This window comes from Panthera uncia, chromosome A2 (genome assembly GCF_023721935.1).
Source record: "Panthera uncia isolate 11264 chromosome A2, Puncia_PCG_1.0, whole genome shotgun sequence".
Lineage (NCBI taxonomy): Eukaryota > Metazoa > Chordata > Mammalia > Carnivora > Felidae > Panthera > Panthera uncia.
The window spans coordinates 68,977,408-69,049,496 of NC_064816.1; the positions used below are offsets into that span (position 1 = coordinate 68,977,408).

Sequence of the window (72,089 nt, forward strand, 5' to 3'; positions counted from 1 at the left end):
GGTGAAGTTGGATTAGAATCAAGATTTCTGCTCTTATTGGCCCCGTGGAATTTATTCGCTAAACGTATATGTCCTCAAGTCAACAACATGGAAGTTACTGCCCGAGGGGATCCGGGTGAGAAGAACGGCGACAGCAATCTGGTCTATGTTCTCTTGTGAGTATTTTTCATGATCTTCTTGAGCAATAAAGATCTACCACTGTAGCAGATGTTTCCTGATTGGATTAGAACTGAGTTATGATAAACAACTTGGAAATATGTGTTGGTCAGGAAGGACTTTGACAGCATATTTATTCAGTTTGTATTAGTGTTAGTGCTTTTTTTTTTTTCCATATATGGTTTTTGGTAGAGGTTGCAACTGATGGCTTCTCTCTATATATTGAGTTTTTCATAAGTACTACATGGTTACTTCTTGGGAAGAAATCCAGGCACTTCTGAATCATTTGGAAGTGGATTGAGTGAGGCCTCTGGTTCCAAAATAACCATCTACCTGAGGAGACTGTGACTCACATGTTGGAGGTGATGAAATGGCATTGGGGTGCCTAACATATTCCGTTCAAGGGTGTCTCTTCATCTTAAAACAATCTCTGACTGATCTTCTCCTTTCTGGATGATCCCAGTGGCTCAGGGACTAAGTGATGATCCAGGCAAACTGGCCTCATCATGTGGAGGACGGCATTTCACTTCTAAGCTAGTTTGATCCAGGCAGATTCCCTCTGGAGGGTCTCACTGACATTTGTTGATTATTATTATTATTATCATTATTATTATTGTTGTTGTCATTATTTTCTGAGATGTGGGATCCTGCACAGGGTTCCCCCCAGTCCTTACAGGAAAGCAGCACCTGAAGGGGGAAGCCCTTCTTTGAATAGTCACACCCCTCCCTTTTTTTTTTTTAAATTTTTTTTAATGTTTATTTATTTTTGAGACAGAGAGAGACAGAGCATGAATGGGAGAGGGGCAGAGAGAGAAGGAGACACAGAATCGGAAGCAGGCTCCAGGCTCTGAGTCATCAGCCCAGAGCCTGACGCGGGGCTTGAACTCACAAACTGTGAGATCGTGACCTGAGCTGAAGTCAGACGCTCAACTGACTGAGCCACCCAGGCGCCCCAACACACCCCTCCCTTTTAAGAAGGAAGTTTGGAGAATGTAACCTTGCTTGAAACATGCAGTAGGATTTAGGAGAGCATTCTGTTGTATCTCTTTGGATATTGACTGTGTGTCATGCCCCTAAGGTATTAAACAAATAAAATCAAGCTCCATTATATTTGTTTGCTCAGGGAGGAAGGCTTGCTAATCTCACTTTTGTGAATTTTCCTTCAGGGAATTCTCTAGTGCGTGGATTTATCTGATACTCAATTGCTAACGCGAGCAACTCATGCTTCATTCACTTACTCTTTTCCATGAGGCTCTTTGCCTCCTAACAACTTGGGTGTGGGCCAACTCATCTCATCTTGTTGCTGGTCACCCAAGTTCTGCTTTTGGTTCGAACACAAAGCCAACAGGAAGTGTATGGAGGCCATGCTGGAGTGTTAGCGAGGGTGACAACAATGTTGTCCGAGAGGCACTCTTTCTGTGTTGGTATCTCTGTGGGGCGTGGGCTTCCATTAATCAGGAAGCACAAGACACATGAGGAGGCAGAATCACTTGAATTATTAATGTTTTGCATCGTTGCCAAGGCCCCTGGGAGCATGGACAGGAAGGGAATTAGGGGAAACTTTAACTCTAGATCAGGGTTCCTCAGTTGCAGAACCATTACCGTTTGGGGCCAGATAATTTCTCCGTCACAGGGGCTGATCTGTGCACTGCAGGATGTTGGGCAGCATCCCCGGCCTCTACCCACTAGATGCCAGTAACACTTTCCTTCCCAGTTATGTCAGGCAAGAATGTGTTCACACGTTGCCAAATGTCTCCTGCGGGGGGGAATATCATCCCAGTTGAGAAGCCTGCTGTAGACTGGTGGATAACAATTTACTGGGTTCCCCCCCCCTTCTTTTATTTCCCTACTCATTTTAGTTGTAGCATCTGGGTTCCCTGGGTTTAGATAAGGCATTTCCAAACACTCTGGAAACAGAGCTGTCATACGCAGCACAAGGCTTTGTGGGATATTCCAGTGGTTCTCAGAGAAATGTGAGGCTTAGGAACTGGGTTTTGGATTAACTATTTCTGACCCTGTTGTTTTCTAATGAGTTTTGGGAGGAATTTTAATGTTTCCCTCTCCCTCTGTGTTTAGCTGCATTCATTGCTTGATTGAACTTAAAAGCAAACAGCTTCCCAGTTCAGTTGTGAATGTGGAAGGCTGATCCTTCTTTGTCGAAAATCTCTGTAACCTAACATACGGCCCGGGCGATGGGCAAGCTATGGCTGTCCAGGAAACCAGCAGGGCTTGCCAATCCTGTACTCAATCTAAAGCATTTCATGAGACTTCTGAAATCTCACTGCAGCAAATATCGCTCTGGATCCTGCCCACATTTTCTGGATTCCGAGCTGCCTCTCCAGGGAGGTACCTCTCCCCACCGGCAAGGTTTTCCTGCCCTGAGCCCAGAATAACCCCGGCAGCTGCTCAGAACACCTCGAATCCTTTTGATTTCTCTCCACAGTCACGTTTTATGTTCCGTTTCCCAGACGGGATGAACCAGAAATCATGCTTTTGGGGGAAACAGATTTTTCATAGGAAGGAACAAAACACCCTGAGTCGTCAGCAGCATAGTCCATGCTCTGAACCCCCCCAGCCTCGTGTCATTTCAGCTGAATCAGACGACAACTTCCTAGTCACCTGCTTGGGGTGTTCATGTCTCCCGGCGTGTATTTTTCACGGAATTACAGCAAGGTGTGAGCGAGCAGCCGCGAAAATAACAGAGCCATGAAAAACGGCCCCCTTTCCTAGGCCTGTCTCCTTGTTCCAGGAGAAGTGAGCAAAGAGACCAATTAATAGCATGGATGAAAGCCGAAGGCCATACGGTTTGCTCGAGAAGAAAAATGAACATCCTTGCTTCTTGGTCTGTGCCAGCTCCACACGGGCACAGCTGCTGATACGGGTAACCACCGAGATAGGTTAGCCGCTGCCCTAAGGTGTGTGTCGCCACGGGCCACAGGGAGGCACGGGGGACGCTGGTCTCTCCTCCCTGCACACCATGGAGCTCTTATCCTTAAATGAACTTTGTTTTTTGACCAGCTCACTAATTGTGATTGAAAACACCAGCTCCCCAGCAAGGCCCAAGCACTGGAGTTAGCAGCAGCAAAGACAGGCCCTAATTGCTCCATTTACATAAAAGTAGAAACATACAACGTCTAAATATAAATCTCTGGCACATCGCGCCTTTTGCAATTACAGTAAAAGAAGGTACCACGGTTTCCCTCCCGGCTCCTTCTCGCAGCAAGCTGCTCCACCAGGTTCCCCAGGGGCTGCTCCTCGAGGCGAGAACAGAGCCGTGCTAACGCTCCAGCGAGTAGTGGGGAGCTCGGTGAAGTCTCCAGTAAATCAGGCCGCCTGCACTAGGTGAAAAACGCGGTGGCAGCGGGCCACTGTGCTAGCGCATAAGCGGGTAGGACCCGACTGCACACTCGGAAAGGGGACGGCTCGTGGGGCGTGAGCGCTCCTGGCGCGCCTCGATCGGCTCTGGAGCCGGTCCCGCGGGTCCCCGTCCCCGTCCCCGACACTGGCCGGGCTTTCGACCCTGGCACTGAGGGCTGGGTTCAGAGATTCCCAGCTGCACTCGCTGAATAGTGATTTTATTTTATTTTATTTTTTTTCTCCCCCTCTCTGAATTCTTTAGCTGCCAAAAGGGGGGAAAAATCAAGAGCTGCTCTTAAGAGAAGTTGCCCTTGCTGGTGCCCGGGGTAAAAATAGAGGCGGCCGCTCGGAGCGGCTTGGCCCAGACCCTGGCCCCGAGAGCCGGGCTCGAGCAGCGGCCGCGTTCCGGCGTGATCCCTGGGAGCTGCCAGCAGGTGCTGCTCAAGGTACAGTAGCAGGCCGAGCAGCGGGCCCGCAGGGCCGGGGGTGGGGACGCTGCTGGGGGAGGGGGCAGGAAGTGAAAGAGAAACCAAACCCAGGCAGGAAAAGTAGATGCCTGTCAGGAGTTGGGCTGACCGGCTTACCCCTGGGCCCTGGAGTTCGGAAGGGAAGAGATCATTCCCAGTCCGCGATACTCGACAGAAGTTATTTTAACCTGCCTGCTTCCTCCACCACCCCCACTTTAATTTCCACCGGTGAGGAGGCATTTCCTCGGTGTGGCTCAGCTCTGAGGCTGGGGATTCAGGTGGAGAATGACATCATTGCTGGTGGGCTGACCTGGTAGGTGGGCACTTCAGAGGCATCCGGTGGCCAACTGGATCTGAGTCACGCACGTAGAGGGTCGCCCCTCTAGTCAGGGCCCTGCGAATTTCTGTGACACAACTGTTGACAAAGAGCCACCAGGCACCTCAAAAATAACACCACCTCCTATGTTCTGAACACGCACTTGACCCTGTCAGTTGAGTACTGTGGCTCCCCGCTTTACAGACGAGGACACCCGAAGCCTTAGGGGGTTGTATGGCTATAGGAGGCAGTGGAGCCAGGGTCTGATCTGCGTTTGTTTTGCGTACCCAGAGCTCATACACATGATGGGATTTCCAGGACACCAGGGTTCACGCCTGGGAGTGGTTTCAGAGGCCCTGCAGGCCAGTGCTCTCCAACAGTGCTTATCAAAAAGGATGGTGAAGATCCTTCCTTAGGCAGGGGTCAAGTCCATCCAATTCCAAATTGATGGGCAGTTTGGGAGTTAACCAACACCGATCCTGTTTATATCTTTCCTTCCCAGGTTCCCTCTGTGCCTCTACAGCCCAATGATTTAGTTTCCTATTTTATTTCTGCCTATACAGTTCTCAGAATACCCCCCCCCCCCCATCCCCAGCGTACAGCTCATCATCCCCACCGTCTCTGTGTTTAGCCAAGGCACACCCTCCTACATAGCAAACTTCTGGTGTCCTAAAGGAACCTGCTTCGACTACACATCAGGAGGCCAGAGCCTCTATATTTTACTTGTGGGTACAGTGAAAAGTTTATTTTATGCATGTTAAATCCTGCATACAAAACAACATATCTGGTCATATGGCTTGCATTAGCTCCCAATTTTGCACATTTTATTCCACTTGTCATGAGTACCCCGGCTTATGCTTCAGTTGTACTCCTTCAAACAGCCCTTCCCCACTATTCTCGTCTGAAGATTCCTTCCAACTGTTATTTCTCGGCCTTGCTAGCAACCTTCCTGCCCAACAAAAACCCTAACCGACATAACCCCCGTTTCAAAGAATGTTCATTCCTTTTCACTAATCTCACGTTGTATTTGTAACAATTTAAAAATCGTAGGGTTTGAAGTCCTGATAAAGAAGAATGGGGTGTGAGTCTTCCTTCTTCTTTTTTTTTTTTTTTTTTTTTTTTTTTTTGCTAGTTGGGAAGGATATTTGTAAAGTTCACTAGCAGAGAATGGCTGTTTTCAAAGTTCTTGGTGACAAATGATTTATGAAGCAGGCATTCAATGTCAAGATGTAAAATAATAGTGGAAGTCGGGTGGGGGGGACATCATCATATAGGTATACATATTTTCCCTTTTTTTTTCCTCAATGAAGTATCTTACTTTCATAAGTAAAATCAGAATCATTCTAAAGAGCACTGCAGATTTTCTTCCCTGTAAGAAACAATCAAAGACTTTGTAAATAGAGGCAACTTCATGAAGTAACAGATGTTTTATGTGAAGACATAAAACCCGAGCCTGAATATAATGAGAAGTGTGTGCTCGAGTAGTAAAAGTTGGAAGTTGGACACTCAGTGAGATATAGCTGTTCAGTTCCAGTGTTTTTCTAAAAGGTAGTCTAGTCAGTCAGAGGTTTGACTGGCTCAGTGATCACCAAGTTGTGTCCCAGCAGCCAAGAAAGGCTTTCCATCAGATAATGAATTATGAAATATGTCTCACAGTGGAAAAACCAGTCATCTGCTGATGTCATGCTGATTCTAACCAATCCCAAACAAAGCCCCAGCCCTCCTCTGTTTGAGTGGTACCAATGTGTGAGTGTGCAAATGAGTAGCACAGTATAAAACTTGAGAGTGCCAATACCATGAAGAGGAACTCCTCACACAGCTCTTTCCACACGATACAGGAGTCTGCCGGTGAAAGACAGAGGACCGGAAAGGTAATGCTTTTTTAACTCTTACTTAGGAGCTGTTGACACATTCATAGTCAGGAAGGTTACAAGGAGTTGACTTACTGCACTTCCAATGCACGTTGTAATTTGGTACCTTTTTATATTATTCAGGCAGGTTAATAATACAGCTTTTAATAGTAGAGCATGCAGAGAGATTGTGTGTTTATACAGCCCATTCAGCACTTATATACAAGTACATATGCCACAGGGAAAGCTGTTTTTAAGAGTTACATTCACAAACAGTAAATTCAGGGAACACACACATACTCGACATGCAGAGGGAATCCAAATATTGATAACTTGCCCTTATCTAAATGCTACTAGTAGGACTCCTGAGTTTTTTGGAGTCATTAAACTTTTAGGTTTATTTCAGACTCTCTTGTAAAACTTAATTGGACTACAAAATTCTTTGGGTGCTGTATATATGACGCCAACGAGGTAGAGTATGTTAAGTTTTGTATTTCAAAGATGTTTTATTAACAGATCATAAGGCAAATAAATGCCCCCCTCCCCATTCTCTTTCACCATTCCCTGCTTAAAAAAAAAAAAAAAAATTAGGCTCTTTAGGAAATGTTGACAAAAATCTTAAGAAGAGCAGAGTAATCGATGTTCCTGGAGGAGAAATCCCAAAGGTGATAGATGGCGTGGAACAGAGAAAGTCTTGCAAGTCATTGTTTTGGAAAAGGGGGACAGTGTGTCCGATTCAGAAAAGCATTGTTATCTATGCAAACTGTAATTTTAACTTAATGTCACAATTTATTCACCCTCCTCCCCTGGCCCTCAGATCCTAGGCTTGTAGTAATGGTATTTCTTAACTTTTTCCACCCAAAGCACATTGCTTAACTATGATGCTCTGAACACACTAGGTGTCAGATATAAGCTGACTGTATCTACAGAAACTGAGGGCTTATGTGTGGGAAAGAAACCGAGAGAGAAGGAAAGCTTTAACAGATGGACCTCTTAAAGATACTTCTGCATGATAAAAGCAATAAGACAGAAAATGAAAAAAAAAAGGGGGGGGGAGAATAAAAAAAACTCAGAGAGGCATTGTTTAAAAATTCACATTTTTCTTTTTCTGTGAACGCTGAAATCCATGATGATTTCATCTGTGCCTTTCCTTTGAGGGAAAAAGAAGCCGTCAAGGGGCCAGTCCATGAGCAGGCTGGTCCAGGACAGGGTAGGGGGATGGCTGAAAAACTCCCACATGGCGGAGAAAATCATTTGCCAGTATATTTCAGAGATTCTTTTCCCAGAGGACCAGTTATCCGAGTCATAGGAGCCCACTGTTTGTAGGGAATAATGTGGGAAAAGGCCAAATGAACTCTGCACTTTTATCTGTAAAGTCGGGGCTGGAGGTAGGCTGTAATTTGTGAGTGCGGGCGCGCAGGGCAGAAGGGGGCGGCGGCCGAGGAGAGGGAGAGGAGTTTCAGGTGACCGAGCAGGTTGACTTGCCTGTGGATCCTTCAGTGCGCGCCTGCACTTTGCGGTTGGGAAAAGTAGAGGGTGTTAGGTGACCCCAGACAGAAGTTCTCCCCGCCCCCCTCAGATCCCCTACCCGAGCCGAGGACCCTGAACATTTAAATATGAATGAATGGGAGACCGGCCACCTCTGGGACTCCCTCCAGCCAGGATGATCCACTGGCCCCCGGTGACCAGCCTGCCCCTCTTCCCGACCTCCAGGTACCTGTCCACCCACCTCCCGGGATCCTCGGCAGCCCCGCCTTTTGGGCCGGGCGGTGGGTCCCCTGGAGCAGAGGCCAGGTGGGCTGGAGGGCCCTGGGGGCACAGTGTTTCAACCCAGTCACCCCTGGAGATTGGGACAGTGCCTTCCAGCGGGGTTTTCTTTCCCGTCCAAAAGAGGAACTGGGTGAAGCAAGGGGACTGGGCAGAGAAAGAAAAAATAAAAGGGGGAAGTAGAACAAAATTGGAAGGATTTCTTTCAGAAGGGAAGTAGAACTCCCGAGAATGGTGATATCTGAAGAGAGGTGTGTGTGAGGGAGCAGTGAATAGAGCAGCCTGTCAGAAACCGGGCTGTCCCTCCCCTTCCTAATCACAGCCTCTACTCACAGAGCAACTCCCTCCCTCGCCCATTCACGCACTCACTTAGGACCAATCGTTCTCTCTCTCCCTCTCTCTCTCCCTCTCTCTCTCCCTCTCCCTCTCTCCCCCTCTTTTCCCTCTCCCTCTCTCTCCCTCCCTCTCTCTCCCTCCCTCTCTCTCCCTCTCCCCCCTTCTCTCCTCTCTCTCCCTCTCTCCCTGTCTCTCTCCCTCCCATCCTCTCTCTGTCTCTGTCTGTCTCCCCCCCCCCACCCTGTCTCTCCCTCCCTCCCTCTCTCCCTCCCTCCCTCCCTCCCTCCTTCTCTCTTACTCGGAGACAGTCAGAACTCTCCTCCCTGAGAGCCACAAACCTACCGCACTGACTGCATTCAGAGAGGGAACCTGCAAACAAAACTTCACAGAAAACTTTTTGTTCTTGTTCCAGAGAATTTGCTGAAGAGGAGGAGGGGGAAAAAAAGAAAGAAAAAAAGAAAAGAAAAGAAAAGAAAGAAAGAACGAAAGAAAGAAAGGGGGAAAAAAAAAAACCAAACCCAAACCTGTGCGTGAGTGGGGGTAGGAAAAGCAGGGCCTTTTAAAAAGGCAATCACAACAACTTTTGCTGCCAGGATGCCCTTGCTTTGGCTGCGAGGATTTCTGTTGGCGAGTTGCTGGATTATAGTGAGGAGTTCCCCCACCCCGGGATCCGAGGGGCCCAGCGCAGCCCCCGACTGCCCGTCCTGCGCGCTGGCCACCCTGCCAAAGGATGTACCCAACTCTCAGCCGGAGATGGTGGAGGCCGTCAAGAAACACATTTTAAACATGCTGCACTTGAAGAAGAGACCCGAAGTCACCCAGCCGGTGCCCAAGGCGGCGCTTCTGAACGCGATCAGGAAGCTCCATGTGGGCAAAGTGGGGGAGAACGGGTACGTGGAGATAGAGGATGACATCGGCAGGAGGGCAGAAATGAATGAACTCATGGAGCAGACCTCGGAGATCATCACGTTCGCGGAGTCAGGTCGGTGCCGGCCTGGGGGGTGGGGGGGGGGGGGGGGGGGCTGCGTCTCTCCGCGGCGGTCCGGGGGCCGAACTTGCGCCTCCGGCCGCGCGCTCTGCCCCGGGGAGGAGGTGAGGTGCCGGGCGCCGGTGGCGCCGGGGCCGGAGGGGAGGCGGGGGGTGGCGGGCGGGGGGTGGGGGTGGGGGGAGGACTTCTCCGCGGACGCGGAATTCGAGGCTGAGCCCTGGCTGGAGAGGCGGCGAGCTCACACTTGCTGAACTCGCCGGTGAGCCCGGAGCGAGCTCCGAGGGCCAGCGTGGGGCCGGGAGCCGGGCTGCGGGAGGCTCGCTCGCCCTGCCTGTGAAACCAGATCCGGGCAGCCGGATGAAAGCCCGGGCGTTTTCGGGTGCTGGGGGTGGGGGGAGCCCGGGAGGCTTCCGGACCCCATCCAAAGTTTTTAATGGGGGTGGGGGTGGGGGCGCGGAGCGCGGGTCGGGGTGGCCTGGCATGGATGGAGTCATTGTCTTAAGACAAACCTTCCCTTTAAAAGTCCAGTCAGGGGCCACACCAGGGAAGCAGGGCATATTCATTGGTGACAGTCAGTTTTGCCTTTAGAAAAAACTCTGCCTTGGAAGAGCACGGGCATCACATTCTAGGCAGCGAGGAGGGACTTTGGGGGGACAGTTGACATTGAACCCGCGGCCACTTTTGGAACACTGACTTTTGCTCTCTGAGCAACAACAGCACCACCACCAACAAAAAAGAGTTTTGTTCCCTGCAAAGTTACTAAAAGAGCTCTCTGGCAAGGAACGCAACCTTGACAGAGTGCTCTCAGATACTACACTGAGCTCTCACTCAATCCTTAAGAGGAAGAACTTTGATAGATTCTAATCCTTGGCTCTGGACCACGCTAACCTGTTGCTGGATAGAAAATACCTGTCAGAAGGGCGGCCACAGACCTGGAGCCAGGTTATTGGGTTATTTTTACAGTTATGTGACACAGACCCTTTGCCTGCCTACACGCCCCTGCACGCCCAGGCACACAGATGTGTTCATACCGTGTTACTTTCATGGTAATGCCAGGCTAAAGAATTGTTTCCCTTGCCAAATCCATTTGAAAGGAATGCCATTGTTTTGTTTGGTAGAGCATATGGCCAGTAAAGTATGTGCAGGGACTCCCAGCATTACTGTTTAAAAGTTTGCCGCAGCCGTATAAACAATTAAGGCAACACTCAGAATTTCCAATCCTGAAAACCTGTTGACTCAGATGTTCTGTTTTCAAGAAAACCCTGCCAGACCTGGGCATCCTTTTGGGGGAGCAGATAGATAGCCTGCTGGCTTCCTGGCTCCCCTCGTAGGAGAAGCCCTGACGTCCTGCAAGTTTCCCCGCAGGACAGTCTCTCTCTCTCTCTCTCTCTGTCTCTCTCTCTCTCTCTCTCTGTCTCTCTCACCAGAAGCTTCTTTTCAAAGAAGGTCTTTCTTTCTCAAAGCTCTTTCTCAATGCAGCCCCCGAAGGGCATGATAATGATGACTTTATCTGTTGAAGCTTATTGAGGAAAAAAAAAAGTCAGGTTGGAGTTTTCAAGTTGCACACTCAGTTTTTCCTCAACCTTTCCTGATGGCAAGGTAGGAAAGTAAGTGCTTACTGACATGGAGTCCAGTGTTGGGGGGTGGGGGGGGGGGATGGATTCCAGTGGTCTAGAGGTCTGCTCCCAGTGCTGACACAAAGGGACCCTGTCTAGGTTTTTATATACCAATTACCACACATGATGGCTTTAATTGCAAGCCTTACTCAATTGGCTTTACCCGCATCGGATGACTAAGTATACCTATGACTTTGACCACTTTTAATATACACCTGATGCTGGCAACAGCATCTGACTTAGCTGACTTGTCTAGCAAACCACTCTTTTGGCACTGAGAGATTTTGCAGTGAAAGAATTTGACCTTTAGCATTCTTTCTTACTTATGGCCTTCATCTCAGTGCCGGTCTTTTTCTTATTTATATGAAATCTCGGCTTTTTTTTTTTTTAAACTTTTCTGTTACGTGTTTAGTTTAAAAGAAATTGAGTTACTTTTTAAAAAGGTGATTCATTTGACTCACACGTTGACTCCAGTTTAAGGTTTGTAATGGAAAACTCCTCCTGGTTGAGTTTACAACTTGACTTTGGGTCAGCTGCTGGAGTCCCAGAAAAGGTTTATTACACTTAACTTATTTTTCTCATCTGAGAAGTTTCACACATCAACTTTAAGTTGGTTTACTATGACTTCACGGAATTAATGATTGCTATGTGGACCGTCTGCTCTCCAAGCAGAGTACCATATGAGTATGTTGTTGCTGATTTTGCTAACCAGGAAAGAGCTTCATCATCTGAATATACAAAAATGTCTTGTTGCTTTTGGAATAGTTCAACCTTAATCATATTCAAACTATGTCAAACTGTAAGAATTTGGAGAATAGCAAAGGGTATTCATTTTGCTTTTCTTTATAAACTATTGGGTAGCAGCGAATCCCAGTCAGTTAGTGTCACCAATGCCCGTGACACTGACGCATACCCACAGATGTATCTTTCAACCTTAAGATTCCTCGACTGGGGGAATTCCTGCTTAACTTTTGCCCTCGGCCCCCTTCTTGATGGTTAAATGAGGCCGCGATGCGGCCCAGCAGCTGAGCAACTACAAAAAGCTCAAGCGTCTAGAACTCTTGGAACTGAGTTTGTCCCACTGAGCTCAGGTGGAAAGTCCCATCTTTGTAAAGCTGATACGAGTTGTTATTAACTAAGTGGTGAGGAATTGCTCTCAGGCTCTCTGACATTCATCCCAACAAATAAAAATTATTTTTTTAATGCATGTCATCCAAGATTGCTCATCATTACTACATTCTCTAGATGGCTGGCACAGAATCCTCTGTGTTTACCTTAAGTCCTTAAAGGAAAAAAAGAAGGGATGGGTAGAGTCAAGTCCACTCTGTCTATAATTGTCAATGAAGCTGGGATCAGTGGCCTTCTTGACTCCTATATCTTATTTTATCTTCTTGTGATCCGTGACAATATCTGGTCAATGTACAATAGCAACCTATCATTGAGTCTCCATATGCTGCCAGATTTACATACTGGTGGCGGTAATCAACTTAGACATTGATAGCACTTGTTGGAGAACAGAGAGGGAAAGAAAGACAAGTGGAGCGCCAAGAAATGGAAAATGCTCACTAAGCCCAGGTGTTGTTGAAAGTAACCCTTAAATCTCCCTTCTTGGAGGATTCCAGTTACAGAAGATTTGAATTAGAAATAGACACTTCCCAAACAGGGGCCTAAGAAGGCTTGCTTGGATGACTGTTTTCCCCCAGCCCAAGAAAGCCGTCTCAAGGTGGACTTGACTCCCACCATTCCATGCCAGTCTAATGAACTTTCCTGTGAATTACCCGTCACTGAAGGGTGCCTTTAGTTAGGGGTTACACACTTTCTTCTCCCAATAATGGGCAATGATTGGCCACAAGAGGGCGCATTCCAAAGACTTTTGCTCCTTCCCATTTAATCTAAGGAAACGCAATTTCACCTCCTGGAAGTCCCATTCTGCAGCACCCAAATCTTGGTGCTTGTCAGTTGCCCCCTGCTTCCTCTCGTCCTCCAGAAAAAGTTAGGATTTTATGGGATGGGAGAAACATGACTCCCTGTGATACAGTAAATGAGACAGAAGAAAAGAAATGAGAATTCTAGTGATGCATGTGAACATTCCCGAGCTCTATGGAAGGCAGAGGAATGATACATTTCAGAAGCAGAGCGTGGAGAAATGTGACCATGAATCATCAGCAATACTGATCTGCTCACACATCTCTCCCTAAGACGGCTGGCTGCCTGGGCTTTTACAAAAATGCCTTCCGGCTCCCCTCATTTCATTGCCTGGTTTCCCTGTCTTATCAACGCTTTTCACCAGGGACAAATGACAAGTGACTTCCAACAGGGAGGAAAGGGCTGTTTGGTGACTGCCTTGTGAAAAATTGGGTACGGCTTTGGGGGGTGCGTTTGTTTCCGAAGTCAGAGTGTGCAGCGAGATGGTGGCAGAAAGACCAGAAGCAAGATGCCTAGTGGTTTTGGGCCTGTGACGTAGGTGGATCTGAGTGGGGGCAGCGAGCTGTCAGAGGGCAGAAAGTCGGCTTTCGTATTTGGAGAACTGGGAGTAATACCTTCCCAGGCACTTTTTGTGAGAACATATTATTTGTCTTGGCCCCTCTTCTGCTAAACTATACTCGAGCATGAGCTGTAGATCAGAATTCCTCATACTCGACTGGTCCCTAGATCCAAAACCCAAAGTGTAAAAGTTCGCAGGAACTTTGGAAGAGGTCTCTGAAATTTCTGTGGGTTGAATCTTAAGAATTTTTTTTCTACTTCTTCTAGGATCCTAAGCCCCTTTCTCTCTCTATTTCATCCCTATTTGAATGGGAGACACAGGAATGTGGCCGAGCATTTGCAATTCAATAACACATCCTAAGATAAAAATATTAAGGCTAAAAAAAAAATCCAATCCAGATAATTTATGACCAAAAAGACCTCTGAGGCAGGTTAAAGGAGGCATAACCTTGAAGACCCCACTTTCTGCCATCTGCAGAGACCCCTGAAAACAGCTCAAATGCAAAGTTAGTGCTTTAGAGAACACATATGCTGTAACCGGTAGTTCTGTATACTGGTACCAGGGACTATACCATATCTAGGCACAGTGAAACCTGGATGAAGAATGGGAAATTAAAGTAACAGCAGCATTTTACAAGGAGCCCCCCTCCACCTGCCCCGCCTCCCGTGGCGAGTTTAAATCTATAAACAAGATTTTCCACATTCACATTAGAGACATAATTATTACCCATAGGTACAAGGGCAGCATACTTTGGGCAGGACCCTGGTGAGGCGAACAAAGCAGAATACAAACGAAATGCGAAGTGTGCATGTGTGTGTGTGTGTGTGTGTGTGTGTGTGTGTATTGCGTGTATTGCTTATTTCATGAGAAATGTTCATCTGCCCACAGATCTGAGGTGTGGGGCTTGAGGGGGAGCAGAATTTTGAGTCCCGGTGTGGGGGAAGAGAACAACAAGGGGCTTGGCTGCTTAACCCTTGGCAGGCCTGCTTTCATGATTGAGTTATTAAAAATATCTGAAAAATCCTGAAAGCAAAGGAAAAGGTGCTTTCAGGTGTTCTGACTTCTAGCTTCCGGTCTTTCCTCAGTCCAGTCCCTCCTTCCCCGGCAACATTTCAAAGGTCTTCCCTGTAAAGTGCAATTTTTCAGCCTCCTACTCATTTTTATGCACCTTTCTCTCTCCCTTTGGTATGTGTCCCCCGAACTCATAGAGGTTTAAGTGATGAAATATTATCACCCACATGGGTTTGCGTGGGACTTTCTTAGTGAATTACTCAGGCAGAGCAGGCTGTGATACAAGCCTTGCTCACGAGCCTCGGGAGGGAAAAAATAGCACAGAGGATGAAAAGAATATTATCAGAGAGTAGGTAATGAAAGGTTAGCAAAGCCACCAGCTATATCTAGTTAGATAGGTAATAATGCAGGAACCCAGAGCGCACCTGTATAAGCTAATGCTGTACCTGCTCCCAAAGCATTGTGGGAAGGCTTCCATTTCAGGATTTGATGCAGGAGATATTTAAGTCAAACCTGAAACTGATTAGTAATTGATCCTAAACACCTCAGCCTCAGGCAACCTCCTTCCATTTTTTTCAAACTGTTATGCATAGAGATTTGAAGATTGGAGCATCCTAAAAGCATCACTGCGGTATAACAATCTCCCTTAGGTAGAATACAGATAAAAGGGAATATAATCAAGTGACTAGTTATATTTTCCATACCTAAGGAATTTGAGGGTTGTAATATCTTTCTGAAACCTGGAGCCCTGATAAATATTAATCATCTCAGCTTCTAGCTGTCTCATTCTCTCCACCCCCTTCTGCAATGAAAGCTAAATGTAAAAGAAAAAAAATATTGCACTGCTTAATAAGTCAAATACAATAGAACTTTTAAAATGTACCTGCATATAAGGTAGACATTAGGAAGACTTGCATCTCTCTCTTCCCCCTGTTCTCCTGAGCATTATGGCAACAGCATTTTCATGAAATTGGATCTGTTTTATTTTTTTTCCCTGATAAAATATCATGCAATATACAAATAGCAGTTCCAGAAATGGACACCAGGAGAAGGAGGCGACAGGCATGTCAATTAGTAGGGGGAAAATCCAAATGTCAGAAATATGGGGGAGAGATACAGCACGCAGGCAATGGAAGCAAATACAGGGAACAGAATCTTTCAGCTCAGATAATTAAACCAATGCATAAATCAGTGCTGTGCCTCTCCACAGTATGCAGGCGATGCCATGCAGTTAATTATCAGCCAGGACCAGGTTGAAAGTCATTTTATGATGCCTCTCTGATCCTAATATAACAGCACCTGACAGATTGAGCCCCCTCTAATGAGTACTCTCTTTGTATGATCCTCTCTCAGGAACACTAAATCATTTGCTTCCAAGTACAGCTGCCTGTGAAGAAGGGGAGGGGCTATATCCTGCGTTAGAAACCTGCTCCTGTGAACTAAGGGGCTCTCCTCTAGGCTGTTCCTGGAAGCCAGCGACCTTAGCCTCCCTGGCCCTAGGAAGGCAGTTTGCACAGGCTGTCTCGGCTTCAATCCAGTGGGCCAGTGAGCCCACCCTGGCCCCCCCCCCCCCCCCCCGCATATCCGTGGACTTCTCTGGACTCTATTCATGGGAAGTCCAATGTGTGCTGGTCTGCACTGCCATCTGGACCCTCTCTATAACCGAGCACTGGCTGCCTTCACCCCAGCCCCTCCTGTCAAGCCCAGGTGAAAGCCTAGCAGAGCCTGTGGGAAGGAGTTACCTGAAACCCAGAGAGCTTTTCCCATTCTGAGGACGAGTCAGATTCTCCAGTTTCACACTCTTTCCTAGAAAAACAAAACACAACCTTGTGCCCTCTGGCTTCTCTAATTTAGCAGCTACTATCTCTCGGTCTTTAGGGTGGCACCCTGCACAGTTTAAGGTTTCAGACGCTGGCCTACGTCGAGGCAGAAGGGAGAACAGCAGGTAGCTTGTGACTGTTCTCTGCGGGGCAGGGTGGAGGTGCCCACGGCGGAGGGAGCCTGCACCCTCCTTCAGGCCGGCTCTTAGAGGCTTGGGTGGCTTCCGGAAGCTGCTTGTCTTTTTAAATTTAAATCATTAAGCTCTCCTTCCTAGAGTCTTCTCTTTTCCTTTCTTAAACAAAACAAAACAAAACAAAAAACAGCAACAGAGAAACCCACCTTTGTAGCAAAGGGGCTACTGCATTCACGTTTTGAAAAGAAATCATGCCCCCTAAAAAAAGACAGTCCCCCCCTTCTTCTAACTGCTCTCCGCTCTAGTGATCTAATCATAAACCTAGCTTTATTATTCATTTCAACTCCTGCCAGGGACCCAGGGCTGGAGGCAAAGGGACCCCCCACCCCCTGCACCACCACCACCACCAATGTGGCCAGGGTCCTACAACTTTATACCAAGATGCCGGAGAATCTTTTGTATACATATGTAGCCTTTCCTGGCCCTGGCCTCAGTGAATTTACCACTATCAGAATCGCAGTGTGCAGAGTGTGTTAAATTAAGAACAGAATCTACAGTGCGCAATGCACAGAAAAGCCTGCCTTCTGCTGCAGAGAACTTGAACGAGTGCCGAAAATTTATAGTACCGTAAACATCTCAGAGCTGAGAGTGATAAGTATGGCTGGATTTCCGTTAGCTATAGAAATCCAGGCAGGGAGACCCTCCTAGGGAGTTGCGAGTTCTAAGATGAACTTCTCCTGACATTGTTCTCAGATTTGTGTGCGAGATGGGTGTGCATGAGACTGTTGTAAGCAGGCACACGCAGGAGGCGGCCATGAAAAGAGGGCACGTTTCATATACCACCAAGGGGTAAAAGTGGAACTGAGGGAAGGTGTTTCATCAACCCGAGAATTCCAGTCTGGACACCTGCTCCTTGCAGTAAATGTTGTTACATGTACAGACATACAGGTGCTTATGGAAGGAGAAGGGAGTAGTGTGAACTAGGCAAGAACTGAATGGTCTCTGAATCCAACTCCCTCGCCATTGTGGGGGTTGCCCCTCTGTTAGTAGCAGTCGCTGTAATTGGGGCTCATTAAGCTGCATTCAGAAGGGAACGAGGCAAAAATGGGGCACACGGCAGTAGGGGGTGGATCTCCTAATCTAATATAACTCAAGACTGAAGATGCCTCCATTTGTTAATAGGGAGTCAGGCGATTGCCTACTTCCTGGTAAATGCTGGACCATGACCGTGAACAAGATGGATAGGATCTCAGACCTGGGGCATCCTAAATTAGACTGGCAGGAGGGTCGGGGAAGTGGTGTGGTCTCATCTGCAAACCAAAACCTCATCAAGGGCAGCCACTGAAGGTGACGTGTTGGGAGCTGGAGGATTCTAGACGAGGGGCACCCTGCCTGGAGGTGAGAGAGCGCATGGGATGCTTCTGACCTCAAACACTGTGTGGCTGTGCCACAGAGGACGGGGCGCTGGGAGAGAGCCGGAGTTGAGGCAGAGCCCAGAGTCCCGGGTGGCTCCTGTTTTATACCTGCTGAATGCTGAAATGATGGGAGAGGGGCCTGGCTTTATGCTGAAAGGCCAGATGCAAGCAAAGACTGTCGTGGTGACCCAGCAAAGAAATGATGGACAAGTGAAGCAGGTTGTGGTGAGGGAGGAGGAGTCTAGCTCTGTGGGCACTTCCGTCGGGGGGGGGGTGGTGTTTGCGTGTTTATGTGGGAACAGCACAGCTTCCACGACTTGCTAGAGCTCACGGGGTGCCTTCATCTGTGTGATCCCATTTGATCCTTCCAAACCTGAGGCATAAGGGGTCAAATGTCTTTATGACATTCCCATTTTATAGAAGAAGAAACTGAGATTAAGCGGCTAGGGAACAGACACAGACCTCCCGGGCTTCTGGACACTGACTGAGATCTGGGCTCTCTTCTTTCTAGGGCAAGAGTTGACAAACTTTCTCTGGAAAGGGCCAGAGAGCAAAGATTTGAAGCTTTGTGGGCCAGTCTGTCTTGTGACTGGCGGGGACCTAGTGCGAAAGCAGCCACAGACAGCCTATGAAGAAATGAGTGTAGCCGGGGCCCCGTTAAACCTTATCACAGGCGCTGAAGCGTCCATTTCATATAATTTTCCCATGTCACCAAAATCCTATTTTTCTTCAACCATTTAAAAATGTCAAAAGTGTTCTTACAGTCAGGGGGCCACAATCCTCTGACCCCTGTTGGAGATGGCCTGTGGCAGAGGCCCCACGCCTGCCTGAAATTAGTGACTGGTGACCAACATCGCAACTAACGAGTGTCCCTGCTCTCTCTTGTGCTGTGTTTCGTCTGCAGGCACAGCCAGGAAAACACTGCACTTTGAGATTTCCAAAGAAGGCAGTGACCTGTCGGTAGTGGAACGCGCAGAAGTCTGGCTCTTCCTCAAAGTCCCCAAGGCCAACAGGACCAGGACCAAAGTCACCATCCAGCTCTTGCAGAAACAACCCCAGGGCGGCGTGGACGCAGGGGAGGAGGCAGAGGAAATGGGCTTGATGGAGGAGAGAAACGAGGTGTTGATATCGGAAAAGGTGGTGGATGCCCGGAAGAGCACGTGGCACATCTTCCCCGTCTCCAGCAGCATCCAGCGGTTGCTGGACCAGGGCAAGAGCTCCCTGGACGTTCGGATTGCCTGTGAGCAGTGCCATGAGACGGGTGCCAGCCTGGTGCTCCTGGGCAAGAAGAAGAAGAAGGAGGAGGAGGGCGAAGGGAAGAAGAAGGACGGAGGAGACGGAGGGGCAGGGGCAGACGAGGACAAGGAGCAGTCCCACAGACCTTTCCTCATGCTGCAGGCCCGCCAGTCTGAAGACCACCCTCATCGGCGGCGGAGGCGGGGCTTGGAGTGTGACGGCAAGGTCAACATCTGCTGTAAGAAACAGTTCTTTGTTAGTTTCAAGGACATTGGCTGGAATGACTGGATCATCGCTCCCTCCGGCTATCACGCCAACTACTGCGAGGGTGAGTGCCCGAGCCACATAGCAGGCACATCTGGGTCCTCGCTCTCCTTTCACTCGACCGTCATCAACCACTACCGCATGCGGGGCCACAGCCCCTTCGCCAACCTCAAGTCGTGCTGTGTGCCCACCAAGCTGAGACCCATGTCCATGCTGTACTATGATGATGGGCAGAACATCATCAAAAAGGACATTCAGAACATGATAGTGGAGGAGTGTGGGTGCTCATAGAGCGCCCAGCCCAGGGGGGACGGGAGCCAGAGTTGTCCAGAGAAGACAGTGGCAACATGAAGAAGTGTTTAAGGTTTCGGAGTTAAACGAGGAGAAAAAATATATATAGAGAAATTTAAAAAAAATAAACTAAAAACAAAACCTGAAACAGATGAAGGAAGATGTGGAAAAATTCCTTAGCCAGGGCTCAGAGATGAAGCAGTGAACAAGATGGGAGTTGGGAGGGAAAGGGAGAAAGGCGTGCCCTTCGTTTCTTCCGGTATCTATCAAAGTGATGACATCCGTTGCTTACACGGGAGTATCATCCCCTCCTTTTCAGTCCCCCTTCAGTGTGAGCCTCGAAGTCAACTTGTCTGGTCTGCAGGAATGTGGGCTAGCACAACCCAAATAGCATCTAGAAAGCCATGAGTTTGAAAGAGCCAGTTACAGGCACTTTCCCATCCAGTTACCCAGGTTGTAAGGTATGTCTGTGTGACCCTCTCTCTGTGTATATCAGCCCGTGCACACACGCACACAGACACACACACCACAGACACACACACACACACACACACACACACAGACGCGTTTCCACACAGCCCATGCACACACACACGTACCGGTAGGAGAACTATAGTGTGCAGGTGGTACACTTCCTTTTCTGCACCAGTTTTGCAACAAAGCAAAACAGAACAAAAACCAACCTAAAAAAAAAAAATTGAAAACAAGAATGGGAAGAGAGAAAAATCAAGGAACAAAGAATACCAAGTCACATTTCGTTAAGGTGCTTATGATCTTAGAACTATGCAACCTAATAGGTTTGAAACTGTTTACCTGAGAGAGAACAAAAAGAGAGACTTTTTTGTATTGGAAGTAACCTGATTAATTTTTATTTTCTTCAAGGAGAGATACTTGAAAGGAATATGTTTGTCCATCTGTTGGATCCAAACATTTCTATATTTTGTAAATGTTGTTTTTTTTTTATCGTTTACTATTTGCACTACAATGGTGTTTGACCTGTCTAATCCCTTATTTAACAAGTATTTTCTGTGGGTGGGGGTGGGGGGGGTTAAGAGCTGCACTTAATGTGAGCTATAAAAGAACTGCTACAGCACACAAAATAGCTATTTTTATTATTATAATTATAATTATTATTATTATTTTGTACCTTAAAAAATAGACACATACACCAAAGACATTTGTGTGAGCCTTTAAACAGTCTGTCTGTGGTTGGTATCATTCACCATCAGTGAGTCAGGGGTTGGGATTCAAGGTGGAGTAGGGTGGATCGTGTTCAGGCTTCAGAGACCTGAGAAGTTTGGGTTTTGACTCCTTTGACATCCATTAAGCAGGACATTTCATACTGGACGTACAGTAGTTGTACACTGTTGGATGTCAAGTTCAATCGGATTCACAGAACACTACATGCTTGTATGTGTATATATACATTGCTTGTGCATATGCGTACCTGTGTGTATATATACATGTATTGCATCATGCCCATATACACATTTTAAGGACTTCAGGCTGTCATTTTTTAAATGTTCTTAAAGCAATGAATGTTTGTGTGCAAAACACAGTATTTTTAAGAAGGATAGGCTATAGTTTTGCTTTTACTCTGAATTAGGTGGGCACGTTTCAAAAAGTTGGGTGGGAAGAAGCCTGGAAATGCCAGTGAATATTCAGCAAGACCCTCTTTCCATGTGCAGGGACTGAGTTCCCTCTTCTCTCTTGTCCCCCACCTCCACCCCACCAGGGAAAACAGGAAACTCATGTTCTTCAAGGTTCTAGGCTGATCTGAAGTTGTTTTTTTTTGTTTGTTTTTTTGGTAACTTATATTTATTATCTATTGGAATCAATCTTAAATCAGAAAGCTTTTTCAGAAAGAAAAAATTAATCTTTAGGCCTTTGGTTACTTTTTTTTTTTTTTTGTGATTAAGGCCTGCTTGTGAGAAATTTTACTTGCTGGGCTAGATAATGTTGTTGTCACTAGTAAAAAGATAAATAACTTGTGGGGGGGAAGGTCTTAAGAGTTTGAGAGTAAGAAAGAGAACTGCGGGGGTGACAGCAGTGGTAAAAATCCCTAATATTTTATTTAATTTACAGCCAAAACTCTTGATACATAAGTTTGTATGTATTGACTCAGATGCAAAAAAAGAAAAAAAAACACTTTGTTTTATAAATATCAAAGTACATGCTTAAAGCTAAATTTCTACTAATTTATTCCACAGTATTTAGCTTGCCTAGGATAGCTCATAAGTTATTCATTTATATGCTTTTAAAAATACAGAGCCTTATTTTTACTGACTTGTTTGAAGTTTGCAAAAATTGAAAAAAATACTAATAATTTGGAAAAAAATTGCATTCGTTAGCATTTTGTAAAATACTGAAATTTTCAGCCCTATGTCCATTCATAGATTAAAAAAAGTAATTGTAGGAAAATAAAATAGTGAGAAACCAAACATTACAAAAGGTGGTTTAGCTCTTCTTGAGATAAATACTAAATCGGTATACTATGTAACACTAGGCTGTATGTAGGCAAATTATTTTAATGTTATTACTGGGCAAATATACTTACTACATCTTGAGGTCCATCCTTTCTTAGGCAGAAATATAACACGTACTACATGGGAGTGGACTCTAAGTGCAAGAGAGAGAGCATGGAAAATTGGTCCTTGCTTCCTCACTCTTAACCACTGACGAGGAAGAGGAAATCGAAATCGTGCAGGTGGGGGAGGTGCGCATGGTGAGGAAAGCTTCAAGGAGAGGGGGATGGCAGTGTTCAACTTTACAAATTGCCATGAAAAACTTAGAGGGTGTTTTGAACTGCGTCTTAACTGTTACTGGAACTAATAGCGGAACCCATGAAAATAAGCGTGGGGAACCAAGTCCTAGTTCCCTGTGTGCTAGCAGAGATGGCCAGGGCAATGGGAAAAACAAGATGTTCGAAAGACAGTTGCTACCTGTTTGTGGCTCCATTCATCTCAAGTGCGTGCCCCATCTTTGTAAGCCCTTTAAAAGAGTGCTTGACCTATTGGGGGTAAGATGGAGTTTGACTAGTGGCCACAGTAATTAGAGCAGAGCAAAGTGAAATCCATACGACAATATTTTCATGGGATGATTTAATTGAAACTAAATGATCGAGTTATCAAATACCTATAAACTTTAACTTTATTTCATTAAATTTATATGGCCTTGAAATAGAATGATAAGTTATTGCTATCTTCAATAACCTTGGAAGATATGCGGGCTTGTGAATAACCCCACTTTTCATGTAGCAGCATGAGGCCAAAAGAAAAAACTTTAAAATTCTACCATATTGGGCTCTTCAGAGTATGTTTTCCTTAAAACAGGGTGGCTCTGGCTGATCTTAGCATCTCTCTACTCTTCTCTAGGGCTGATCTCTAGGCTCTTAAAAATCTACACATACCAGTCTTAAAAGCTCTGAAAAGCATTCGTCCCCAAGTATCTTTTAAGAATGATATATATTTTGTAGTTTGGACTCTTCTTTCTCCCTGTTTTCCTTTTTTCCTCCCTTCCTTCCTTCCTTCCTTTCTTTTCTTCCTTTCTCTCTTTCTTCGTCCTTTCTTTCTTTCTTTCTTTCTTTCTTTCTTCTTTCACTTTTTAAAAATTTTTTTCAAAAAAAGCATGGCAAATTCCAGCACACTGACTTGGGGTTTTTCTTGCCCCAGAAGACCAATCAATTTCATAGATATTTAAGATTGATTCCACACTCTGTTTTCCAGGAGAATGCCTGCATTCTCCTCTAAGGAAGAGCAAGTGAATTTTTTTTTCACCCCCGTGGGATTGGACCTCGAGAAGTAAGTCTAAAAAATAGAGAGCGTGAATGCCCCAGTTGTATTAAGCTTAGATTCAAATTATTATGTTCACTTGAAAAAATGATTTCCCGGGGGCCTTTTGGCAACTTCCCTTTTCAATGTAGAGAAAAACTTAGTCACCCTGAAAACCTACACAATAAACGAAACTTGTAGATGTGGGCAGGAGGTTTGGGGGTGGACATTGTGTGTGTTTAAATTAAACCCTTTATCACTGAAAGCTGTTGTATGGGTCAGAGAGGATGAATGCTCACTCAGAAGCTGTTCACATCTTCAAGAGCAGAAGCAAACCACATGTCTCAGCTCTATTATTTATTTTTTATGCATAAAGTGCATCATTTCTTCTGTATTAATTTCCAGTGGGTTTTACCCTCTATTTAAATGCTTTGAAAAACAGTGCATTGACAATGGGTTGATATTTTTCTTTAAAAGAAAAATATAATTATGAAAGCCAAGATAATCTGAAGCCTGTTTTGTTTTAAAACTTTTTATGTTCTGTGGTTGATGTTGTTTGTTTGTTTGTTTGTTTTTATTTTTTATTTTTATTTTATTTTATTTTTTTTTGTTTTGGCATACTACATGCAGTTCTTTAACCGATGTCTGTTTGGCTAATGTAATTAAAGTTGTTAATTTATATGAGTGCATTTCAACTATGTCAATGGTTTCTTAATATTTATTGTGTAGAAGTACTGGTAATTTTTTTATTTACAATCTGTTTAAAGAGATAACAGTTTGATATGTTTTCATGTGTTTATAGCGGAAGTTATTTATTTCTATGGCATTCCAGCGGATATTTTGGTGTTTGCAAGGCATGCAGTCAATATTTTGTACAGTTAGTGGACAGTATTCAGCAGCGCCTGATAGCTTCTTTGGCCTTATGTTAAATAAAAAACCTGTTTGGGATTTATTTTTTATTTTTATTTTTATTCTATGTCTTATTGGTTTTCCAAGATCAACTTGGCACACACACTGCTACACCCTTCGCTGTGTGATAATTTCATTTCTCCTGTAATTCTTGGGAAAAGTATGAGACACAGACTGAACGGAAGAGAGAGGGCACCAAAGCTGGAACAGGAGAACTCAGGGAGGAAAAGAATAACTATTGCTGTGGCAGGGCTTTGTAATAAGCTGCAGATGCTTGGACCAGCAGGAGTTATATTTTATTCATTTTGTTAATTTCCCATTTCTCAAGCTGTAGTGGCAAGTAACATGAAATAAAGCAACATTCCCTTCTTCCCTCCGTCCCTTCCTCCCTCCTCCTTCTCTCCTTCCCTATGTCCTCTCTTTTCCCTCCCTTCTTTCTTATTCCTTTCCTTCTGGCTAGAAAATCCGAATTGCATGAGAGCAGAAAACAGCATACCTTAGGAAAGAAAAGAACCTAGACCAACAGGACCAATATGGACTCAAAGAAGGACAGTCAACAATGAATTGATTGTTCAATCTTTTCTTCTATAGGTTTCCCTGTAGTATCTGTGCCAATCTAAGAGGTTATATGGAGAAACTAACTCCTGTAAACACCCTGGGTATTGCCGGGTGAACCAAGCAAGTCCTGTGTGCCCATTGGGTAGATGTTACTTTCCCTGCTTTTACATCCGAGGCATAAAGTAACATTAATTGGAACTAGGATTCCAATCCAGGTCTATCTTCAAGTCTAAAGTTATTACTTTGCTGCCCCGGACCCTGATATTTATATTAGTTTCTTTATGGACTGAGAAAAAAAAGAGGGAGGTGGCCATGGGGGTTGGGACTGAGTGTTGAAGACACTTCTAACTTTTAACCACACTTTATATTCACCAGACAGTTTACTTATCTCCAAGTGAAATGCCAGGTTCATGTAAAATTGTATTAAACCCTTTTTATTTGTTTTAGGTAGAAAAGTTACATTTTTTGAAAATTAAAAATGAGAGTTGTTCCAGTTTTGCTTTATATTTATGAATATGTCTTATTTTTTCTATTCTCATATTGTGCTACATGAAACCTTTTACCCAAAGTATCTTTCTTTATGGGCCCAGTGGTATTCTTGCGTGCACGTGTGTGGGTACACACAGGAGCACGTGTGTTAGCCTTCATTTCCTGCCAGGTTTAATAATGAATGCATGTTAGTAACTAAGTAAAAACTCCACTAAATTACAAATGAGTAACATTATTATAAAATTTATACAGATATTACCATCATTAAGGCAAAAATAACAGAAACCAAAGTCAAGTGTAGAAAAATATATCAATATGTATATATATATATGTTACACGCTAACGTATATGATGAAGATGCATATATATGGGGCACAGTGTCATCATTCAAGGGGAACTGCCAAATCCATTTAATTTAGAAGTTCGATGCTTTCTCAGAAAACAGTTTAATTGTCTGAGGAGGTATCCAAGTGTAAGGGCACAGAGCATTGCATTAATTTCCTCTTGCATCAAATAATGGCGTCGGCTCCTTTGAAAGAATTCTGGTGTTTCTGCGTTGAATCCAATTTTAAGTCTTCTCTTTGGTCCATGAAAAGGCAGGATTCATTAGAAATTCTCCATTACACTCTTTCAGGCTTTCTTGAATTGTCATGTAATTAACAGCGAGAAGAAAAAAGGGAGGCAAATTGTTTATCCACAAGCAAAAAAAAAAAAAAAAAAAAAAAAACCCAAAAAACCCACAGAGCTGTTTCAAGACTTTTTAGACATCAGCAATTGTCCCCCTTGCCTCTGTGCACTTTGGGAAGAGCTTGAAATCCTCAGAGTCCAGCAAGATGTCACATCACTAGAGGGACACCAGAGAAGTCCTCTTCTCACAGAACCCTTGGCAGTTAAAATCCCACAGTGGGTTTGAGAAATACCAGGCCAACTGATTGACTAAAAATGATGAGGAGTCTTACTTTTTAAAACTGATTTCTGCTCAGCAAGGAGTCCGAAGGAGCTCGGAGGGAAGGTCCGGTCAGGGTCAGAAAAGAGTTAAGGTGCAGCTGTCATTCCTCCTGTCACGGTGCTGGCAGTGCCTCCATCATTGTCCGTGTGGGGACGCACTGTTCTAAGACAAACACTGTCATGTGGCAGCAAAGGTCCCACCGAATATATACGTCTTTCATTAATGAAGTTGTCCCAACACCGTTGAGCCCCACAGCCCAAAAGCTTAAAAAGCTGGGTACTCACATGGGATAAAGGCTGTCATTATGGGGAAACTTGTCCATTGTGAAAGCAAGAAAGCAAGAGAGAAAAGAAAAAAAAAAAAAAGAAGAAGAAAAAAGGACAAACACTGCTAATCTATGCCAGAAACAGCAGGCCTGAGGCAGGGGGTTGACAAAGCCTTGTGCTTCAAAGTGCTTATTGTGCTAGAACTTCCAAGGGCTGTGAAGACAAGCATCAAACTCTTCTAAATGGAACCAGGGAGGCTTCCTGCCATTGATCTCAACAACAAATGTTTGTGTTTCATGGTCAATTTATGTATCCCTCAAAGACTCGAAGTAAAATTGTCATTAAATAGGATATTTTTAAAGATAAAACTAAGTTTCCATTTGAGTAATCATATCCTCAACACGGGTCCATTTGCCAACTAGATGACATGGTTTGAAATGGTCTTGCGATGATATATTTAGTAGCTATTAATGTTCCCAGCATTATGGGGCTCACAATTCTGAAATCAACTAACCCTTGTGAGTTTTCGTAGTCTTGATGAGATCGTGGACTGGCCCATATTGCTGTGAGGTTACTAGTAACGGCCTCAGATTGAAAACTTGGAGCAAGCAAAGATAGCCCCCTTCGTTTTGGGTTCAGGAGAATAGAATTTGAGTTACATGGAAAACTCTAGATAATTGGGTTGCGTCAACCATTTATTTAGCTGCTTTGCGAAAAGAGTCTGGACGGAGGACTCAAAAGAATTTTCCCTGAACTTAACGCTGCCTAGTAAGTAGTATGCCCCCGTGACTCCTTGAAAGGGGAGTGGACGGCGAATGCTTGTTGGCCCCGTCAGTGTCCCAGTGACCCAAGTGTCAATAGGTATGGAGGAGCAAAACAAACCAGCCAGTACCAGGCTCACTGCTGTGACCAGGCTTCATAGGGTGATGGTGAACAGCTTTTATCTTTAGGCGTTCAATGTTTCACAAGACAGTAAGTGCAATCTTAACTCGTTTTATATTGAACAACTCCCCAGTTATGATCCTAACTAGATCCATCCGTCATCTGGGAAACTGATTTTCCAAGTAGTCAGTCCAGAATTGGGAGTACATGGATTAGGCATTAGAAGTAAATTCTAGGGAAAAGTAATCACTGTAAAACAAAACAAAGCAAAACAAACATCTTTCAGATGTCAAAACTGGAGAGAAAGTAAGAAAGGAGGTGAAACCCGTGGGTGGCAAGGGTGAGGTCAGGTACTTCTCTCCAGATTCAGCGGGACTTACCAGGAGCAAACTGATAAATGCATGTGCTGGCCTTGAGGAATCATATTGCTTGAGGGTTTTAGATTTTTGTTTTGTTTTGCTTTGCTTTTCCCGAAGGAGGTGCCTAGGGGAAAGCAGGGTGGGGAAGGCTGTACCCTCCACCTGTCAGTCTTCAAAGACTTGAGTCTAGACCAGTGGAGAGAGGCGGCTGCAGGCAGAAATGGAAGGAGCCTTAATTAACATCAAGGACCCTGTGGTTCCCAAATAACAAATTGTGATACTATGCGCGATAGAGGACCATTTTCCCTGATCATGTGTTGGAAGGTAGCACCATGACTGCTGTGAAGAAAATGGGCCAACAGTTTGGGGAGCCATGAGACACAGGACCTTCACCAAATTTCAGCGTTTTTGAGGTGGCCTCTGAAAACAGTGTCTGTGTGATGGATTACCATTGGAGGTGTGGCACAACCGAGAGAGGTTTTGTAGGAACGGAAGTTCCTTATAGGAACCGACTGGACAGTTTATTGGCCCGCATGAAACACCCGTGGTTTCCCAGGTATAACTGGATAAAATGTAGAGAGGGGCTATGCGTCTACTAAGTTCCATCTTTGATCTTAAACAGGTGGATGTGGTTTTAAACTGTATGAATAGGGCTTAGTATCATTACCCTGCCTCCTTGTTTTCACATTAGATCTAATACGAAGGGGATTTTAGTAATTATATGACTTCATTTCTCAAAAAAGCCAGTTTGGTTTCACATGAATGGATAATGTACAGCACTAATCCTACTTGAACTTGTCTATGCATGGAGAAACAGAAGATGAGTCGGTCATGGAGTGAATGCTAAGGGTATTTGGTCCAGGATGTCCTTGAATTTGGTGATATGACCTTGAACCAGATGCTTTGATTCTGGATTTATTCTTCTTTAGGGTGAAGTCAATGGTACCTAGGCAGCATGTGTCCCTGGGGTACTCGGAGAATGAGTTAATGTCAAAGTGCTTTAGTGACTGGAAAATCAAAATAACAATGAGGATACCCTTCCCATCTTCCTTAATCCATAAACACAATCTCCCAGGCCATTAATTTGTTTCTAACATTTTTTTAATTCTATAATTTATTTTTTACTTACCATTGTATCCAAACCACTCAGTACACCACTGTGAAATGAGCTTATGATAAAGAAACACAGTCTGAATAGAGTTTTTAAAGAATAATAGTGACCATGCTATACAACCTTGGCCAAAGGTACTTTTTTAAACTTTGAAAGTTATTCCTTCAAAAAATTTTCAAGTGCAGTTAATCCCAAAATATCTACACATTTACCACGTTACTCCAATGTAAAGTCATTGGAAATGCTTTTATAGGCTATTTTATTATTATTATTACCATTATTATTATTATTTTATTTTATTTTATTATTATTATTATTGTTATTATAGGCTATTTTATAGGAAATGGCTATTATAGACTATCACTTTCCAGAGACCCACAGCATAAAATTCTTCTATTTGAAAAGTCAGAAGGGGGGCACCTGGGTGGCTTAGTCAGTTAAGCGTCGGACTTCGGCTCAGGTCATGGTCTCCTGGTCCATGAGTTCGAGCCCTGTGTTGGGCTCTGTGCTGACAGCTCAGAGCCTGGAGCCTGCTTTGGATTCTGTGTCTCCCTCTCTCTGTTCCTCCCCCACTCACATTCTGTCTCTCTTTCTCTCTCTCTCAAAAATAAGTAAACATCCAAAAAAATTTTCTTTTGAAAAGTCAGAAGGGCCTTTTTGGCCCATTGAGAAGGTACATGCTATTAAAACAAGCAAAGCTGAGTTAACTGTCTGTTCCGAGGAAAGTGCTGGAAGATGTTTCTAATCATTATAGTTAGGCATGCCCTGTATTTGGCTTCTGAGTTTTAATCTTCTTTTTTTGAAGTTTATGAATTAAATAATTAAATTACAGTAAACTGGGGCGCCTGGGTGGCTCAGTCTGTCTGTTAAGCATCTGACTCTCAATTTTGGCTCAGCTCCTGCTCTCAGTTTGTGTGTCGGGGAGGCCTGCACGGACTCTGCGTTGAGAGCGTGGGCTCTGCTTGAGATTCTTCCTCTTTCTTTGCCCTTCCCCTGCTCAAACTCTCTCTGTCTCTCTCTAAATAAACTTAAAAAAAATAAATCACATTAAAGTTATAACATAGTGAAGAGAATAGCTTCTAGGATAGGTAACACAAACTTCAGGTCAGCTACTTAGTGGCATCGTGACACTGGAAAATTATTTAAATTCAGTAACTATATTTCCTTTACTTCTTTACATTTAACATAAAAATAATATCTACCTGATAAGACTTTTTGGAAAATTTCCAAAGTGAAAAGACATCTAAATGGCAGAGGTCAGGGTCTGATATGATGAGTTTACCATTGACCCCTTGCTAGAAATATCCAGTTATATTTTTATGGCCCCACTCTCCAAGAATTATCAGAAACACTTCCTGCAGTTGGACCCTGTCCTGGGCATTTTAGGACGCTAGTTCTGGCCTTAGTGCCACGGGATGTTTTGAGAGTAGATATTATTACTTGCTCTCTGTGATATCAATCGGGGAGGGTTCTTATTTTTGATCCAAACAGCTTTCGTAAATAATCCTGTTATCGCCATCCTTTTCAGCCTCATCCATCCATCTCTTGAGGTAACACTTCTGTTATTAGTTTAATGTATAAGTGAAAGAAACACCTAATTTCTTTGAATTGATAGGAACTGAAGTGTCCTATATAAAGCATTTTGTTTTCTAACTGAAGAAGATCCTTTTAAACACTGAAAAAAAAATTAGCGGATGTTTGACTCTAAAAAGTAGACATGTGACCAAACAGGTTTAAATAATAAAGACATTTGTTGCCCATTTAATGTGGAACCAAGGTTCTAGGTGTAGTGTAATCATGGCACCCGCTCTATTTCTTTACAATTCTCTGATCGCTCCCCTCGTCCGTATTTTGGCTTCATCATCAGACTCATGATCTCTACCAAACCCTTAGCAAAAACTGGATATTCATCTTCATGTGGATCTAGCATAGACTGCTACCCATGGTTTTCTCTTAAAAATAGCAAGGACCTTTCACAGAGAGAGTCAATCTTTCCTAGTGACTTTCTGGCTCAAGTTGGCACAGGCCAGTCTCCAGGACAGGAGACTATGATCGACTAAGAAAAATCAGAGCCAACTTCCTGAGAAGGGCCGGTTCCCTAAATAGCACTGTTGCCAGATGCCTGGGATTAGGTAGGGTGAAAGGTGGAGAGTCAAATATTACAAGTATCAGAATTGTATTTCAATATTCTTGAAGGAAATCTTTATACAGTGCTCCCACTTTCCATATTCTTAAATAGACAACCCTGATCATACTTTAGCCCAAAGGAGGAGTTGGGGGATGGTGATACAGAGATGATTATTCAGTGATAATCTCAGTAGCTACCATTCAGGTGGCAGAGCTGTTTGCTCCTAAACTAAGTAATTACCGGCTATTCTTGCACTTTATGGCTGCTCTCCTGAGTACTTTGTCTCCTCACTTGTGGTGCCACTAACAACTTAAGTTCTTGTGATAGATAGCAATCCTCTTCCCAACTTTACTTTGCTATGGGAGGAAATAATATAGAATATCTCTTAATGGATGCCGTTGAACCGACTCTGGGATTGATGGATGATTCCTATTTCTTGCATAAAATACGTTGCCTGATACTTTCAGAATATAGTACATATAGCTAATACAATACCTGTACAATCTTGCTCTCACTGGTTGAGTTGTAAGGTTACTAAGGCTCAGTTGTGTTTGTTCCCAAATCTGTACATTCCAGTTGTATTTGTGATTGTGTTACATAAGAACTTGAAATATGAGTAAAGCAAAAATAAAAACAAACAACAAACAAACAACAACAACAACAAAATAAACCTAACTACTAATCAAATGTATTGTTTCTACAGAGCTAAGGGAAGCTCACTACAAACATTGGTGGCTAAATTAGCCATGGGAGAAATGATTGCAAAAGACTGAAGAAAAAGTGCAAAAATATAGAGAGATTCTCTATTCATAAAATTCTGTAAGGGTCTTTAAATTCTTGTTCTACTTAAAATTTTTTTTAACGGTTATTTATTATTGAGAGACAGAGAGAGACAGACCATGAGCAGGGGAGGGTCAGAGAGAGGGGGACACAGAATCTGAAGCAGGCTCCAGGCTCCAGGCTTCGAGCCCAACGTGGGGCTCGAACTCATGAACCACAAGATCGTGACCTGAGTCGAAGTCGGACACTTAACCGACTGACCCAGGCGCCCCTCTTGTTCTACTTTAAAGATTCCAAAAAGGGGAATGGTAGCAGATACATTATTAATGTGATTCATACAGGAAAATGATGGCATCCTCCAATCAGCAGATCCACTCTCAAAGAAAGGGCCATGACCCTGTAGGTTAAGCTTGGTAAATGAACGTGGCAGAGATAGGATTCCAGAACAGATCTGCCTAAAACCATTGCCTGTTCACCATCCACTAGCATGACAGAGGTCCATGGGAAATTGGAGTCAATTTTCCTCCTTTTTTGTTATATATCTGTATAGATTACAGGATCTCTGTAATTCTCCTCCAGTGACCCCTGTAAGGAAGGAACCTCCAGCCGAGTCAGGGATGTGTAACCACATAGGACAAAGTACTTGAGGCAGGCTGTATGGAGTTGCATACTTACAGGAAGGAGTAGAGAAGGAAAGAAGTAAATATGAACTCCCAGTGAAGGGAAGCAAGGAGACACCATGTTAGAAAGACAGAAGGGGTGGGTCATGGGGCAGGAGGATGGTTGCAAGGGGAGAGAAGCCAGGTGTGCACAGGCATGGAGGCTGGTTCTGATTAGCAGTATGGACAGAGATCTCGATGAACATCACTAGAAGAAAGACCAACCAAGGACTTCGTGTGGATTTGAACCCAGGATGGGGGAGTCTGCCAGTGAGGCCAGTTGGGGCTAGGAATGTTGTTAAAATTGAGCCACAAACACATGGTGGGGTTGGTACATAGTTGGAAGAGTTCCTCTTAACTGGAGGGTGGAAACGAGGTGAGTCTAGCAAGATGGCAGGGACCCCAACAGTGAGAGATTGGAGGAAAGGCTGAGAGCAGTGGAGGGGCGGGACAGCAGAGCCACCTGGAAGAGCTGTTAATGGATTATACTTGGTCTTGTGAGCTGGGTGTCAGGAGACTGCTTGTTCCATTTCAGTTTGCAGGAACATATCCCTTAAAATGTGGTACAAATTGGTTGTGCATTTAAACTATTGGATGAACTGGATGGTATGAGATGCTCAAGACTTGGTGCAGAGACATCTGGCATCAGCGATGCAGAATCTAAGAGAGGACCATTTTTCCTCGCTTGTACTTAGTCACCAGCCATGGTTCACTCTGGTGTCCTGAGGGCTGCAGAAATGACAGGCTATAAATGCTATATGGACTCCTGGGTGTGAGCCTCCTGATGGCAGGAGCTCTGGTTTAGAGCTAAGAGAAAGTCTGACACAAAAAGCCCAATAAGTACTTAAATGAATGAATGAATGAATGAATGAACAAATGGCACATGTTATGAATCGGTGCAATATGAAGTTGCATGTGTGGGTCTGCATATGAGAGAGGGCTTGGCCCAGAATAGACGTTGGAGTGATTAAATCAATGGTTTGAACACATTTCCGGAGAGAGACTGAAAGATGAGGGAATGTAGAGCAGTATAAATATTCAAGAGTGAGCAGGAAAAGAGAGCCCATGGAAGCGGAAGGATGTGTCTGCAGAAGCGGTAAGAATGCTAGGAAAGAACACAGAGAAATCCTGTATAGAAGGAGGGAGTGCTCCAAAGAAACAAATGCAATGAAAATAAAAAGACCAAGGAAGACATTGACTGAAAAGTGTCTGTTGGATTTAACAACAAGGAGGTCTTCTGTAGGTTTTGGGAGAGCCATTTCATTGGAACGGAGGAGTCAGAAATCAGATATTCTGATTTAAGAAGTCAATGAAAAATGAAAAGCTTCTACATCAACTTCTGGACAGTCGACATCTTTACTATGGTGGGTCTTCCAATCCATGAACACTATACGTCTTCCTATTTATTTAGGTCACTTTTGATTATTTTCAGCATACAAATCCTGTTCAGGTTTTGTTAGATTCATACCTAAGTGTTTCATTTTCTGAGTGATTATAAATGATTTTCTATTTTTAACTGCATTTTTCACATATTCATTGACACAGCAGTGGGGTGGCCTTGTTACTGCTGGGCAATGATGACGTCCTCATTCTCCACTAGGCTTCCTAGAGTGGGAGGCGGAGGGGTGCCTCCTCACTGCCAGGGGGGGCTGGCTGACCAGACTCCCCATGTGGTGTTTTCGGATACCTGGATGGAGCTCACTGTTAGTGGGTGAGGATGAAGGGCATGGTCAAGGGTATTGAGGCACATTGGGTGGCTCAGTTGGTTAAGCGTCCAGCTCTTGATTTTGGCTCAGGTCATAATCTTGCGGCTCATGAGTTTGAGCCCTGCATCAGACTCTCTGCTGTCAGTGTGGACCCCCCTTCAGATTCCGTGTCTCTCTGCCCCTTTCTCTCTCTCTGCCCCTCCCCCACTAGCTCTCTCTTTCACTCTCTTTCTCTCTCTCAAAAATAAATAAACATTTTTAAAAAGGGGGGTATGGAGGCACCTTATTACAGTCTCATACAGGTGAAAGCCTAGACTCCCCACTTGGCCTTAGTTAGCGTGGGTTGAGGCCAGGCTACAGTTTTTTCTGTGTTGCTCTGCTGGAAGGAGTAGAACTAAAATTAGTTTTCTGAGTTGCCAGGCTGCCCTTGCCCTGGTCTTTTGATTAAGAAGCACAGGCTTTGTTGGGCTCTTCTATCTGTGTCTGTTGCCTTTCCAGGTTGTTGACTTCTTGAGCACCAAGTCTGAGATAGAGAAGAAAGAGGAAAGCCCTGGGAACTTCCCACCATATTGTTCCTCTCATCCTGAGGTCCGCATAGGTCTATCTGCCTTCTTTCTACCTCTAAGAACTTTCTTAGGTTTGTTTTACATATGACGTCCAGGCTTTGTGCTCTACTTAGTGGGAGGAATAGAAAGAGGTATGTCTACTCCATCTTCCCAGAAATCAATTCTGCTCCCCAAATGGTGTTTTATTTATTTATTTATTTATTTGTTTGTTTATTTATTATTTTTTTATAACCTTAAATTTTTTTTAATGCTTATTTATTTTTGAGAGAGAGAGAGAGAGAGAGAGAGAGTGAGTGAGAGAGAAAGAGCATGAGCAGGGGAGGGGCAGAGAGAGAAGGAGACACAGAATCCAAATCAGGTTCCAGTCTCTGAGCTGTCATCACAGAGCCTGACATGGGGCTTGAACTCATGAACCAAGAGATCATGACCTGAGCTGAAGTTGGATACTTAACCGGCTGAGCCATCCAGGTGCCCCTCCAAAAGGTGTTTTAAATTCCTGTTGCTATTTCCAAATCTAGATTGCTCAACTAGACCATCCACTGAGCTCTAGGCAGACAACTTTACCCTTCTGAATGTTTGCCTGGATATCCCACAAGAAGCCTAGATTCAACATGAATATATGAGCTCCCTCCCCTGTTCCTCAACAGCCCTCCTTCTTTCACTCTATCCTGGTTATCATCACCACATGGCCGTCCAAACCAGAAGCCAATCCTCATGCCTTTCTTCACGTGCTGATCTTAGCCATCCAGATGCTTACCCATGCCTACCTTTCTTGCCCATTACCTCTGTGGATATTGCTTTATTCAAGCTCTAATAACACTTAAAACTTACATTGTCTCCAAGTGAATAATTCGTATCAGCTTCTCTTCCTTGTTTTAGTTAATATGTCTCATTTTCCTATTCCCTATCATCAAAATTTCTACTCTACTTTCCACTCACCTTTGCCTTGTGTCCAACAGTTTCAAATGTGATCAATTCTATGGTGCTGACATCTTTCCCATCAGCACCTTCCTATCTATTTCCATGGTCATAATCCAGTGCCTAAATATTAGTGGAACTCTATGTATGTCCAGGTCCTCATCCACCCTCATTTATATTTTTGCAGTTACCTCCTGTTCAGTCTCTCCTCTTCCAAACTGTGGCAATCTTTCCTGTGCAATATCTGGATAATTTTCCTGAATCACTGTTTCTTAACTCGATTTCCTGGCTTCAAAATATCCAATGACCCTCTGTGGCCGGCAGAATGCGTGCCCAGCGGTTTTAGTTTGGTATTCGAGATCCTCCACACTCTCCTCTTTTATTCTGAGTTTCCTCCCTGAGTTTTGTTTATTTCTCTCCCCCGGCCCCGGCAGGTCCCTGTAGCAACCCTAGGCAGGTTATGAATGATCAGCTCAGCCTGAGACGCTGCTTTAATTCAACAGCAGCACAGATCATGTTGCTTAGTTTATTACTTCTGGCCTTCCCTGCATGAGATGTGAGGTGAAGAAGGGGGGAAAATATAACAAAGCAAAGATGAGTGATGTGAGAAGAGGTAGATAAAAAAAATCAACTCTGTGTCGAAGGGATCCTCACGTAAACAAGAGTGCTGGGTAGTTAGTCTCCACAGGCAGAGGGGGGAAGTACCCGCTCACAGCGGGCCATGCATGTGACTTCAAAGATAGGAGCACATCAGCTGGCAATAAATATTTATAAAATGAGACGTAGGTATTTAGACCATTAGCCTGCCACATACTCCTTCCACACAATGAAATATGAAGCCTAAATCATGCTAAAGACAGGCAGAACAAATAATACGGGGCCTAAATTTAGGCTTGGGTAAATGTTCAGGTTTATTTTAAAATATGGATCTGTACACACAAGCATCATAGGCAAAGCCAGATTTTTAAATGGCCGCAACTCTTTTTCATTCATTTCCCTTCGTTTCTACCATCTTTCATGAAAGGAAGAACTTTTCTCTCAACTCATAGCATCTTTTCTTTTGTCTTACCACACATCAGCATATCCAGTGTGCCCAGAGACATTCTTGCCTTGTCAAGTCTTGTGATTTGTTTGTTAGAATGGAGGAAAGAGGCCCTTGAAGCTAATTTCATCCAAACCAATTTTCTTCAGAGTCTATGAAGTGATTCCCAGCTAAGTGTCCAGCGCAGAGACTTCTTTTTCCACTGATCTTCCTATAAATTCATTTCTCACAATTATGAACTAATAAGCCTCAGGACTGAACACAGGCTCTGGTGTTAACAGAAGGGGTTGGGTGGGGCTCAGAACTTATTCCAAATTCTGGTCTTTCTGAACTCCTTGCTAATAAAAACAAACAAACAAACAAACAAACAAACAAAAAACAAACAAAAAAACAACTAGATGTTCCATTTTCTTTCCTTTGAGATAGTGGGAAGCAACAAGCTAATGAGACAAGCCATTTGAGCTAAGCAACTAAAGAGCAGCTAAGAGATTTAACATGTTGTCTCTTCCAAATGAAAAAAAAAATTCTTCTTCTCAGACCCTGTGGGGGGTTGGGGAGTGTCTCTGCCTTCCAAACATGGCAGCAGTGGAGGGTGGTTGCCCAGTCCGGGGCACTGCCCAAGCCCTATCATTGACTGAGGCTTTCTAGCACAGATGTATGCACTAAATCGCCGTAACCTCGAGAGTTACGGGATATGGTGTAGACAAGCAAGCATACCCTCTAGAACGATGTGATATAAGATTGAATCTCCTCTAGGGGCGCCTGGGTAGCTGAGTCGGTTAGGCATCCAGCTTCAGCTCAGGTCATGATCTCGCAGTCTGTGAGTTCGAGCCCCGCGTTGGACTCTGTGCTGACAGCTGAGAGTCTGGAGCCTGTTTCAGATTCTGTGTCTCCTTCTCTCTCTGCCCCTCCCCCACACATTCTCTCTCTCTCTCTCTCTCTCTCTCTCTCTCTCTCTCTGTCAAAAATAAATAAACATTAAAAAAAAAAGATTGAGTCTCCCCTAGATGATGTTGAACCAGTTATTTAAAATTTGAGGCCTTTGATGGTCTCGCCTAGAGAATGGAAGCAATACTGTCTTCTTTGTTTTTATGAGCATTAATTGATGCAGCTCTGTGCACATTTATGACATCAATGACCTTGTCATTGCAGGTAGGAACAGCCTAAGCAATGGGGGGCTTGCTGACAACTCTAGGTCATTGAAGAGAAGGGCAAGTTCAAAACACTGATTTTTCTGTTCTATCATGTCTTACCAGGATATCATTCGGGAAGTATATTATCAGGTTTTCAAAAACACTTTCTCATCTCCTACCCCATTTGTATCCTTAACTACTCAGTGAGGCCAGGTGATGGAATTGTGATCATTCCCTTTTGATTGAAGCAAAATACTACATGTCCAGAAAAGTGTGGCCCAAAGCCACAGGGCAATTTTGTTTAGAGCCAAGTCAAGAACCTTCTTTATGTTGTATGTGTAGTGGTTAAGTGCACTGGAATTGCAAATTTTACTGTCAAAGCCCTTTCTGATTGAACAAGAGGAATTAAGAAATTCCCAGGCAAGAAACCTTTGATTAATGGTACCCATTAAACCCTTTGTAGCCTAATGCAATTCACACATCTACAATGGGTCACTGTAAAATCTTTGAAAATGTATACTTTAAGTATGAATATGATTAAAATCTGTCAACCACGGTCCAGAAGCAGATGATCTCCCTTGTGATGTATCATCAGAAGGTCAGTAGTAGCCTAATGCTAAGTCACAGTGCCTGGGTCATCGATGTCACTTCATGCCACCACATAGGCATTTTATCATCTCCCATCATCACGAGAAGGCGACTACGGTACGTAAGATCTTTTGAGAGAGAGAACGACCGCATTCCCATAACTTTGATTACAATATATGGTCATGATTATTCTGTCTTATTGTTAGCTATTATGCTCTATCTCTTACTGTGCCTAATTTAGAAATTAAGCTTTATCGTAAGTATGCATGTCTACAAAAAACATAGTATGTATAGGGTTCGGTACTATCCGTGGTGTCAGGTGTCTGCCACTAGGATCTTAGAAGGTATCCTCCATGGATAAGGCGGGGACTACCAGATGTAATTAGGCATCCCAGCCTTCTAGATCCCAAGATTTTCAAAGATGTAGAGAAACAACCAAGTCAGCTTCCAGTGGGAAAAAATGTAAGTTTACGTTTGGGGTGTACGTGTGTGTGTGTGTAATACAAGGGTATATCTATATTTTTTAATGTTCATTTTATTATTTTTGAGAGAGAGAGGGAGAGACAGATAGAGTGTGAGCAGGGGAGGGGCAGAGAGCAAGAAGGAGACACAGAATCTGAAACAGGCTCCAGGCTCTGAGCTGTCAGCACAGAGCCCATCGCAGGGCTTGAATTTGGGAACGGCAAGATCATGACCTGAGCCTAAGTGGAATGCTTAACCAACTGAGCCACCCAGATGCCCCTACTAGGGTATAATTTTAAGTAAAGGTAATGTGAGAATCCACTCTTTGTTTAAGAGATTGACTGAAGCCTTAAAGATGGCTGAAGGTCTGCAGTTAAGCATTCTACTTGGTAATATAAACTGAGGGCAAGTTTTATGTGAGTGACATCTCTGCAGACTATATTACTTTTATGGGACAATCATGATTTTTCTCTATGTGGGTTTAGACTCCTCTGTGCCTCTATGGTTATGGCATATACATTTGGAGTCATGTATTCGCTCATTTGACAAAAATTCAGTAAATGCTTACTATGGATTAGCCACTATTCTAGAAACAAGAGATATAGCAGTAAAGAAAGTATAAGTATTTTTGCTTTCAAGGAAGTTACCTCTACTCTGGGGAGTCATATATTAATATACAGTATAGGCTAGTTAGTATATCATTATAGAATATGAGTATATAATTATTGGCAGGATTGAATACAGCCAAGACTTGGAAATGGGAAAAGAGATCACTTGGTGTCCTTTCAGTGGAATGTCTTGTTTGAAAGATCTTCATGTGACTATCTGAATCTACAAAGTATGCACCATGATTATCTTGGATTGACTAGATTATTTTACAATTCTGTAAGGAAAGAGTGTACCTTGTAGAAATGTATCAATTCTTATCAGAATGCAAACATTTCCTACCCATAGGGATACAAATGTTTCCTGTGCCTGGCAATGCAGATGAAGTTTGTCAGGGACAGAATACAAATTTCTCAAGAATTCTCAGTAAACTGTTTTAACATCTTACTGGTGAACTAAATAAAATCTTTGATTTGTTTTTATTTTATATTTGTATGTGAGTCACGATTTTACCTTTTAGAAAATAATATATTAGCATTATCTTCATATATATTTATATAAATTATTGTGTAGTATATAATGTGGTATAGTATAAGGTGATATGTGTTGTAAAGAAAGTAATTAAGGGAAAGGAGATAGAGGGAGGAGGATTCCAGGCATAGGCAACCACCGGTACAAAGACTCAGTGATGCAAACCCCTCTAAGTGCCCAAGGAACCATTAGAAGGCTCAAGAGTCTGGAGAAGGTGCGGTTGGAGAGACGAGAGGGGAGGCAGGTATCATCTGGCCTTGAAAGACTGGAAAAGACTTTCAGCTTTTCTCTGAGTGTTGTGAAAAGCACAAACTAGTCTCTAGCCGTTCTGGGGGCCAGGGTAAGAGGACCAATGGAAGCCCACGGCCATGCCCTGACCCCACCTTTTGGCCTTCCCTCAAGCTTAGGGTTGTGTATATGTCCTACACCTTTTAACTTAGAGAGGCTAGCAGAGAAGAGTCACTCACTGAGGGAGAAATGGTCTGGGGCCATTTGGTCAGAGAATTCCTCTTCGGGGCACTCATTTGGTGATGGGGACATTGGGGGCGGGAAGACAGGGGTCAACTCCTTTGTGGCTCTAAGACTGGTACTAAAGAAGGCTTGGAAGGTTCTGAGCAGGGTTGTGAAATACTAGGACCTAAATGGTAAAAGAATCTCATTAAACTACTGAGTGGAGAATATAGTAAGCCCCCCGCAATCTGTGGGGGATATGTTCCAAGGCCCCAGGGGGATGCCTGAAATTGTGGATTGTATCAAATCCTACATATATTATGCCTTTTCCTATACATGCATACCTATGGTAAAGTTCAATTTATAAATCGGGCACAGTAAAATATTAACAACAATAGCAATAAAATAAAACAATGACCGAAATAAAAGTTATATGAATGTGGTCTCTGTCTCAAAGTATCTTCTATCTATTTGCGTTCACCCCCTGATGAGATGTCAGGGGAGCACCATCTGCTTCCAGACCGTGGTTGACCACAGGTAGTGGAAACCATGGATAGTAAGGGACTATTGTCTACTGCTGGGGTGGGTAAAGCAGAATATAAAAAGGTGGAGGCTCCTTCATGAACCCAGGCAAAAGGTAATGGGTGCTTGGAGCACAGGATAACAGTGGAGGGTTGTGAGAGGAGCTCAGATTCTGGATATGTATTGGAAACAGCTTAACAAGATAATAGATGCACTGGAAGTGGCTCTGAGACAAAAGGAGAATTCAGAGATGACTCTAGAAGTCTGCCTGATACCGTGGAAATAGGGAGGAGTTGTTACAGAATGAGAGGAACTTAAAGTAAACTGTTTTTCTTTCAGCTTGTTTTTTTCTTTTGCTCAAGAGAGGCTAGGCTTGGATAGAGAGTACTTTGGGGACTTGATTGGGGTATTCCCCATTTTGGGGGAGCCTTGATTTTCAGACTGGAGTTAAGGAGAGACTCTCATATTGGTGAGGTACTTAGCCCATTCAAGAGAATGGAAATCTGAGAATGAGGCTGTGGTTTCACACTTTTTGGTCCGGGAGCCCCTGGTGGTCATGGGTGCAACTTGTTTGCTGAATCTTTCTTTTTTTCGGGTTTTCCCCAGAGTCCAATAAAGCCTCTGAGAAGCTGGAACCTAGTTTTCTCTATCACTGAGGGGAGTTGAGTCAAGGGCCTGTGCTCAAACTTGAAACAAAGCAATGCAGAAAAAATTAACAATATTTTGAAGGAATCCAGGCTCAAGGCATCAAGACGTGACCTACCATGACCTTCTCATAAGAAAACCAGACCATCTATTTGAAGCAAGATGTCTCCTCAGATGGAAACGACAACAAGATGGAACCACAGCTCATTCTCGGAGAGGGTGGGCCCAGACACAGCCTGGAAATCCCATGGTCAGTTCAAATGGAAGCTGATTTTCTCGTATCTTGAGTGGTGAGTTCTGGCAGACAGACTAGACACCTGATCTATTTTACAGCTAATGAGAAATAATGGTATGTAACCCAAAATAGAACAGCTTGAACTAAAAAAAAAATCAATATTTCTAAAAATTAATAGGAATAATAAAAGCACCAGCATACGTGGTGAGCTTGGAGTTTCGTGCCGACATCGGCAGACCACCCAAGAGTGCAATCTGTGAGCAGATGCACTTGAGACCAAGCTACAGAGAGTATATGTGTCCATCTCTGGAAACCTTATCTGAGGACACGATCATGACACACTGGGGGTCCCTTGACTCTTCCAAAGATCAAGACACACTCGGGGCCACCTACTCTTTGTGCTTTCTTGGAGGTGCATTGTCTATTCAGACTTGTATCTGGGAGTTTTATAATATTGTCCTCTTTGCAGTGTTTTTTGTTGTAGCCCAAAATCCATAGAAAAATATTCCCACCTGATAATTGAATGTTAAACTCCCTTCCAAGTCAATGGTCTTTCTTTAATCTTCCTGTTCAGGCCTCACTCTATCATTTCCTCTTATTCTGAAATGGAACAGCCTATCCTACCATTAATTCCTTACCATTCAACAAAATTTTCCACTTTCCTGCCTTATACTTATACCCAGGCTTTGCTTTTCCTCTCCTATGCCAACAGGTAACATTTGTTGACACTCAACAATCCTATATTTTGATCTACTATATCAGAGGGTTAGCAAGTCATGGTGCACCAGTTTCCTTGGGCTGCCATAACAATTTACCACTAACTTAGAGGCTTAAAAGAGCAGAAATGTATTCTTTCCTAGTTCTGGAGGCCAGATGGCCAAAATCAAGGTGTCAACAGGGCCATACTTCCTCTGAAGACTCAGGAGCAGAATGCTTCTTGTCTCCAACAGGCTCTGGTGGCTTCAGGCATTCCTTGGTTTGCAATGTTCCTTGGCACGTTACTTCAATCTTGGGCTCTGTCTTCACAGGGCCTCCTGCCCTGTGTCTGTGTCTATGTTTCTAATCTTCCTCTACCATTCTCTTATAGGACACTTGTCATTGGAGTTAAGGCCAACCCTGATAATTCAGGATGGAGTCATTTCAAGGTCTTCAACTTAATTAGATTTACAAAATCCCTTTTTCAAATAAAGTCATATTAAATAAGTTGAAGAGATTAGGACTTGAACATACCTCTCTGGAGGCCACAATTCAACTCACTATACAGTTGGTCACTGGGGGGAGAGTTCTCTACTCAGAGGTCTTTGTTCCCACAGTGGCTATTGGTTATCAAAAGCGATGTTACCAGTGTGAATTTTAGGAAGAAACAGACTTCACTGGGTTGCAGGATGAGCAGTTGTGGTGTGGGTCTACTCTTGGTTAAGCATTTAAATCATCCGAGGCCAAACACAAATATTCCTTCTTTGTTATAAAATTATAAACCAGGGCCATATGATGTGCTCACCTTTTAGACTCACCTTTTTTATATTTCCTATTTTTAAGAACAGAAAACACTTGAAATTTCAAGGGTGGTCATATTTAACAGGTGTCCAAAAGAATGATGAAATGTCTTTGAAGGTAAATATTGTCTGATGAGATGTCTTCAATACTTTAAAGAAAGATTATAACTGGGCACATGATGACTGCAGCATGTGAGGGCACGGGGACCATAAACTACAATTGATTCAGACAGAAAACCTCCAAGGAACAGAAAGCCACAGCTTGAATTGAGGAACAGTAAATGAGTCTATTAGTTAAGGTAACGATACGATAAGTAAATATAGCAATATGAGCCTGACATTTTGAACAAGTTTTATTAATTATGCGAATTAGTACAGCAAGCCCTCAAATGCACATCTATAACTTTCATTGGCCAGATGAGTTACGGCCCCAATAGCTGACTTTGACTCAAAGCATGTTCATATGTGTGTCTGCGTGGTAACATATGCCCATCATTCAGTGGAGTGCAATGCACTCCTTCTTCTGTAAGAAATAACTTGTGAGTGGCCACAATTTGAAGCATATGTGGTTGCCATAATAAGATAGGGTACCAAGGAAGAATTTACTAATCTGATTAGCAAAGATCTAGGGGTTTCTAAGCAATTCTGTTATATGTAGACATTCTGGTATAAGGACATGAAAATTGATGAATGTTTTTGATTTAGACGTATAATACTAGAATTATAGTGCAGAACCAAATTATAAATCTATTAAGAATTAGAAATGGCAAAGTGTGTAGGATTTTGAGACATCTCAATGACACTTAGACATAGTGGATTAGGAATGTTCTACAAGGGACTGTAAAGCTATTTAGTTCAAGAAACAAGGACATTTGGAGTATTCTTGTCCCATCCACATGAATTAATTCTGACCAATATTATGGGCATGTTCTGTAAGCCATACTGACTTAGGTCAGAGTTACAATGAAAAGTGTTTTCATTTAAACCAAGTTTAGTAACTGAATCCTTGTGACAGTGCCTGGAATTTATCATCGAAGGTACAAAAGAAAGATACCTACTGGTTTATTTAGAATTCAGATGATAAGTAGGGTTGGCCAAAGCTTCCAAAGAGGTTGCAAAGGTGTGAAATTGGTGATGGTGGCGGGATTCCTGTAGGAACCAGACACATAAAAATGATCCATAGACCATCTCTTGAGGAAGCAAGTTTGTCTTAGGCAAGGGTAGAACTCCAGGGGTTGGGATTCACTGGTGCTTGTCCTTTTCTCTGCAAAGTTCAATAACTAAACAGTTACTCCCCTTCAAGGTAAACAAAGAAACTGACACAGGGCTGGCTGCCTGGATTAATAAACTCTTGTAACTGAGTGTTATGGGAGAAGAGAGGGTTGAGTTGATTGGTGAATTAAGCCATCTAAACTTTCTTTCAACTGACTTGAAGGGTTGTCAAGGAGGCCCATCATGGATATTATCTCAAGAATTGGGTTAAAGGACCACCACAAGATATGACCATTTGGAAAGTGGTTTTATGTTCCAGGAAGCCACATAATTTTATGGTAACCATTTATATGTACAGTGGAAACTGGGTTTTGAGAGGCAATGGAGTCCAGACCTAGTTGAAAAATTTTGAAAAATTACTCATCTATTATGAAGATTGAGGAAATGCTACCTTAGACCCAGGAACTGATTTCATATCTTTTTTCTTTCTTTCTTTCTTTTTTTTTGCTTTTGGCCATTTTTGCAGTCATGCTATCTTCCTTTTTCTTTTCCTTCTCTCTCCTTTTTTTTTTTTTTTTTTTTTGGTTTTTACACTTCCATTTTACAGGTTTTCTGTGTCATTTTCCCCTAAATTACATAATCATAATGACTCTACTATTAAGGTTAGCTCAGCCTCACCCTTGGGAGAAATAGTTTCGTGTTTTTGTTGTATATCCACCCACAATTTACGTCACCAGAGAGCTTGCCCCGTAACCCATTATCACCTCTTCAACCTCACTTTTTTTTTTCCACTTTAAAACCAATTTTCTGGTGCCTTGACTATGAAGTCTTCCTAGCCCGTTTATGTAAAAATTTTTCATTTCTATCTTACTGAAATTGAAACCCATTGTTTCCCTGCTCATGCCCTTGGGTTTGCCTTCCTCTTGGCCACCCGAACCCCTTTTCTGAGGAGTGGGCGTCTCTCTCTTAAGCAGGGTAATTCTCATGCACTTCTCCATCTTGAAATGGCAAGGGCACCTGCCTGGCCCCCCAGATCAGCTCAATGAATGCTGACACTTGATGGAGTGGGCATCACAGCACCAAGACTGTCTGCACATCTGCCCATCCCAACTTGTCCATAACCTCATGGTGGGGAAGATATTTATTGTGGAAAGCAAACTTTAATTGAGGGAATCATTCTCTGTTTGTTTATGACTATTCTTTCTCTAGCGGTTGTTATAGAATCTAATGCCAAAACTCTACTGGTTATCACTCATTACCTAATCTTTTTAAAAACAAAAGTCTCAAAAAATAAAATAAGGTGAGGAGTGGCAAAGAAACCTAGCCCCAAGTAAATGTAGGACATTGACAGGTGGCGTGTATGATCAGTGTTTCCCTTCATCTGTCTCTGTTGCTTTCAGTCACTATTCGCAACAGCAAATTAAATTCAAAATGGCAAATCGTAGAAGTGTGCCTACCACACCTCCATAGAACAAGAGTAGGGAGTCCAAGAACATTTCATCAGTGTATTCTGTTATGTTCCCCTAAGCTCTTATTTCCCCGCATGATTGAATGCTGGTGGGTTGACTCAGGTTCCTACCAGGCTTTCTCTGGAAACTGAGCCCTGTGTTATTGCTATGCTGTCTTTCATTATTGTGGCAGTCTCTGCGGATGAAGAAAACACACTGTTGCTACATGTAGAGAACCTCAGTCTCATTTTCCTTCTGGGCAGCTGTGTCTTCCTCGTTTTACACGGACATAGCCGCAGTTGAAAGCTGTCGTCGTGGTTCTTCGCTCTCATGACATAAACCGAGTTTGGTTATGCTGCTGGGTATGTACCAGGGGTGGGGAGAGCAGTCATCCCGAGGATGGATGTTAGCCTGGAAAGTAGATATATTTCCTCAGGCCTCCCTCAGGCAAGACTGTCTCTGCCCGTTTGACTCTCTTCCTGATTTGCATTGCCTTGTAGGAAAAGAAGGGAACGCTGATGCTCCCCTGTGGTTGGACACACATGCTCTGAGTGAACAGGGGCCCCCACATCTACTGCTAACTCTGCAAGGACTAAAATAGATCCAAGGAAAATTCTTCTCCAAACTTCTTAGATTTGTGGCTAGCACCCTCCTGAAAGAATAATGGAGAAATTGTTCATTAAGTGCCTGGTATGCGCCTAGGAACTGGCTCTGATTCCATGGAATGGGGGTGGGGTAGGGAAAAAGCCACAGTCCTTTCTGCCAAGGAACAGACATGGCTGACCTTTCCAGTGGTCAGATGTACCAGCTGCCAGCATCTCCGCCCAGCTGACAGCCCTAGTTTCAGAAGTGGCACCATGAGTTTAATTCCTTTGGAAGTCTTTTTAATCTGCAAGCCCTCCGTATTACCACCGCCCCACAATAAAATGTGCACAGGGAGACACTCTTGGAATTGGTCGGTTCAGTGAGGGCAAAGACCAATAGAAATGGAATTTAGATTTCCTAAATTATGGCTAGGTGAGTGTTCCTGTTTATTTATTTATTTTTACTTTTTTTTTTTCTCTAGTGAAGGTTCTGAGTTTATCAAGTTAAGTATGGATTTTAATACACAATCTTTTTTTTTTAATTTTTCATTTTTATTAATTTTATTTTAGAGAGAGAGGGAGCATGAGCTGGGGAGAAGAGTTGGGGGGGGGGGAGAGAGAGAGAGAGAGAGAGAGAGAGAGAGAGAATCCCAAGCAGGCTCCACACTCAGCGTGGAGCCTGATGCAGGGCTCCATTCCACCACCTTGGGATCATGACCTGAGCTGAGATCAAGAGTCTCAGCATGCTCAACCAACTGAACCACCCAGGAGCCCCTAAAATATAATCTTTTATAAGACAGGATGTTAAGGTATTTCTTTTATTTGTACAGTGGCCATAATAAGAATGTTCCTGAGATTCTATACATAAGTGACTTTTGGAACTCCAGAAATGTAAACTTTTATGAGAAGCATTTAAATGCCTTCTAATAATTATCTATATATGAAGCTCACCAAAATGCATTCAAACATATGGAGATTCTTCTTATTTGAAAAACAATTTTGGCAATTTTGTTTTATATGGTGAATTTAATTTCAAAACAGAAATTAAAATGTGTGAGTTCCTATTGATATGGTCCCAAGTATTGTCAAAGTCTATAAACATGTTGGAAATCTATCTCAGATACAGCAGGAACAGAAGCAAACAAACACAAATGCAAAATGGTTGAAGTAAAATGGAGGCTTCCTTCTGCCGAATCAGTGGTAGAGTAGCTTAACAAAACAAAAAAAAAAACCCCAAACCCAAAAACTTACCTTCTGCAGAAATACAGGAATATAGTGTATATCTCATTCTTCAGTGTGGTTTCCGTTGGGTGTTTGAAGCCTGTAATGTATCTTCTGGGTGTTCCAATAGGCTTTTGACATTATTGGTATTTGAAACGTGAAGTTCAATGCTAGACATTGTGCAAGAGACCCTAGAAATGAGAGATGAAGAAGCACCAGTAAGCCGTCTACCCTTCCCATTTTCTTTTCCAGTAAGTGCCTTATGCGTTTATCCAGGAAGGACCACTTGGGATGACCTACTTATACACTGGGGTGTGTTATGAACGAAGGCCAACTGCCCTGTTGCTTAAGCTGGAAGATACACAAACCCAGAGGACGCTGGGATGATACTGGACACACAAAACCTTCCACGCCCCATGGAAGTGTGCCTGCCAGCATGAGAGGACATTGGTGATTCCTCTCTGACTATCAGACGCAGTCTTTCTTGAATGTGTCTACCCTTCAGAGAATATGTAGCTACAACTGGAACCCTGAATTCACTCAGGAAACGTGGCGGGGATATGTGAGACATATTCCTGATTCTGAGCCAGCATTATAGGCACAGTAATACCAGCAATGTAAAAGTTGGAAATGTGGTTTCAATAAGAACGCGTTCAAGGAAATGTGTGCCTTGGAGATAACTTAGATCTAAGTGGAGACTTGCACGGGCCTCTACAAAGCCCCGAGGTGGGTGTCTGAGATCTGCATAACATAAAAGCAATGAATTTAGAAACAAGCTCATCTTCCTTTCTAGACCATCTCCTCTTTACTCAGTATTGTATGCTGTCAGATATAATGGTTTCTCTGGGAAATCTTGTTTGTACTGAGGGTTTGCCTGGGACAAATTATAACGCAGATAATAAAAAGTTGAGTCATGATATTTTTAAATACGAAGAAGCTTTCGAGTATACGTAAATCGCAAGCTTATTTTGCACATGCACACACGCTTCACTTACAAAATACAAATCAATAAATAATCTCATCTGCTGAAAAAAATAATAAAAATCAGCCTAAATCTTCTAGGGGAAAAGTAGAAACGTGTGCATTCAAAAGGATATGTCCCATAGAGGCCATTTTTAGCTCGCAGAGCTCTAATAGCTATAAAAACACAAAAACAAAACAAAAACAGGAAAACAAGACCCTCCGGATGTTTGGGGGGTACATATGCTGCAAAGCAGAGTAAGTAATAACAATTGCAACGCAGGTGAGGTACAGGCAGCTTCTTCATTGGCGCCATTTTTGGTGAGTTTAAGTTTGGCCCATAGGATGGGAGGTCAGTGCCTTTGTGTGTGTGTGGTGGGGGAAGAGAGTCTGCTTGGAGCTAGAGGTTTGGCTCCAGAGCAATTAGATGTGTTGAACCTCGGAAAAGTTCAGACAGCAAGATTAGTTCCTCTACAAGTATTCAAAGGTTTATGGACACAAAGCTCATCTGAACCCTCTAAACCTATGGCGTCAGCCAAGTTGGCTAGAACCACTGACAGGATTGGGCTCTTTCCCAAGCCTTCTATCACTTCCACTCTGATCCCTGCCAGAAATCAAACAAGAAAAAGCCTTTCTTGTCGTGTTTTGACACCCCCAGCTTTAGTCCCTGCTATAAACTCTGCATCCAAATATTTCAGCATATCAACTGAAGGTTGATAATATACATGGGCAAAGTTTCAAAGGGTGGCTAAGAGCCTGAAAAAGGGTCATTCAGCGTGACATAAATAACGTACTCCTAGGATAAATTAAAAAGTGACTGATTACAGGTCCAGCCATGGAAGCAGTGACTTTTCCTATTGCCGGACGGTCTCCAGTAGCAAAGAGCTGGTGTGTGTTCAGTTCAGTACGCATGCTCTAAGGCTACAGAAAATGTCATCTGGAATTGAAAACATTGCACAATAAAAGAAAAAGAAGGGAAAAGAAAAGCAGCAACCATCAACTTGGTGGAGGACAGATATGGATCTAGTGGGGCAGAGTCGTAGGAAAAGCTAAAATTTCATTCTTTAATTCGACTTTCAAACGGTTTATCACATGTGATTTCCAACGTGTGCTAATCCTTTATTATTTTATTTTCCTTACTGTTTTCTTTATTAACGGTTAACATCAGTTTGTCTAATGTGGTAGTTTAACCCATAGTTTGGGGCTCTATTTCTGTGCTTTACTGGAGGCGAATATTGTCATCATTTGGATTTCACTTCAATGTTACTTTAATTTTGTGAAAATTAATGGATCTCAGCCTTGCTCAGGGTATCAGGCACCAAGACTAATTACTCTTAACTACCATGAGGTGCATGACATAGCGTTTTGTGCAAAGATTCTTTTTCAAGTGTTCTTTTACACTCCAGGTTATAACTGATACACTCACACAATTGATTTATTGAGGGACAACCAAAAAAGTAAAACAAAAAAAAAATAACTGGAATAAACTAAGCTAGGATAGAAACTATCTGAGTCCATACTGGACGGCACGAGTGACCAGGGTAATCTAATCATTTTGTTTTAGTTGTACTGGCACTTACACCAATCATCACATACCACGTGAATCTTCCCATGGATGACTGTCAAAAAGTTTGAGAGCCATTGATTTTGACATTTGTACTAACTTCGGGATACCCAGCTACTTCTGGATTAACTTTTTCTTTATGCCCATTCTGACCACGGCAGCCAGAGTGGGGCCTCTGCGAACCGAAGTCACATCATGCTACTCATTTGCTCAGAAGTCTCCAGAGCCTCTCCAGCGAAGCTGGAGGTGCCTCTCTGACCCCTTGGCGGTCCACTTCCCCCTCAGCTTCTCTGTCATAGCCACACTCATCTCCTTTCTGTCTCTCAAACACATCAGGTCCCAGGCTGTGCCCGGTTGTTCTCTGTCTGGAATTGTCTCCTCCCAGCTATGCCTCATTCCCTCACATCCCTCACCTCCGCTCCAGTTACCTCCTTCTCAGTGAGGCCTCCCTTCCCATCCCATTTAAAATTGCAAACGCCGGCTGCATCCCACCCTACGTAGTCCACTTACTCTGCTACCTTTTTCTAGTGGCGCTCGTCACCATCCTATGCCATGTATTTATTTGGGACATTTAGTTTCTGACTCTCTTGACTAAGATGTGAGCCTCTGGAAGACGGAAATCTGTTTGTTCTGTCTGTGCACATATACCTTTGACACTGAACACCATGCATGCTACATAACTTTGCAGGAGGGGAGCCTGGGTGACTCAGTTGGTTATTGTGTCCTACTTCGGCTCAAGTCATGATCTCAAGGTTTGTGAGTTCCAGCCCTGCATCTGGCACTCTGCTGTCATCATGGAGCCCACTTCTGATCCTCTGTCTCTCTCTCTCTCCCTGCCCCTCCGGCTCTCTCTCTCTCTCTCTCTCAAAAATAAATACACATTTTATAAAAAATACATGTATAACTATTTGTGGGATTGACTACATGTACAAAGGACTGCATTCAAATCCGTGAGCTGGAGCACACTTCTTTGTCTCCCGGGCAGGTGTTTGAGACCTTCCAGCTTTGCATGATTTCCCATTAACTCAGCTCTTGCTTCCATTCTGCTGTGGAACCAGATTCACTGAACGCTTGCCCCATGGCTTAGGCCAAACCCAGGAGATAACTAGACGAAAGGCACATATCGTAGCCAATAAACTCATACTTTCTGAGCACCATCAATGTCCTGATGCGACGGAGTCCTCACTGACTTGCCTTGTCTCCTTACTCATTTCTGCTGTTATTCACAGCCCTCCACCTGTTCACCCAGAGCCTGTCAGATGCACCTAAAGGAGCTGGAGTTCTCTGGACATATTTTGGTTTCATACTTTAAGCCCATTATTCCCCCTGCTGGGTGCTTCCCTGCCCTTTACCCATTTCGAGAACTCTTATTCTTTCATCTGGAGTGACAAATTTCATCTCTCTAGTGAAACATTTTCTGCCACTTCCTGCCATCGGGGTGCTGTTGGTGCTTAGAAGACAGCTTGGTGGAGCAGAGAGAAGACAAAGCAAGACAAACCAAATCTTGCCATTTATTAGCCTCGTGCAGCTAAGTTATTTTACCTCAGTTTCTTACCTATTAAGTGGGGGGAATCGTGGCTCTCATGGGGTCATGTTAAACTTACTGAGATGGCATTATCAAGCCTGGTGCCAGGGCACGGCAGTGATGGCCGTGTGTGGATGTCATTTTCCTGTCCCATCCTGGACCACTATGCTCCCCTCTCAGCACTCATTTGCTTTGTGCAATTACTTATTTGTCCACCTGTCTCCTATAATTGCCTGATGTTCCAGAAGGCCAAAATGATGTTCTAAGCATTTTCAGATTTCCAGCATCTAACACAGTTCTAGGAGCATAACTGTACTCAGTCAGTGTTTGTAGGAAGATGATGGTGGTGATATTCATAATTATAAATGGCTAGCATTTATTAGGTGCTATTGGGCCAGCCGGTGACGTGGGTTATCTCTTATATTCTTCACAACACTGCTGCGCAGCAATGTTCTTTCTACCCCCATCTTACAGATGAAGTAACTAATTCTCAGAGAGTTTAAATAATTTGCCCAAAGGCACAGAGCTCTGATGAGACAGAGCTGGATTTTGAAGCCAGTCAGTGTACTGAATAAGCTTCAAGCTATAGACCACACCTCTCACTGGAATTTTCTTATTTCAAGGGTAAACCCCTGGTCAGTCCTGATGCTATTTCCATGGTTCCCCACTCTACATACAAAACAATCTGCCGGACAGGCCCAAACATCTGGCCAATGGGAACTGGACAAAGCTCCATCTGGAAGCCATCATCACCTCTCATGGGTCAGCTGCAAGGGATTCAATTTCAAATGACCCAATACATTTCCTCTGCTTCCCCCTCACAGACAAATTTGTTGGCTGCGCTGTTCTGATAGCTTAGGGGTAAAGGGCCCATTCAAATGGCAACTTAATCTCAAATCTGTGAGTCCCCAAATCAATGAAGCGTATGTTTCCATTTTCCGACCAAATCGACGTGAGAGGCGTTCCGGTGGCTTCCAAGGATTCCAGGTATATGCGAGAGCTCAGACTGGTCCTGATTCTGTAAATGTTCCATTTTTCCCCTACTCATCTAAATCATGCTAAGGTGCAACGCCTCATTCCAAGCCAATTTTCTACTTTCCGGGTTGATAATTTGAGGGCACATGTTCCCTCTGCTTTCTACAAACAGACCTCACGGTCAGAAAGTCAGATTGCCACGAATCGCTTGCAGGCCACCTCAGCCACACCCTCACACTTCGCTGAAGGGTGAAGAAATTAGGGTGTTGAGGCAATGGAGCCATAACGAGGTCTTTGATTCCTGTCCCTCCGCCACAACATGTATCTATAATCCAGCCAGCAAATCTCAACTGAGTTCTTAATAAAACATGTTCCGGTTCTTTCCACTCAAGATTCAGAGATTTAAAAAATTATCAAAGTACACAAATTCCTTATTCTGTTCTTAATAGTAACATTTAGCTTGAATAAAAACACCCCCCCCCCCCCCCGCCAGGAAACAAAACACCAGTATCGAAGATGAATTTTCTCAGCAGTCGGGGAAGGATCTCCAAGAGTTTCCAAAAACTTGCTGATATAATCAGCACGGAGAAATGCTTTAAGAACCAAACACTCTGCTCTGCCTATGTAACAATATGCTGTTACATTTTTAAATTCACGCTCATTTTTCACATGATATATTTTCCTAATAAAAGCATGTATTTCCTAAAGTCGTATTAATAAAGGAATGTTGCGGCTACAGGGTTTTCCTAGTAAAATTCTTATGTGATTTTGAAAAGTTAAAATTGTCATATACTGTGTGTATAAATGGTATGGACTCCATTGTAACTTATATTTGTCACCTAACAATATGGTATTTCCATGTCAATATGCATCTAGAGCACTAGTCACAGAAGCTGCAGATATTTCATTAGAGGGGTGAGTTAGCCTTTAGTTTATTAATCTATTATTAGAATTGAGCTTATTTTGAATTTTCCCCAATAAAAATAACATTGCAAAAAACATTGCAAAAAACATCTTTGTGTGTATACATAATTTTTGGTTTGTCTCCCCTAAATCCAGTTGTAGAAGAGGATTTGCCAGATCAAAAGAGATATGCGCTAAAAAAAATGTATATACTTAATCAAATTACCCCCCAGGAATATTGTACCAATTTATACAAGCTGCATCAAATAAACTTCAATTTTTCAAATGAGAGAAATAATTTCATGGATAAATTATATTCAGACAAAATCACATTAATACATTTTAGTATCTAGTTGCCTTGGCTCACCACTTTAGGACTGACTGACTTGGGGTCGTCTGTGTCCTTATGTCCTAGAAATAGACACGTGGCATGGTGGGGTCGGTGTTTGTAAATGCATGCATGGGCTGGGGCTAAGCTTTCTATCTTCATTGAGTTGCTGTCTTCAGTTCCGTGATATTTTCCTTATGCGTCCTGAAACTCTAGGACAATACAGTTGATGATTCCTAGAAAATGTTCCTTAAAGTTACTGAGAAAGTTTAATTAGAAAATGTCTTCATTGGGAAATTTCAGGCAGAAAAAAAAAAGGGATTCAGGGAGCGCCTCGGCAGCTCAGTTGGTTGAGCATCTGACTCTTGATTTCTGCTCAGGTCATGATCTCACAGTTGTGGGATCCAGCTCTGCACTGAGTATGGGGCCTGCTTCGCATTCTGTCTCTTTTTCCTTCTGCCCCTCCCACCTCTCTCTCTCTCTCTTTCTCTAAAATTAAAAAAAAAAAAAGGGATTCGGGTATGTGAAAAAATAAAATGTGCTGGCATATCAACTCCTTAGACTTAAAGAAAATAGAAACTCCTATTTCATTCATTCGTTCATTCATTCATTCATTCACTCAAGGTATGTATTGAGTGCCAGTGGTGAACTAAACAGATATTGTCCCTGCCATTATGGAGCTCCCATCCAAACAACGACGGAGCCACAAACTTAACAGTGGCAATGGAGTCCTCTGTGCTATGTAAGGGGATAAGGAGAGAACTAGTAAATGCGGGCAGGGACATTTTCTCTGAGTGTCTTTTGACATATGAGGAATTAACTAGATCAAAAAAATGGGAGCTGGGAGTGCGGGCAGCCCCTCCAAATTTTAAACACAGAGTTACTCTATGACACAGCAATGCCACTCCTGGGTCTATTACCCGAGAGAAATGAAAGCATCCGCTCACACAAAATCTTATACCCAAATGCTCATAGTGGTATTATTCATAACAGCCAAAAGTGGAAACGACTCAAGTGTCCATCAACTGATGAATGGATGAATACAATACGCGATGTCCATACAATGGATATCATTTGGCAAGAAAAGGTACTGGAGTTCTGAAACATGTTGCAGTGGGATGGGCCTTGACAACACGGAGCTCAGTGGAAGGAGCCAGACACGAAGGCCACATAGTGTACAAGGCCTTTATGTCCAGTGTCCGAAGTAGACAAATCCATAAAAGTGAATTTGTTGCCTGGGCTTGGGGTGAGGAGGTGGGAGGAAAATGGAGGGTGCTGCCCGATGGATATAGAGTTTCTTTTGGGGGGTGATGAAAATGTCCCCAAACTGATGGTGGGGATCGTTTGCACAACTTAGTAAATATATGAAAGACTTTAGAATTTAATATTTTGAATGGGTGAATTTTATGGCATACAAATCTCAATAACGCTGTTATAGTAAAAAGGGAAAAAGAGAAAAGGGAGTGACTCTGGGAGACTCATTACTCAAAAGTGAGTCCATTAGTTGAAGCCTGTGGAAAAAGCAGCAGAAGTTGGTTTCCTCTGCCTTTGTCTCCCTGGAAACTCACTTCCCTGTGGAAAAATGAGAATAAAGTTAATCAAATTTTACATCAGTCACGTCACTTTATTACACGTCATTTTTAGCTGTGAAAAAATACAGATCAGCCTAACATGAAATCAATGATGAGTGAGCCTGGTTTCTTAACACACTTCTCCCTCATTTTCTGCTTATGTTATACCCAAGCCACAGGGTAGATTAAGGTGGAGAGACATAATTTTAAAATGTATGAAAGTGTGTACAGTGTGCTGTAATCTACATTAAACCTTCAGAAGATGGTTTGCTGCAGCTTTAGGTTGTCAGTGAAACTTCCTGAATTTTCCTTTGGTTTTTGTTCAGCTGGTGACTGCCATGTAAGTCGCGACCAAGCAATAGTGACTGCTTCTATGTTTTAATTAAATACTGAGTTGGGTTTCTTCTAAAGTAGAGAAAGTGCCTCAAAACACTGTTCAGTTTCTTTAGGGGTTGGCTTATTTGTTAAACAACTGCGTACAATGCTAGGAGGTGCGAACGTACTAAGATGCCAAGTCCTGATGGGGGAAATCGCCTCTCAAATACAAAACAGTGGGCTATAGATATAAACTTAGTATAGTCTAGGAACCCTGGAACAGATTACAACGTCCTCATAACAGTAGACAAACGTTTGGGTTCTTGTAAATTTATTTTGAACTGTCCTAGGACGTGGATCCTGAATGGCTTTTTCAATCACTGGCACGAGATGGGACTAGATGTTGTGCTTGCCAGGATCTCAGCGGGCTATGCTCTGCATGTGAGGTTGAAGGGAGAGTCCCTTTGAACTGTCCTAGGATTTTTTATTTTTGCCTTTATGCCGTCTTTTTCTTAAAAGGAAAAATGTAAATTGATTTTCCTTATGCCTTAAAAAATTCATACAAGCACGCTGGAAGGAAAGACACCACAATACAGTAAAATAGTGGTTATTGACAGCTTATAATAACCTGTTTTCAAAAAGTTCGGCAATGAAGTTTTATTACATCTGGGTCAGGGAATAAAAATATGCGCCCTTGAATTTCTCGAGGAAAGTCCATTGTTTATTATTTGCTTCACATTTCAAGATAGCATCTGGAATTCTAATTGTTCTAATGCCCTGGGTCCTGTCTGTTTATTACCTCATAGAGCACGGGCTTTGGAGTCTAGCAAACTAAGGTGGAAATCTCTACTTTGCCCGACGAGAAAAGAACTAACAGAAGGTGCTGGCTCTGGATGCCAAAACCAACTCGGGAGATACAACACAAACAAGACAGGAGTTGAGGGCTCTCAGAGCTTAAAAAGGGTGCAAAACTCTCGAGGAGACAAATACGAACGGGAAAAGAAACATCAGGCAGGAACAGAAGCGTACCAAGTATTGGAGTGGAGGTAGATTCACGGGAGTTTAAACTTGGAGGGGTGCAAAACAACGGCACTGGCTGCTGGGGTCAGTCTCTGGGTATGTACATCTTGCACCCCGGAGAAGGTACTTATCAGGGAGAAAGGCTGATTTTTCCCCGAGCCAATCACCGTAAACTGGAGGTTCCTTAGGGGTGAGGAAAATGGGGAGAGGATGGACCTAAGCTTCCCGCTGGCCTGCACCCCTGCAATGAAACTACTCTGTATGATGCTGCAATGGTGGATACATGTCATTAGGCCTTTGTTAAAACCCACAGAACATATGGTACTGAGAGTAAACCCTAAGGTAAACTATAGACTTTGGGCGATAATGATGTGTCAGTGTAGGTTCATGGATTGTAACTAACGAACCACCGTGGTGCAGGATGTCCGTGGTGGGAAAGTCGTGTACCTGGAGGGAGGTATGAGAACCCAGTAATTTCCACTCAGTTTTGCTGTGAACCTAAAACTGCTATAACAAATAAAGCTTATTAATTAAAAAAGGGAAGGGTTTGTCACAATAATCTGAAATCGTTTAATATCAGAAAATCTATTAACTTAATTGACCTTATCAAAGGTAGAAAAATGGGCCCATGGAAAAAAATCACATTATCTCAATAATCATAGGAACACATTGTTAAAGTTCAATGCCTATTTATGATAAAATTCTCAGGAAAGAACCAGACAGATATTTTCCAAACCTAACACAATCTATTTATTTAAAACAGCTGGGGTGCCTGGGTGTCTCAGTCGGTTAAGCATCCAACTTCAACTCAGGTTACGATCTCACGGTTTGTGAGTTCAAGGCTTGCATGTGGCTCTCTGCCGTCAGCACAGAGCCCACTTCAGATCCTCTGTTCCCCACCCCCTCTCTACCCTCCTCTTTCTCTATCAAAAATAAATAAACATTAAGAGAGCTATGAATATCAATTTTAATTAATAAGCGTTAGACACATTCTCTTTAGGTAAGGAGAAAGACAAGGATGCCTGCTCTCATTCTCCTTCTATGGATGCTGAAGATCCTGCCAAAACAATAAGACATGAAAAAGAAGTAAGACATTTAAGAATTGAGAGGAAAGAGACAGAAGTATTTATTATTCCAGATGATGTAATTATTTGTATAGAAACCCTGGCAGAATTAATAAATTTATTAGATATTATGAGTGTAAATCAAGCTGCCACATTTAAGATCAACTTATAAAAAAATCAATAGCGATTTGTTGAAAATGTTTACTTACTTATTTTGAGAGAGAACAAGTGAGTGAGCTGGGGAGAGGCAGAGACAAAGGGAGAGAGAATCCCCAAGCAGGCTCTGTAGTGACAGTGTGGGGCTCCAACCCACGAACTGTGAGATCATGACCCGAGCAGAAACTTAGTTGGATGCTCAACCAGCTGAGCCACACAAGTGCCCCAGTAGCCATTTTTTACGCTAATAATAATTTATTAGAAAACCTACCAGAAAATAAGACTTGCCTCACAATTACAGGAAACTCTAGAATACCTAGGAATTAACATATTAAAAAAGCTCAAGAGAAATTTTAGAAAATTGAGAGAAATGTAATGCCTTATTAAAAGACCTAAAAGAAGACTTGAATAAATAATTATGACCACATCTTTGGATGGGACAACTTCCCATTTTGATATCAATTCTTCCCAAATTAATCTATACTTCCATGCAATTCTAGGCAAAATTTAAGCAGAAGATTTTTCTTTCTTTCTTTTTTTTTTTTTTACAGAACTTGGAAAAGTGACTCCAAAACTGATAGATAAAAATAAATGTGCCAGTTATATTACCCAAATACTGAAAAAAAAAAGAGTGGGGCACCTGGATGGCTCAGTCGGTTAAGAGTGCGACCTCAGCTCAGGTCATGATCTCATGGTCCGTGAGTTCAAGCCCTGCATTGGGCTCTGTGCTGACAGCTCAGAGCCTGGAGCTTGCTTCAGATTCTGTCTTGGGCTCTCTCTATCCCTTCCCCACTTGTGCTCTGTCTGTCTCTAAAATAAATAAACATTAAGAAGAAAAGAAGAAGAAGAAGAAAAGAATAGGAAAAAAAAAAAAAAGCAAAATGGTCCCAGGATTTGGAGATAGTACAGAGAGCATACTTGTTCTACAAGTTATTAAGAAATACTACAAAACCAAAAGGCTTAAAAAATAATGTGTTATTGGCACAAGACTAAATAGAACCCATGCAATAAAAGAGAGGACCTAATATATATGGGAACTGTTATAAAAGTGACACCACAAATCAGTAAATAAAAAATGGATTGCTTAGTGGAAAGTCTCAGGCAAGCTGGCTCACTGCATGGAGAAGAATAGAACTCATCACATATAAAAGTGAAATCCAGGTGAATTAAATGTGAAAGGAAAAATACCAAACTTAATAGAAGAAAAGGCAAAAGTCATGTCTTTTGGGTGAAAATTTGTAATCCAGATCCAAAAATCATGAATTTGTCATCCTGAAAAATTGATAAGTTTCACTATATTTAAAAAAAAAGATTATTCTTCAAGGAAGGAATCTTAGACAAAAGTAACAAACACATGCATCATGGCAAAGAGAAAATGTTTAATAAAAATAAAAGATTAATATTGCAATATAAAAGTAACGACTGCAAATCAACAAGAGAAAGAAAACTCCATAGAGAAATGGATACAATTTAAATATAGGAAACACAAAGAAGGAGGAATTCAAATAGCTAGCAGGTGGATGAAGATATATGCAAAATCTGCAATAATTAGCAAAATGCAAGTTAAAACAATAATTAAATAAAACCTTACATCTATCACAGTGGTAAGATTAGAAAGTGCATGATACCAAGTGTCACGGAGAAATGGGGAATCATTAATCTTCATGCTCTACTGGTGAGTGTCCATACTTTTACAGCCATTCTGGAAAACTCTTTAGCAGCACCTAATTACATTGGTAATGTTGTATCATGTAATTCAGAAATCTCTTCCTGAGATTCCTGAGATCCTCTTTAAAAAACTGTGGCCTATAACAGGTTATGTGTGGGGTTGTTTGTGGTATTACGGTGATAGCGCTGATTTGGAGAAAACTGGCAATGTCTGGTAAAGAGGAGTTGACACGTGAGTAAATACTATGCGACAATAAATGATGTACAGCCTCGTGGATAGATCATGAAAGCAGTGTAGGGTTAAAAAAGTAAAAAAAAAACAAAACAAACAAACAAACAGAATTTTATGTATCATATGATAGAGCCCCTAGACAAACTTAAAAGATACATTAGAAAATGATGTTTTTGAGGCAATGTAAATATCCAAGGAGTTATAGGACACTCATTAAAATAGTGGTTTTATGGGAGTGATTCATAGCATTGGGGATGGGGGAATGCTGAAAAAAAAAATGATGAAGTGAATCACAAGAGGGGTCTTGTTAAACTGATTGTTAGTGTCCCGTCAGCTGAGCAGCATGAGGGACTCCAGTCGCGGTACTTGGAGCTCCGCAGCCGTGCTGATGAAAAGAACTGCCTCATTATTTTAAATTAGGATTAAATGAAAGAAAGTACAGGAAGCTCGTAGCCCCGTGCTGGAACATGGTAAACATCAGTGTGTGTCAGCCATTGGGAGGCTGTCCATGTGACTCGTGGGCTTAGGTCAGAGTCTTTGGCACCGGATGGGCCTGCAGCTTTCAGAACTGGCTCTGCCACCGGCCAGATGTGAGCTTGTCCTACTTACTGATACGCCTTGAATGTCATGTCTGTTCTCTATACAATGGGCGTAGAATAACAAGTTTTCAGGCGCGTTGTGGGGATCACTGTCTTAGTGCGTTTGGGCTGCTATAACAAAGATACCTGGCTTTATACACAGCAGAAACCTATTTCCCTTGGCCCTAGAGGCGGGGAAGTCCCAAATCAAGGCATCAGCAGATTCGCTGTCTGGCGAGAGCTTGCTTCCTGGTTCATGGCTGACTGGCTGTCTTCTTTTTGTGTCCTCATATGGTGGAAACATGGGGGAGGGAGGGCTCTGGGGTCTCTTTTATAAGGCTGCTGATCCCGTCCGTGAGGGTTCCACCTTCATGACCTAATCACCTCCCAAGGGGCCCACCTCCTAATGCTTTCACATTAGGGGTTTGGATGTAACAAAATAAGTTTTGGGGGTGGGAGGGAGGGATGAGACCCAGACGTTTACTCTATAGCAATAATACACCAGAAATGTAAACAGGGCTGTAAGCTAAGAGCGGGCACAAAATAAGTGCTCAATGAACACTTATGATTTTTATTACTTATTAACATTTGAAAATCAGGTTCACCTAAGCATTTTATTCAGGTGATAGGTGAAGTAAAAATAATAGCAAATCAACTTTTATTTTTCATCTTCTATTCATCCAATCCAATGTTTCTCAAATTTTTGGTTCCATCCTTTTACACTCATAAAAATATAGGGGGGGGGGGGATAAAAATTTTCTGTTTATATGAGCAATGTCTTTCAAAATGTACCAAATTAGAAATTAAAAATGAGATATTAAAAATATTTATTGGGGTGCCTGGGTGGCTCAGTCGGTTAAGCATCTGACTCTTGATTCTGACTCAGGTCGTGATCTCATGGTTCCTGGGATTGAGCCCCGCCTTGGGCTCCACACTGACAGTGCAAAGCCTGCTTAGGATTCTCTCTATGCCCCTCCCCTCTCTTGTGCTCTCTCTCTCTCTCTTAAATAAATACACATTTAAAAAAACGAAAAAAGTTTATTAATTCAGCTAATATAACAATGGGAAACCCATATAATGTTAACAGAAATAACATTTTACTGTGGTGAGCTTTTCACAATATATACAAATATTGAATTATTATATTGTGCGTCTGAAACTGATATAATACTGTCATTTATATTTCAATAATATATATTATAAAAATAACTATTTTATGAAACAAAAAGAGTCGTAAGAAGAGACGCATTCTTACATTTTTGCAAACCTAGCATCTGGCTTAATAGAAAACAGCTGGAAGCTTATACCTGCTTCTGTATTTAATCTGCTGTGATATGTTGTTTTGCTTGAAGTATGTAAAGAAATTCCAGCCTCACACAGATATATAGTTGGAAAAGAAAAGTGTTTTAATAGCCTTTAGAGGTAATTGTGGCTGTTTTTCTTTGTTGTTGTACTGAACCTTGATAAGCGGTAGTTTCTTCAAGGTTTGCTGAAGACTCTGGAACGTATGGAGTGAGTATCTGAAATTGTACCAATGACATTTTCTTTTCTGTTAAATTAGAATCCGCTCAGCTCACTGATACCTTGAATCGATTTTTAACTATTTGTGGTTTTGTGGTGTCATGCACTGGTCATTTGGAAAATACTGACTTACAGAGTTCACGTTGATACATTTCACCAAACAGCATCAAAAATCATCTCTATATGATTGTATATAAAAGAAATAATATAAATATAAAATACATAAACACATAAATATAAATATACAAAAGAAGAGGAAACAAACTAAGAAATGGTGCTTCGTGGAAAAAAGTAGCTGCATCAGTTAGCAACCCATTTGCACAAGTTCTTGCCCTTGAGACAACCTTTAGTATGCACCAAAGGGCTACATGTGCACTTCCCGGGTCACCATACAGAATAAAAAAAAACAAAAACAAAAACAAAAACAAACAAAAAAAAAACATTCAAATGTTGAGACTACATAAAATTAATAATTTGCTTATTTTCTTTATTTTAGAGAGAGAGCATGCCAGCTGGGGAGAGGGACAGAGAGGGAGAGACAGAGAATCTTAAGCTGAAGCTGAGCACGGAGTCCAATGCAGGGCTCAGTCCCACGACCCTGGGATCATGACCTGAACTGAAATCAAGGGTAGGACCCTCAACCAATTGAGCCACCCAGGTGCCCCAAAATTCATAAAGATATTGATTTTTTGCATCATAAAGATATTCTTTTTTTAATTTTTAAAAAATGTTTATTTATTTTTGAGAGAGAGAGAGAGACAGAGCGTGAGCAGGGGAGGGGCAGAGAGAGAGAGGGAGACACAGAATCGGAAGCAGGCTCCAGGCTCTGAGCTGTCAGCACAGAGCAGGACCTGGGGCTCGAACTCAGGAACCACGAGATCATGACCTGAGCCGAAGTCGGTGACTTAACTGAGGAGCCATCCAGGTACCCCCATCAGTAAAATATTCTAAACTGGTATTTCTTTGTGTATGTGGTGAAGAACAGAGTCCAGTGTTACTACCTTAATTCATGCTAAGGTGCCATCAGCCTTCCCCACTGCTTATTCTTTCAAATAATATTTTGGTGTTATTTTGAAAATAATGTGATGTCATGGACCCAAGGACATGACCTTGAACACTATGTGAGTGATTTCCTTTTCATGCCCCAAGGTGGTGTCTCTCATCTTGGACATCCAATCTGTACCCATGGTGGCGATGTAAAGGGAAAACTGGAGAAAAAAATTTGTCAAAAGCAGACAAGTGAGAGATGAATGAGAAGAAGAAAAATGTGTGTAAGAGGATAGGTTTAGGTTGACTGTGTCACTCTCCCACCTAAGGACGCTGAGCCCGAGATGAGTGTTGGCAAAGGAAGTCAGTATAGTCCACCTACAACTCCTGCTGCATTTGTGTGCAGTGAGCATTGGGCCCCATAGCCGTTGACTTCTCTGTTTAAGACAGCTCTGCCGTTAGCATCCAAGCTGCAGAAGGGTAATAATTAACCTCCAATCCTTCCCCACTGGCAGACCATGCTCTGTCACTTAAAGCAAGGACTTTGTTAGGGAGCAAGGAAAGGAGATGTGTGCACCCTTCTTAGGACCTTTTTGAATACCCTCTTATACTTCCCCTGAAGTCGATGTGCCATTTAGGAAATTCTGATTGTCCACAACTCTCATCACCAATTACCTCCTTTATTAATGGACACCCACTGTCAGGTTCCACATTCCATAGCGTCCATATTTCATAGATATATATGTTGTACCACACATTTTTCTTGTTTTTACTCTGCCCTCATCATTGTCTCTCCCAGTCTCCCCATTCAACCCTGTAATTATTAGCTGCTTTGGTAATAAGGTATAAATCACTTTTTATGGCTTTTTCACTGTATTTCTGCTAACAGCTACCATACCACGTTAATGTTACATTATACACCCCAAAGGAGGGGGTATGACCCCCACACACACACTTTCTAGCAGATTTATTACATGGCCAGACTGCTAGGCCAATTACCCTATTCATCTTGTAGCACTAGGAGCTTAATATGTCATGCTATCGCAAACCAGCAGCATGGAAAATGTCAATGTAGGAACCCCTGGCAGTGCATAATCAGTTGAAATGTTTGACTTTTTAACGAAGGAGATAATGTATCTCCATTATTGTTTAATCCTCAGGCAATTACAAGACGCATTAAAATAAATCCTTTACCTTGACTTGACCACCCAACCCCACTTCCACGCATATACCCAGTAAGAAAACGCTGGGAGCAGGGTGGAGTTCTATTTGGTTTTCTTATCAGAGATGCATAATCTGAGATTTTGTTTCATTTGTGCACTTGACCTTGATCAAGGAGACACATTGGTGATGATAAAGCAGCTGCTGGGCAGACAATACTGGGAATGGCTGGGGGAAATTCACCCTGTACAGGTGGAGAGCTGGACTTTGAGTTGAGTGAGTGTCCATGGCAAAGAATATATGGAGAAGTTGATCTCAGAACATACGGGGAAAAGATAGGCTTGCTTTCAGACCCAAGAGCGATTCAAGAAAGAAATTTGGCCCCAGGGGCAGGAAACTCATGTGGGACTCTGTGCTATTTTAACTTCAAAACTTCATAAATGTGACCAAAGGATGAGCTTCTGTGCCCTGGAACACTGAGCCAGGAAGGTAGTCCAGAGTAAAATCAAGAAGGGGTTAGACAATTGACAGAAAGTGTAAGAGACGAGGGTTTGGGTCCCCTTCTTGACTCTTCTCAGCAGGTGGTGGTCTCCTGGTTCCCAGTTTACTGGCTTGGCTATACCACTTTGGTGGGGAGGTGCAGAAAGATATCACATCAGTGAAGGGAAAGGACTCTGGAGGCACATGGTCTGCTCCTTCTGCTTAAAAGCTAACTATGGGAATGGGCTATATGAAAATGAGTGAACCTCGTGGGCATAACTAACCCCAAAGTCAAATGAGCACAGTGTATCATACATAATCACTTAAAGATGTTATTAGTATTATTGCTATATAAAACTACCTCTGTTAGCATTGCTGAAGTCGATGATCTCTCAAGATCTCATAACTGCTTTCGTGATTGTGCTTTTTTCATAAATGTGCTTTCGTGTAATAAAATTATTAATTAGTGTATAATAGTAATTGTACTTTCCTTATATTAGAAGCCACACTTTTAAAATAAGGAAGTTATAACAGTAAATAAAAATCCACTTTAGGAAACTAGAAAAAAAAATGGTAAATTAAACCCAAAGAAGTGGAATAAAAGAAATATAATTAGAGCAGAAATCAATGAAATTGAGAACAGGGAATCAATAGAGAAAACAAGCAATAGCAAAAGCTTGTTCATTTTTCTTTGGGAAAAAATGCTGAAAGCAATAAGCCTGTTGCCAAGCTAACTAAATAAAAAGAGAGAGGACACACCTTACTCATATGCGACATGGAAGGGGGGACATAACCACAGATCTTATGGATATTAAAAGGAGACAAAGGAAAACTATGAACAACTCTGTGCCCACAAATTTGACAGTTTAGATAAAGTGTATCAATTCCATGAAAGGCACAATCTGCCAAAACTCTCATAAGAAGAAATAGATGATATGAATAAGCCTATATCTATTAGAGAATTGAATCAATAAGTAATCGCCTTTCAAAACAGAAAGCATCAGGCCCACAGGGGTCCACTGGTGACTTCTGACAGACATTTAACAAATAAATTACACCGAATTCTCTACAATCTCTTTCAGAAGATGGAAGGAGAAGGAATACTTCCTAACTCATTCTGTGAAGCCAGTGTTACCCTAATTTCAAAAACATATAAAGACATTATAAGAAAAAAACATTATATACCAATACCTCTCATGCAAAAATCCTCAACAAAATATTAGCAAATGAAATCAAAATGTATAAAAAGAATCATACAGGTGATCAAGTGGGATTTATCTCATGTATGCAAAGCTGATTCAACACTTGAAAATAAATTAATGTAAACCATCATGTCAACAAGCTAACAAAGACCAATCACATGATCATATTAATAGATGCAGAAAAAGCATTTGAGAAAATACAACGGTTATGACAAAAACTCTAAGTAAGCTGGGAATAGAACTTCCTCAACTTGATAATTTCTGCAAAAAACCTACGGCCAACATTGTACATAATGGCAAGAAACTTAAAGCTTTCCCACTAAGATGAGGAATAAAGCAAGGATGTCCCCTATTCCTACTTTTTTTCAACATCATACTGGAAATATTAGCTACTGCAATAAGACAAAAAAAAAAAAAAGGAAACAAAAGTTCTGGAACTGATAAATGATTGTAAAGTTGACAGGATACAACGTTAATAGATAAAAGTCATTCACTTCCTATATACCAGTAATGAAAAAGTGGTATTTAAAATTAAAAACATAATACCAATCACATTAGTACTCCCCAAAATGAAACACTGAGATATAAATCTAACAAAATATGTACAAGATATATATGAGGAAAACTACCAAACTCTGATGAATGAAATCAAAGAATATGTAAATAAATGGGGACATATTTCATGTTCAAGGATAGAATGAGTCAATTTATCAAGATGTCAGTTCTTACCCATGTAATCTACAGATTCAATGTAATCTCAGTCAAAATCCCAGAAAATTATTGCAGATGTTGGCAAATTAATTCTAAAATTTATATGAAAAGGGGGGCACCTGAATGGCTGGGTAGATTAAGTGTCCAACTCTTGATTTCAGCTTAGGTCATGATCTCATGGGTTGTGAGTTTGAGCCCCACATCAGGCTCTGTGTTGATAGTGCAGAGCCTACTTGGAGTTCTGTCTCCCTACCTCTGCCCCACTCCCACTTGCTCTCTATCTCTCTTTCAAAATAGATAAAATAAAATTAAAAAAAATAAAATAAAATAAAACAAAAGAAAAATGAAAACGCAAAATACCCAGAACAGCCAACAAAATAGTGAAGGAGAACAAAGTCATAGGAATGACACTACCTGACTTCAAGGCATACTATATAACTACAATAATCAAAACAGCATGGCATTTAAAAAAGAAATAGATAAATAAAACAATGGATTAGAATAGAGAGCCAAGAAATAGACCCATGAAAGTATAGATAACTGAATTTTGACGAGGAAGCAAGGGTAACAATGGAGTAAAGATAGTTTCTTCAACAAATGGTGCTGGAGAAACTGGTTATTCACATGCAAAAAAAAAACAAAAAACAAAATAAACTTTCACACCTTCACAAAGATTAACTCAATATGGATCATAGACTTAAATGTAAAACTATAAAACTCCTAGAAGATAACACAGGAGAAAACCTGGATGATCTTTGGGTTGGCAATGACTTTTTAGATAACAAACCAAAGGCAGGATTCCTTAAAGTAATAATTGATAAGCTGGAATTGATTAAAATTAAAGACTTCTGTCCATGAAAGACAATTTCAAGAGAATAATAAGACAAGACACAGACTGAGAGAAAATATTTGCAAAAGATACATCTGATAAAAAGCTGATAAATAACATTCCTGTTGTAAAACTTAACAATAGGAAAACTGGGCCAAAGACCTTAGCAGACACCTCATCAAAGAATATATACACATGGCAAATAAGCATATAAAAAATTCTCCACATCATAGGTCACTAGGGAAATGCAAACTAAGACAATGAGACACCACCATGCACTTATTAGAGTGACCAAACCCAGATCACTGACAACACCAAATGCTGGAGACGATGTGGAGGAACAGGAACTCCCAGTCATTTCTGGGAATGAAAAATGGTACAGCCACCCTGGAAGACAATTTCTCTCAAAACAAAACATACTCTTACAGTATGATCCAGCAATCATGATCCTTGGTATTTACTCACTGGAGTTGAAAACACATCCACACAAAACTTTGCACACAGTTGTTTATGGCAGCTTTAGTCACGATTGCCAAAACTTGAAAGCTATCAAGATGTCCTTCAATTGGTGAATAGATAAGCTGGTACATCCAGGCAATGGAATATTATTCAGCACTAAAAATCTGAGAGCTATTAGGCCATGGAGAAACATGGAGGAAAGCTAAATGCATGTTACTAAGTGAAAGAAGCAAATCTGGAAAGGTTACATAGTGTATGATTCCAAGTAGATGACATTCTGGAAAAGGCAACACCATGGAGACGACAACAAGATCAGTGTTGCAGCCTCTGGAAAACAGTGTGGAAGTTCCTCAAAAAATTAAAAATAGAACTACCCTACGACCCAGCAAGAGCACTACTAGGAATTTACCCAAGGGATACAGGAGTGCTGATGCATAGGGGCACATGCACCCCAATGTTTATAGCAGCACTTTCAACAATAGCCAAAGTATGGAAAGAGCCCAGATGTCCATCAGCAGATGGATGGATAAAGAAGATGTGGTTTATATATACAATGGAATACTACTTGGCAATGAGAAAGGATGAAATCATGCTATTTGCAGCAACGTGGATGGAACTGGAAAGCATTATGCTAAATGAAGTAAGTCGGTCAGAGAAGGACAGATATCATATGTTTTCACTCATATGTGGATCTTGAGAAACTTAACAGAAGACCACGGGGGAAGGGAAGGAGAAACACAATAGTTACAAACAGAGAGGCAGGGAGGCAAACTGTAAGAGACTCTTAAATACTGAGAACAAACTGAGGGTGCAGGGGGCAGGTGGGGGAGAGGGGAAAATGGGTGATGGGCATTGAGGCAGGCACTTGCTGGGATGAGCATGGGGTATAGTATGTAAGCAATGAACTCTGGGAATCTACCCCAAAAACCAAGAGCACACTTTACGCACTGTATGTTAGCCGATTTGACAATACATTATTTTTTTTTTAAATGAAAGATTTGACTACAAAAGGGCACAATATTGTTTGAATTTATAAGACTTATATTATGATTTGATTGCATTGGTCAAAACTTTGGAACTGTACATTTGAAAGGCAAGGGCTGCCTGGGTGGCTCAATTGGTTGAGCTTCTGACTGTGGCTTGGGTCATGATCTCACAGTTCATGGGTTCAAGTCCCACATCGGGCTCTGTGCTGACAGCTCAGAGCCTGGAGCCTGCTTTGGATTCTGTGTCTCCCTCTCCCTCTGTTCCTCCCCCACTTGCGCTCTATCTCTCTGTCTCTCAAAAATAAATAAACATTAAAAAATAAAAAAAAAAAACCAAGATCAGTGTTTGCTGGAGCAGGGTGGGAGAGAGAGATGAATACACACAGCGCAGAAGACTTTTAGAACAGTGAATGTACTCTGTATGATGCTATCATGATAGATACATGTCATTAGACATTTGTCCAAACCCATTGAATGTACAATACCAAAAGCAAACCATAGGGTAAACTATGACTTTGGATGATAATGATGTGTCTGTGAAGGTTCATCAGTTGTAACAAATGTATCACTCTGGTGGGGGATATTGATAATGGAGAGGCTGTTCATGTGTGGGAACAGGGGGTATATGGGAAATCTCTGTACCTTGCCCTTAATTTTGATGTGAGCCTAAAACTGTTCTAAAACAATATATTCTTTAAAAATATATTCATAGAAGAAAAAACACCCTTAATAATCCTGCTGAGATAATAGTTAATATTATTTTGATGTATTTCCTTCTATTTTTTTTTCTGTTCACACACACACACACACACACACACACACACACTTCTTTATGCAATTGGGGTCATATTGTCTCTCTATTTTGTGTCCTTTAAAAAAACAACAAGAGTGGGAAGCACTTTAGACTTTCAAATTGTGACTTTTTAAATGTCTTCATAATATATCAGATGGATACACGTTAGTGATACAAATTTAATGATGGATTAGATGGATCATTCCCTTTTGATTGGACATTTAAGATATGTAGTTTCATTTTCCTAAATAATATGTAATAAACATCCCCATAAACAGCTTACCTAATTAATTGATTATTTCCTAAGATACTTTTTGATGCAGAATTATACAAAGTATATGAATTTTTGAAAGCCCTTGATAAATATTCACAAATTAATATTCTGACTGTTTACTGTCACCAAATAGATCATGAGAGCAGCTATCTTACTGCACCCTGATAGCATTAATTATTTTTCTTCCTTCTCAATTTTATGGGCAAAACTATTATTATATTAATTTTGTCTGAATATGTACAATTACTATTGATTGAATATTTTTCTATAGGTTTTTGTCTTTTGTTTTTCTTTTTACTCCAGTGCTTTCCATTCAATGACTTCATTTCCATTGTTCATTTTTATATTGAGAAGTTGATACTTACATCATTGACCTGTAAGAGCTTTTTATCATTAAAGATATTACACCTTCACCTGCTCATTTGTTACAATTTTACACCTGGCTTGTCATTTTATTGTTTAACTTTGTTTACTAAGACTTGCTTAGACGTTTGAAATTCTCAAAATTTTCTTTTACGTAATGAAAATGTTGTCCGGTGTCCTTTTGCTGTCATCTAAGTACATTTACATTTATTTTATTAAATTGTTTGAGAATTGAGTTTTGCATAAAGTCTGAAGTGAGATTTTATGCGATTTTTTTTCCCTAAGTGGCTATATTCCCCTCAACAATTTAGCAAATAATTCATTTCTTTCTCATTATTTTTTGATGTTTCATCTATTGTATAAGAGATATGTGTGTTTGAGAAAGATGAACTGTTTATTAGAATCTATTGATACCAACTGGTTAATTGGTTAGTTGGTAAATCAGGAAAGCTGAGTGCAGGAAAGGATAAAAAGTAATTCTTACCCTCCTTGAATATTGCACTATATTAATAAAACGTATCTGTCAATCTTTTAATGTGGTTCCAGGGCCTTTGTTTGTTTTTTTTTTTTTAAGTTTATTTCTTTATTTTGAGAGAGAGAGAGAGAGAGAGAGAGCAAGAGAGTGCTGGGGAGGGGCAGAGAAAGAGGGAGAGAGAGAATCTCAAGCAGGTTCCATGCTGCCAGGGGGAGCCAAGGTCTTTCTGATATATGTCCACGTGATTGGAGTTCTCAGCTCCCTTTCTCGGGTAAGCTACACTGATACTCCATCATTTGCATTTTCTGGATTTAGTTTCTTTAAAGTGGAGAAACAACTTACAAAAACAAGCCAAGATCAGAAGCCTTGTATTTTTTATGCTTTTATTTTTAGTGGCTTAGTTTTCTGTAGTCTTTCTAGAGTTCTCAACACAGTGTTCAGGACAGCAAGAACTCTACTTTCATACCCACATTTCATTGGTTCCACACAATAATGAAGTAAAGTAATTATAGTAAGAAAACAACGCCATGAACAGGTTATAGAGATGTCACTGTCTTGGGAAGCAAATAACTCTTTCAGTGGCATCTTATGTGATTTATATATCATTTGAATTTATGAAAATTATATATTGATTTATGTATTTACTTCAGCAGTATGTATATGATTTATATATTCATTTTAATTTATTAAAATTAGATAATGATTTATTGGTTTATACATTTATCTAACAGTAAATACACGGCTTATATATTTATTTCAATTCCTGAGTGTTCTGTGTTCTGGGCATTGGTCATTTTGCTTTATAGAGGGAATGGAAAGTGTTGGATTGTGCAAAGTTCATCTGAAGTGTCTATTTTGTGTTTCTACAGTCTGTTTGGGGCTTTTTTTTTTCAATGATTTTTCTTTTTCTACATGAGTCAGTAGTATTTTATTTTATTTTTTTTTTAGAGAGAGAGAGAGTGCGCACAAGTAAGGGAGGGGCCGGGAGAGAGGGAGAGACAGAATCCCAAGGAGGCTTCACATCCATCCTGGAGCCCGACATGGGCCTTGGTCTCATGACACCGAGATCGTGACCTGAGCCGAAATCAAGAGTAGGAAGCTTAACCGACTGAGCTACCCAGGCATCCCAGAGTGTGAGTAATATTTTATCTTTAAAGCACTTTTGTAGCTTTAAGAACAAGACCTCCCACTTCATTTTTTTTTTATCAAATATTCTTAGTGAATCCCACCTGTGAAATCTTCCAGGTGCATTTTA

At 42.1% G+C, this 72,089-nt stretch overlaps 1 protein-coding gene across 1 annotated transcript; it reads left to right on the forward strand.

The window, feature by feature from the left end:
• The first annotated feature begins 6,067 nt into the window (after positions 1 to 6,067).
• On the forward strand, positions 6,068 to 20,518 carry INHBA (inhibin subunit beta A). The gene is made up of 3 exons (XM_049641308.1): positions 6,068 to 6,167; positions 8,662 to 9,231; positions 18,623 to 20,518. The coding sequence occupies exons 2-3, from the start codon at positions 8,844 to 8,846 to the stop codon at positions 19,507 to 19,509; spliced, it is 1,275 nt and encodes a 424-aa protein (XP_049497265.1). The 5' UTR covers positions 6,068 to 6,167; positions 8,662 to 8,843; the 3' UTR covers positions 19,510 to 20,518.
• Positions 20,519 to 72,089: the final 51,571 nt, after the last annotated feature.

Excerpts from the sequence above, each read along its gene's own strand:
- INHBA (XM_049641308.1), top strand. The coding sequence starts at position 8,844 with ATGCCCTTGCTTTGGCTGCGAGGATTTCTGTTGGCGAGTTGCTGGATT. Across the intron at positions 9,232-18,622 it reads CATCACGTTCGCGGAGTCAG|GCACAGCCAGGAAAACACTG; the intron begins GTCGGTGCCGGC and ends TTTCGTCTGCAG.